This window comes from Pinus tabuliformis, chromosome 9, assembly GCF_031772625.1.
Source record: "Pinus tabuliformis cultivar Carrire ecotype Pingquan chromosome 9, CPIR1, whole genome shotgun sequence".
Lineage (NCBI taxonomy): Eukaryota > Viridiplantae > Streptophyta > Pinopsida > Pinales > Pinaceae > Pinus > Pinus tabuliformis.
Window position 1 is genome coordinate 880,599,865 of NC_142307.1, and position 72,089 is coordinate 880,671,953.

Sequence of the window (72,089 nt, forward strand, 5' to 3'; positions counted from 1 at the left end):
AGTCATACCTTTTGTAGAGGATATGGCACTAGATGCTTAGGTAGAGTTGATAAAAGATGCAATTTTGCAGAAGAGGTCTAGAACTACAAGACAATGGTAGTACAATATTTGGTAGATTGGGTTGAAAGGATCACCTGAGACAACAAGGAGGAAAAATTTTCTCACCTCATTCAGTAGAAGCTTTTAGGGTACCGACAACGTTAAAAAATGGGGAGGTGTGGTCTAGATTGGATCATTATATTGGTTTTTGTCCATCTCGATGATTTCAAAGAGGAAAAAGTGGAGGAATTAACTCACATGACTATCTTTACTTATGGGTCCCAGTTTGGAAAATTGGGGTCTGAAACCTTCTCGGAGTAGTTTGAGGCATAAAATGGTGTTTTTCAGGGGTAAAAATTTGTAGCTTAAGCATGCCACATTTCCACACTATTCTTCACATAGACACCTTTCCAATGGAGCAACAATTTCCTTAATCAAATTCTATATGCAAAAGTTATGCCACTCAGAAGTTGACCTTCTTGTTTTGACCACCATAATTTGAGAGGATGACACTTCAACCCCCATTATTCATTGAAAAAGGGCTAGCTACGTGATCATGATGAATACTAATCTAAAACAGTCCATATTGTAACGCTAGTTAAGAGTTGAAGGAGTCAAACCTAACCACTAGTAGGCTATGAGTTTGTGATATCACTGGGTCACTAAGAGGAAAATGGGTTTCACTATATTCAAGTACATTTTGTTCCATAGACAAGCACAATAGAAGAGAGCGGATAGGGAGAAAGAAAATAGAGAGGAATTGTGCACTGTAGTAGCCCCTAGACCACAAGCCTCACTTCTTTGTACTTATATCCATTTTCTATTTAGAGAAAGAGAGTAGAGCAATCTCACCTTCTAGCCAGGTTTTCTCTCGAAAGGGTTTCCCAACTTATATCTTGTTTTAATTGTAGTTTGTAAAGTATCCAAAACCATTTAATTATGAATACATCCCAAATGATCATTACAACAAAGCTTATAATGACATTTATAAGAGTAGAACTTAGGTGGTCAGAATAATAACCATCCTTCTCAATTACTTCAAATAAACCTAATATATATATATATATATATATAAGGTGTAGATCAATTGGCTTGTATGGGGTTTAGTCCCCACTAAGTCAGAGGTTCCATTCTCATGGGGAGGGGTTTGAAGATGGAAGCCACTTTCGGGGGAATTAAACTATTTCATGGGAAATCGAAGCTTGACCAAACTTAACACAATACTAATGATAACATCTCATTGGTGCGCATATTATTCTTCCATCGAGCTTTTTGACTCCCATCCTATATATATATATATATATATATATATATATATATATATATATAGTTTGATGAATTAATTCATTCACTCTTCTTATTCCGTACTTAGCCTGTCTCGATGAAATTTTTTTCCTCCAAAGATATTCTCCTTCTCATTTTCTCAATCAACATGTTGGATGAATTTTACTGATGTTCTCCTTATCAATTTTTGAGTTTGCTTTACTTATTTTCCAGAAACCTACTATAGGTGTAGCATCATCAGAAACAAGAGAATTTGAAATACTAAACCATGCAGGTCTTCACCACCTATCCCCAAGATGCCAAATAAATTCACCATTGTACTTTCTTACAGTTGAGGACTAAAACTCATGTCTACGTTCATAATCACTATTCGAAAGTTTGAATGGGATGTTCGCAAAGCCTCATGCCCGCCCACATGTCCCGACTCCCAGTTGGATCATGTTTGGAGTGTTGTTTTGTATAACGAGGATGGTGCACTTCCAAATGGGTCATAATGCATATTTATAGAAAAAGTTATGGTTGGAAGGGAAATACTAGTAGGATCTTCATCAGTCGATGTAGGAATAATCTGTGCGTGGGATTTGTCCATAGCTGCAGAGCTCACCCATTTCCATGGTTGTCCTTCTCCCATAAATGCTCTCATTTCCATTAGCAGATCCTTCACTGTAGCCTCCCAGACACACAAACCATCTCCACACTCTGCTTCTCAGTGAATACTTCTTCGGGAGTCCTGTTGTCCAGCGACCTGTGGGGACTTTGATTTTGAATATATACTGCAGTCTTCACGACTTCTCCCCACAAAAATTTTGGTAGATCTTGATCATGTAACACCGCCTTTACACTTTCTTCAATGGATCGGTTCTTTCGTTCTACAACTCCATTTTCTTCGAGATTATATGGGACTATCAACTCCCTCTTAATCCTAGAATCCTTACAAAATACTATAATATCCTTAGATGTATACTCTCCTCCATTATCTGATCTTAGTATCTTGATTCTTCTATTTGTAAGGTTCTCCACTTCAGCTTTGAATTCTTGAAATTTTGTAAATACTTCATCCTTGGTTTTCATTAAGTAAACCCAAGTCTTTCTTGAATGATCATATATAAATGTGACATAATATAGATCATCTCCAAGGGATTTAAGAGTCATAGGGCCACATACATTGGAGTGAATGAGATCCAAGATTTTTTTTGACCGTGAAGCACTGTTTCCAATTGGTCTCTTGGTATTCTTACCCAATGCACATCCCTTACATACTCCTTCATGGTCTTCTTTTAGTTCAGGTATTCCATATACTATGGAACTTAGAGTTGGGAGGATCTTGAATTGAAGATGACCAAATCTTTTATGCCATAGTTCACATGGGTTAATTTCAATGTGAACCAAGGTTTGAGCTAGAGGGGATATCAACCTGTAAAGTCCTCCTTCTCGAATACTAATCACTTTAGGAGTCTCTATGCTTGAGTTTTTACTCCATACAACAACCTTTCCATCAATGAAAGCTACTATATCACCCTTATCCTCTAGACTTGAAATGGAAGTAAGTTCTAATCCAAACCTAGAACAAATATGATGTTGTTGAGGTGAATGTTGCTTCCATTCTCCAACTTTATAGAGGTTGATCCAATGCCTCTCACGGGATAGCTTTTGTTATCTCCAAGTTCCACTGAATAAGAAGATTTTCCCTTTGATAAAATCTTCAATTGTTTGTGATGACATGTCATGTGCTTAGATGCACCACCATCAATTACCCAAATGCTCTCGTTTTGGAATGTGTTAGTGAGTGCTGAGAAGAGACCTTCATCCTTTTTTCGATTACTTCCTTCTTTGTAGAGAATAAGAAACTCCACGCTTCCTTGATGCTTTTCTTGAGATAAATTGCTACCTTTGAGCACTTCTTGATGAACTTCTTCAATGTATTGGAGATCTTCATGATGCCCTTAGCCAACCTTAGCTCTGATACCATGTTGAGAATTCAATAGGGCAATGATTATGATTAATTCTCTTTACTTGATAACTTCTTGTGATTCATTTTTACTTATTAGCTTTGTTCCTTATTATTATATGTGTGAAGCATCAAACAACTACCAAAAACAAGAAGAACAATGACACAATATATAGGTTGCAAGCCAGGGCCAAAACCTCTCCTCTTGAGAGGAAAACCCTTAAATCTCTTCTCTTCCTTATAGATTCTTCAACTGACGAATTCCATGACTTTAATACTAAGACTAATACCTTCCAAGACCAAGACCAACCTCTTTGGATGATGTGCCAACTTTGATCTAGTCAAACCCAGTCAAATATTTTCCAGTAGCACCTTTTCGACTTCTTGCTGCAAGATTTTTGGCCTCCTACTGCAGATCTGAAATTTCAACCTCCCAACAACTACTGCTACCACACATGGGAACTTTGATCTTCTTCTAGAGCCCTCCTTTGACCTTCGCTTTCCTTTCCCTGACTTCTGGAGCTTGAGAGTGACCCTTGGTGACCTTCGCTTGACCTCTTTGCCTCCTTTTCTCCAAGATCAAACTTGAAGATGGATGCCCTAGGTCTATTGCAAAAACCTTAGTCCTCTTTAGCACATGTGAGAGAAAGATAACCCAAACATAAATCTCCTTTGTCCCACTTATTCTTCGCTGCCTCTTCCTTCACTAGAATGAGTGGTGACTGTGTGTTTCAAGAAGGATGAGTCCTCTTCTATTTATTGGCTTCTTCAAGGGTGGACGTGGTTCTTCCTTTAGGCCGACTTGTGAGCTGTCAGGCTAACTTGGTCTTGGAGGGTATTTCGACACTTTTAAAGACAAAATAATTCTCTTTACAAGTTACAATGTGCCCAGTGGGGTCTTCAACTTATGACAATGAATCTTTTGACTTCTTGACCGAGGACCCCTAAAAGCAATCAATGGGTGCTTGACCTATAAAATAAAAGACCTTAAGGATGAAACCATGCTCTAAAAATATAATAATAATTTTCTTTTATGTCATAATTTACAAGAATCAAAAATACATTTCATACTTATGAAGATTGAACCTAGTTACACATTTTTCAACATCTATCACAGTGACTTGGAGTAACCATACTAGATCCATATTAACTTTGGATCTACCAAGCGCCGAGAGGGATTAAATCTCTTTTCACTTTAAAAGAGATTTGTAACTTATCTCAAGATGGATCTCGCTGGGTTTAAAAATAATATGATTTTTATTTTATTTAATGTCTCAAATATACCTAAATATTATTGTCTTTTTTTGCTAAATACTATTTTATAAATTATAATATAATAATAATAATTTATGTTGAAAATTTTGGGGCAAAAATATAATAAATACTTAATTATTATTTTTTAATTGTTGGAATTTAAACTTGTAAATTATTAAAATTAATTATTATCTTAAACTTAATTCCGGGAAGTCTAACTAATAGTGGAAATGCCTTTTTGGTCGGATTCTAGGGATACAATTTCTTGCAAGATTGTGATTTCTCATACTTTAAAATACACTTTTGAATGCATAAATGGATTCTGCACCCTAAAAAACACCTAAAGTAATTTCATATATATTATTTACTTAAATTATTATTAAAGTCTTTCTTTAATATATGTATATATATAGGTGTAGAGCAATTGGCTTTTATGGGGTTTAGTCCCCACTAAGTCAAAGGTTCAATTCTCATGGGGAGGGGTTTGAAGATGGGAGCCACTCTCATAAGTAGGGATTTGAAGATGGGAGAGCTTGACCAAACTTAACACAATACTAATGATAACATCTCATTGGTGGAATTAAACTATTTCATGAGAAATCAAAGCTTAACCAAACTTAACACAATATTAATGATAACATCTCATTAGTGCGGATTGTTCTTCCGTCGGACTTTGAGACTCTCCCCACCTAATTATATATATGAATAATTTGATAAATTGATTCATTCACTCTTTTTATTCCATACTTAACCTTTGAGACTCAAAACCTATCAACCTAATTATATATGGAGTTGTCTATAATGCGACTTTTTGAGATTCCGGTGACGGAATCCGGCAGAAGAAATTGAGATGAAATCATGATTTGTTGCAGTTAAAATGGTTTTTTAACTGCATATTCGGATTCAGCACCCTGAAAAACCCCTGGGACGCTTTCATTGTGCAGAAACTAGTTATCAAACTTCGATTTCAATAAATCACTGCCGGATTTTCACCGGAAAAAATCGCCGGAAAGGCTTTCAAAAAGTCGCGTTAAAGACTACGGCATTATATATACATAGTTTGATTTGATTTCCGTACTCCCTTTTTATTCCATACTTAACCTTTGAGACTCAAAACCTATCAACCTAATTATATATACATAGTTTGATGAATTGATTTCCGTACTTAACGTGTCATAAATTGATTCATTCACTCTTTTTATATATATAATTCCACCTAATTATATATATAAATAATAGTTTGATAAATTGATCCATTCACCCTTTTTATTCCATACTTAACCTTTGAGACTCAAAACCTATCAACCTAATTATATATACATAGTTTGATTTGATTTCCGTACTCCCTTTTTATTCCATACTTAACCTTTGAGACTCAAAACCTATCAACCTAATTATATATACATAGTTTGATGAATTGATTTCCGTACTTAACGTGTCTCGATGACAAAATTTTCCTCCAAAGATATTCTCCTTCAATTTTTCTCAATCAACATGTTGGATGAATTTTACTGATGTATTTTTGAGTTTGCTTTACTTCTTTTCCAATAACCTACTACAGGTGTAGCATCACCAGAGACAAGAGAATTTGAAATACTAAACCATGCAGGTCTTCACCAGCTATCCCCAAGATGCCAAATAAATTCACCATTGCACTTTCTTACAGCTGAGGACTAAAACTCATGGCTACGTTCATAATCACTATTCGAAAGTTTGAATGGGATGTTCGCAAAGCCTGATGCCCGCCCACATGTCTCGACTGCCAGCTGGATCATATTTGGAGTGCTGTTTTGTATAATGGGGATGGTGCACTTCCAAATGAGTCATAACGCATATTTATATCAAAAGTTATGGTTGGAAGGGAAATACTACTAGGATCTTCATCAGCCGATGCAGGAATAATATGTGCGTGGGATTTGTCCACAGGCGCAGAGCTCGCCCATTTCCATGGCTGTCCTTCTCCCAGAAATGCTCTCACTTCCATTGGCAGATCCTTTATTGCAGCCTCCCAGACACACAAACCATCTCCACACTCTGCTTCTTCAGCAGGACCCATCTGTTTGTGGAGATTGGGGGACCCTTCAATTCAGTCCACAATGTTTCCTTGTGAGCAAATTGGTCCCCTGTCTTGCACTAATGACGGAGCTTATCTTATGGGCGGTGGAGCTTCAGGCCAAATCTACGTGTGGGAGCTGGCCACTCAACAAGTGGTCCGCTCATGGTACGCCCACAAAAAGTCTGTAAGTTGTTTGATTTTCTCTGATGATGAGTCATTGTTGGTCTCAGGTGGTGATGATGGGTTTGTTAATGTTTGGCCTCTTATTAGAATCCTAGATAATGCAGAGGGCCTAACTAGGGAAATGCAAGTATTAAGTTTGTATAGTTGGGCTGCTCATGCCTTGTCTGTGACTGGTCTTGCATCTGGTATCGGAGGGTGCAATGCAATTCTTGTTTCTTGTTCATTGGATTGCACCGTCAAAATGTGGAGCTTAGGTTTGGGAACCCACTTGAGAACCCTTAACATGCCCACTGCTATTAATTCTGTAGTTGTTGATCCCTCTGAACATGCATTGTATGCCGGGGGAACAGATGGGAGAATATATATTGCTGTTCTGAAATTATATTCCCGGAGAAGCAATGGGATTGTTAATGTTGATGGGATAGTTGGATCACTGTTCGATAATAGTGGGCCAATTACAGCTCTGAGTTTTAGCGGGGATGGATTCTCTCTGATTTCGGCATCTGAAGATTGCACTATTCGCCTATGGGATACTCGTAATTACTGCCTTCTTAGGATTTTTGAGCATAAGAGAGGTCCAGTGAGCAGTATTCTGGTCTTCCCATTGCTGGAACAGGCTTTGTGTTCTTCCAATGATGGTTTAATGTGTAAGCAGTTACTTAGTCCAAAGATTGGACAAGCTACAATTTCTGTAGACTCACCATGCTGTAGCATGGGAATTATTGGGCGGAGGATAAAGGAGATGGAAGCAATGAAAGGAAATTTAGTTGTAGTGAATGAGGATAGGCGGCGTGCCTTAGATATGCTTGATAAAATGATACACGTTTACCGTAAGTTTTTGGAACTTTGCATGTCTGAGGCAATAACAGAGAGTGAGAAGAACATGACAGAGGAAGGGCAGGATAAGGATGATCGCATGGTGTTGGCAGACAAAAGCACACAGGAGGGTCAGCCTATGGTGTGATAATTATTGGTATTGGTATTATCTCCGTGGTGTGATTCTAGAGAGGGTGATTTCTTTCACTCGATTCCGTGAGGAGGTCATGCAGTTAAGTTGTAAAAATATCAATCCAATTATTTTTCACATGCTTGATTAAAATTCTGCTATTTATGCGCAAAACAATTGTAACATTTTATTAAGCTCACTATAGTGTTACATAAGATTTAGTCTGTCTTCCTTTTGGAAAAGAAAAGTTTGTAAATTTTTTCAATATCTCTGAACTTCTGTGTATGTCACTGACATGCGTTTTGATCAAGGATGTCACAAATATTAGGAATCGTAAAGCCTTTTTGGAAAAAAAGGGCCATTGAATTTAGATACATTGCCTGTAAGATGATGATATATAAAGGAAAATTACTTGAGAATTTATTATGTTGCGAAGAAGGTTAGCCTCCGGGAGTAGTCATTTTACCTTCCACTTTGATAAATTATGTTTGATTAAAAGTAAAACCATGTAAGTTGCTTTCTCTTGTTTGCTTCTGTAGAGTGCTACTGGAAGACCCTATTATTTAGTCTAGTTAGATGATGTAGTGCGGTACAATTTTGTTGGTTAAAAAAGTAATTTCCATATCTATGAAATCATGTACACAGAAGCCATATTCTCTGTGATAAAGAAGAGGATCAAATTCCCAGAGCCTGGATTGCTACTTTCTTTTCATCTGCTCATTGGAGTGTAACACTGGTCTGTCCTTGATGCACTTTTTATTTTTTTGAACTTGCTTCCTCTTTTCATGATCAGGCTAACACACTCAGATTTAGCATTATAGGGATCCATTAGCAACATTCAATTTGGTTGCTTCTGCTGAAGTTGCCTTGGACTTGCACCTGGCCCAAACTACTATTGTGTGCACTTGTGCACAGCGACATTTGTAAGAACAGGCACAAGCATGTCCCTTGGTAGGACTTGAACCGTGGCAGTTGCTATATTAGCTACTTGCTTTCACCAACTAGGCGAGTCACCATTGATGATTATTTAGAAATTTCCCAGCAAAATGGTTTTGAGTGCAAAACAAAATTCCACGTCTTTCCTAGAGGTTTCCCAGATCTTAACCCTGTGAATTTTCAGCTGTAGGACTGTTATGAAATATAAAGAAAACAACAGTAATAACAGACTATATTTCAACTATTAACATCCCCAATCCACTAGGCAATTGAAGAGATATCATACCGATGTGTTCCATTAAGTTTCTATTCCTCTAGGGAAACTTTATCATGCATATAACAGATCTGATAACACTTATGATAGCAGGAAATGCAACAGCAAATCTGCCTCACATTCTTCAATTGTAATGTTAAATCACTTAACATATTTGTCATTCACCCTTAACTTATGTCAATTGTCAAATCAGCAAGACATAATTCTGAAAATTACCAAGAAAAATCTAGATGACTGAAATCTAAATTTGCAATAAGACACGTTTTGGACAGCTGGAAAGTTTTTATATATACCATAGCCGTATAACAAGGTGAGTACAATCTTCTAGCTCTCCAAAATAGAGAGGGAGAACAAAGAAAACCCTAGTCCACACCAAGGTGATCCAACAAACATGCATCACACATGCATGTCGTTCAAGGCAGGATGTCTCCTCTTCTTCTTCACTTCCACAAGTACAACCCATGGTTTCATCTCAAAATCCTAATCTCCAAATTTTCAAGGGATGAAAGCCTAACCCTAGTCTTCAAGATGCTCCAACATTCTCAAGAAACCCTATCAACTCCAAGAGACAAAGATCAATTGCAAAAGAAGATCCGAGAGAAAGAGAACTGGCACTCTCCCCTTGATCACATCTCTAACACAAATGATAAGAATTGAATGATATATGAATGAATAGTGAAGGACTTTCTCCTTCCTCTATATATATAATAAGTAAGGGAGACCAACAACACATATGTGGGCCAATGCCCTTACAAACAACCTACAATAACACATAGGCTCACACATGTGGAGCACTACACTCAAGGGTACACATGTCAAGTTTTAAGGCTCCAAATGCAAGGGAACTTTGTGAGGTGTGTTCAACAGTCCTCTTAAAAGCCTCTAAGGATTCCAACAATCCTCCTAAGCCATGTTCTCCATTGGGTCCACTCTCATTACATGGACTTTGTTGCAACCTAGGTGTCCTCGAGCCAACTCGAAGCATCCATGCAAGCATTCAACCTACCTTGTGCTGTTTAGGGTCCAATGCCCTCCCTTGGGATGCAAAATGCCCCTCCTCCTAAGGAGGGCCTTCTCCAAGCAAGTGACCATCACCATGTGGTCATCATGTAGAATGTCACCAAAGTTGTTGAGAGATCTGCAATGCTTCAGGGAAGAATATCAGGCAAGTACCTAGTTGAGGTCAAGCAACCACTGAGTAACCCATCTCCAATGTGCAAATCCATCACGGACCATCTCCCATGTGCAGATCCATCATGGGCAATTTAGGGGCTGATCATACACCATGTACCCCAAATCTCATGAAACACCCCCAAACATGGTGTAAACACTCTTTGAGTAACCCCAAAAGCTAATAGATTAATGCATAATTTTTAAAATGGCATTTGCATAATTTTTTCTTCTTGAGAGATCTAAGTGTACTAATCCTAGTCATCTTCTTGATGGATTTTATAATAAGCCACATGACATGGATTTTTGGGATATTAGGGTTCAGATATTGGAAGAACAGAGCAGCTCTTTTCCTTCTAAAAGTAGTTACGAATGTATTTAATTTAGGCATATAAACATTAATTGCAGTAGGTATCAATAATTGGAAAGGAATTAGCATGTCATGAGAACCACAGTGGAAGGCAATTTTGTGTTCGATCTAGTGTAGCTGTGGAAAACAATGATGATTCAATGTTCAATTTTTAATTCTGCCTTTTCTCATGTAACACCATGTTTCTGCATACATCTATATATCTATCTATCTATGTATTCATCTAGGTAAATAGATGTTTGTTGTTATACATATTTCTTGTGCATCTGAATATAAATGACTTAATGTAGTAACATTTACAGCTAATTAACTTCCTGCAACTTTCATTTCTATTTCACACCACTGCAACTGCAGGTGATGTATGTTATCCCTGTCAAACTCTATCTGATTCATACTCCTTGCTTAAATATACAGAATAAATTAAATTTCTTTTCCAAGTTTATTCATCCCCACTCCCCCCAGCATAATGTGATTTCACCTACACATAGAAATGGTTTACTCGGTATCTGGAGGCAATGACATCAAATAACATCAATGGTGTCCTTAAATGTGAATTTCGATAGAATTATGTCATGTCAAAAAGTATGAGAAGTCTTAGGCCTTTGGTTGTGTTCATGGAGGAGAACAATTCCAACCATTGCAAAATTTGCTATTCGAGAAACCATGGTAGGTATTGGCTTCTATTCATCATTAACTATGTGAATGCCAACAATTGACTGTTGTATTTTGATGCAGCCCTGAGTGTAATTCAAAAGAAAATACACAACAAGACTGCAATTTGGAAATAGAATCACAAAGTAAATTCAAGGACAAAATCTAACTAAAACAAGTGGCATACACAGGCAATTACTAGAAATTCCAAAAACATAATTCAATTACACAAAGTTACACCTTCAGGTTTCAAGAGCTTCTGAATTTCGTACATAAAATTTATGCCCTCTGGTTTAAGTCTTAGATGGGCTCTTATAACTCGGAAATACTACAAAAGAAAGTAACACGAAATTTTGGACAACCTTTATTTTGTGGCAGCTGGTTTCTTCTGTCTTACCCTGCAGCTTATCTTCTTCTCCTTCCCTTTTTCCTTCTTCGTTCTATTATTTCTTCATATGCCACTCTTCTTCTCCTTTCTTCAACAGCAAAAATAAATCACATGAGCCTCTTACTTCTCCCTTTACTCATACATTTAAGATTCATAAATGAAACTATTGTCCTTCCACCAATTGATGCCACACATCTTTATTCCATCTACCCAAGTACGCCTCTTGTTATTTTTTTCATTTTATCCGTTTTTGGGTCAATTTATTTAGGCTTCTAGAGCAACGGTGGTTGACCTTGGATGGCCTTCTCTAAATTGCATGCGAAATGACCAGTAGGGAAACGAGGATTGTCAAATGAGGAAGATCAATGGTGGTGAAAGTTGCAGGGAAAAGGTGGTTATGTCATCTGAGGGCTCGCTTCACTTTGCAATTCGCGTGGGCCATTTGAATGCAGGGTCCAGTCCAACGATATAGAGGGATTGTGAAGGTCCTATTGCTGCAAAATCTTGCACCTTGGTGCAAAGCCTTCACCAAGCAAGAAACTTGCACAACAAGATAGGGGTGTTACCACTGTCACCTAAGTAACTACCCCTCTTCTATTTTAGTGGTGACAACCAGCCACCACGAGGGAGGCTTCCCGGTAGGACTCGGGGTTTAGGTAAACCTAGGAGACTTAAAACTAAGTGTTAGTTTTTGTAGCATCGGATGTGTTCTAGCCCTGAAATTTTGTGGAGAGGCTAGAATGCATAAGATTTCCAAAACCTAGAAATCGTTTATGGAAATTCCACCTAGAAATGACTTAATTAGATTATTAGTCAGTTTTAAAATATTTCCTAAGTCTAAACTTAGGGAATATGATTAATTAATCAGAATTAATTAAGTTATGGTGTGAATGTTCTAGAAACTCACACAGATCGACTTCAAGTTAATCCTAGCCATCGATTAAGATCTAATCTTGGTCGTTGAAGTCTCAACAGAGGATTATAAGAAGAAGTCGATGGGGCTTGGAGAAATCATTTGGAGAGTTTGATTTCATGAGCAAATCGATTTCCAGAGTAGCAGCAGTTAGTTGTCAGAGAGAGAGCTAGTGAGATCAAAGCAGTGAGAGAGGGGCAGAGATAGTGAAGCCAGAGGAAGGATTCTAGATCTGGTGAGTGCATTTGCAGAGAGGCAGAGAAGCCACAGTGAGGCTGGCGCAGAGTAGCGTAGTAGCCTCTAGAGGCAATTTCGAAATCATTGGGGAGAAGTAGAGTTTCAGTGCCAGAAGCTGGGCAGAGGTTCCAAAGGCCAGGAGAGACATTTTCTCAGACAACAGCAAACCAGATGGCTTGAGGAGACACTGTTCCGAGCTGAGTGCAAAAGTGACTGCTCTAGGGTGACGCAATGATTGTGTAGAGCCAGTTTGGACGACTCAATTTGAGCTGAGGTTAGAGCCCGGATTTGCCTGTGGAGTGAGGAAACTCTTCACTAGATTTTTCTTGCCAGTTTTTTTCTTTGTAGGATTGCCAGTTTCGGCATCTAGTTGTACTCAGATTTTTTCACTGCTGCATAATAATAAACCCTCAGCTGGTGCATGGATTTTCCCAAGTTCGGTTTTTCCGGGGACATTGGTCCAAAAATAATTGAGTCATTTTATGTATGTGTGCTAGTATTTCTTCCAGTGTTTATTTCTTCCGCAATTTATTTGTGTAGGTTGTAGTGTGATTGATTCAGTATTTGTTGTAGCAAACAATAAATAAATTGTTAAAAATTAATTTAACAATTAGGATAATTATTTCCAGTTGTTGCAATAGGATTTGGGCCTCCGAATTTTCACATGGTATTAGAGCACAAATGATCAGCCGAAGAGCTCAGTAGTGAAGGAAGAGGGAGTTTTGCTGTTCATTGAGGGGCATCAGATTGAAACCCCAGAGGCAACGCAGTCACCTTGGCCAAGAGGTTGAATTTCTTGAGGAGAATCGATTTTTCTGAGAGAGGGACAAAAAAATTCGATCTCTCCAAATTGAGGGATTCCAGAGGCAGAGGGAGCAACCTCAGTATTTTCACAGAGCAGATCTCTAGCTGGGCTCAACAGTTTGCTAGAGCAAAACTAGCGTTGGGTGGAAGAAGAACACACATTGAGGGGAAATTTTCCTCAGGGAACTTCCAGTCTTAAGAAGTTCGATTTCCCTTGTAAATCAGCAATCGTTGTGAGTAGAGTTTCTCACTCCGGAAGGGAGTGTGAATAGCCTAGCAGTAACTGAGCAGAAAGGAAGAGGAGATTTTCGACATTGGTTGAGATGGCCACTGCTGGACTTCAAGATCAGGACAGGTTAGATGGTGCTTCTAACTATGTCATTTGAAAGGCAAGGATGTCCTTCCTTTTGGATCAATATGGCCTGAAGACATATATAGATGCAGTGGTAGCTATCCCCACGGATGCAGATCAACTGAAGGAGTACAGAAAGGAGATGGCGAGGGCAAAGAGGTTGATCCTTGATGGTGTTCGGGACATCGTATCACACATAGTTGGCAAGGATATTGCCAAGGAGATGTGTGATACACTTTCCACGCTGTACCAAGGCACTTCCAAGCAATGAAAGATGTACTTGGAGGAGACGCTGAGATGCACCAGGATGCAGAAAGGCAAACGCATAGACCCCTTTCTCACCAGGATTCACGAGATTCGGGACCAACTTGCAGCTGTTGGGGCAGCGCCTCAAGCCACAGAGCTAGTGCTATTGACACTCAACATTGTCTCAGAGGAGTGACAGGTATTTGTCCAAAGTATCTTGGGCAGAGACACCTTGCCAAGGTGGGACAGGATGTGGGCCGATTTGCAACAGGAGGAGTTGAGACGAGACCTAGTGAAGAGCTCGATCAATGGTAACAACAGTGGATCGAAGCAAAGGAAGAGGAGAATGTGGCACTCACATCAAAGGGTCCCAATCAAGGATAGGGGGAGCAACGAAAGAAGAAGAAGGACCTATCAATGGTCAAGTGCTTTAGATGTGGTGAGCTTGGTCGCTACAGTACCCAGTGTCTTCTCAAGAAGAACGACAAAGAGGATAAGAAGGCAACATCAACAAAGATCGATAGGCTATCCTCCAGGCTGGAGGAAGACTTCGCCATGTTTGCTGACATACCCCCAGGAGTGAAATGGGGAGATTTGGTTTTGTAGCCCCAGAGTGCTACAGATGGGCAAGATTCTTGAGGAGGTCTACCTCTTGAATCAATACCTTGCTATGGGGGCCCACAGTATTTCAGTAGCAGGATGGATCAGTGGCAATAGATGCAGTTAGATGCCAGAGTGACAAATGCATAGTCTAGTTGCAGTCAGATGCTGGGGAGCGCAGTGCAGAATTGGCAACAGTGCAGTTGGCACAATGCAGAGTCAGTGGCAACACGGATGCCTCAGTGACAACGTAGATACTAGTAACAGTTAGAGACTCGGGTGACAGATGCACCATACTAATCACAATTGATTCAGTATTTAGGATGCTTTTCAGTTGCAGATGTTGCAGTGGCAGCAACGACAAATGAAGAGGGAGTTGCAGTGTAGATGCAATGTTGGTAGCAGTTCAACAGGGTCAGTAGCAGTACAGATGCAACAGATATCAGAGTTGTGCAGTAGTTGGTGGGTAGCAGCAGCCAGACATCAACAGCGTGACAGGAGATGATGCAGAGACAGGGTGTTGCTACAAGAGGCAACAACGCTAGAACACATTCCTCGCTAAGAGAGAGTGTTAGTTTTTGTAGCATCAGATGTGTTCTAGCCTTGAAATTTTGTGGAGGCTAGAATGCATGAGATCTCCAAAACCCAGAAATCGTTTATGGAAATTCCACCTAGAAATGACTTAATTAGATTATTAATCAGTTTTTAAATATTTCCTAAGTCTAAACTTAGGGAATATGACTAATTAATCAGAATTAATTAAGTTATGGTGTGAATGTTCTAGAAACTCACACGGATCGACTTCAAGTTAATCCTAGCCATTGATTAAGATCTAATCTTGGCCGTTGAAGTCTCAACAGAGGATTATAAGAAGAAGTCAATGGGGCTTGGAGAAATCACTTGGAGAATTCGATTTCATGAACATATCGATTTCCAGAGTAGCAACAGTCAGTGACCAGAGGGGGCAGAGATAGTGAAGCCGGAGGAAGGATTCCAGATCCGGTGAGTGCATTTGCAGAGAGGCAGAGAAGCCACAGTGAGGCTGACACAAAGCAACACAGTAGCTTCTAGAGGCAATTTCAAAATTGCTGGGGAGAAGCAGAGTTTCAGTGCTAGAATCTGGGCAGAGGTTCCAGAGGCTAGGAGAGACATCTTCCCAGACAACAACAGACCAAATGACTTGAGGAGAAGCTGTTCCGAGCTGAGTGCAGAAGTGACTGCGCTAGGGTGACGCAGTGACTACGCAGAGCCAATTTGGACGACTCAATTTGAGTTGAGGTCAGAGCTCGGATTTGCCTGTGGAGTGTGGAAATTCCTCACTAGATTTTTCTTGCCAGTTTTTTTCTCTGTAGGATTGCGAGTTTCGGCATCCAATTGTACTCGGATTATTTCATTGTTGCATAATAATAAAACCTTCAGCTGTTACACCAGTTTTCCCAAGTTGGGTTTTTTCGGAGACATTGGTCCAAAAATAATTGAGTCATTTTATGTGTGTGTTCTAGTATTTCTTCCAATGTTTATTTCTTTCGCAATTTATTTGTGTAGGTTGCAGTGTGATTGATTCAGTGTTTGCTGTACCAAACAATAAATAAATTGTTAAAAGTTAATTTAACAATTAGGATAATTATTTCCAGTTGCTGCAATAGGATTCGGGCCTCTGAATTTTCACACTAAGTACCCCCCAAAACTCCTACAAACTATATCCACCTACGACAAGATGGAGTTGAGTGTAAAGCAAGCAAAAGGGTTCACAGGGCCTATGGGTCAATCCCAAGGCTATCTAGACTAGTGGAGTCTCAAATAGGTTCCTAAAACACACCCTAAGCTTACTAGACATAAAGTCACTATAGCTAGGGCAAAAATAGGCAATTGTGGACAACAAATGTTACTTTATAACAACAACAAATCTAACCATTCAAAATGCACAAAAAGTACATGAAATGAAATATTAGAAAATTGACAACTTAGGAAATAAAATTAACAACTTTTGACTGTCCAATTAGCCAATAAATACAATTTAAATGATGACGTCAGCCCTAATAAATTGCAGAAAAATGCATGAAAAGCATCGTTTTTGCTTTTCTAATGTACATAAAGTTGATTCTACACCATATGACATTCATCAAGGAGCATTACGAAACCAATAGAACACATTTTAGGTGAAAATTATCCCCAATACCAAGGCAATAGTAGAAAAAGGGCTTTTAATTAAACGAGGGTTTTACAAATTAAAACCTATTCACTAGATGAAGACTAGTGCCTTCTCCACCTAGGGCAATGGATTCTAGGATACAAACCAAACATAGGGCAATCTAAAAGAGAAAACCTAATTCCAACACAGTAGGGCAAATTAGCCTATTTTCCATAGGGTTTAAATTAGGGTTCTTAATTCTCTAGAAATTCAAGGGAGAAAAATCAACCTACTCTCCTCAAATCTTTAGAAATTGAGGACAAATTCAACAAGGGACATGCACACAAATGCCAAATTAACCTACTTAACAAGAGTAGCAACAATTCTTATGAAAATATCCAAGCATAGCATATAAAACAACTTACAAAGCATGCAAGATCCAAGATTCACCATGAAAAATCCTTGAGAAGAGCTCAATCGACTAGGAGAAAAACCCTAGGCATAGTCGCTCAACTATGCCTCCATTGTGCACTAGTGCAAGAGTTCAAGAGAAGAAAATGTATGTTTGTTGTGATCCAAGAATGAAATTGACTCCCTTATTTATATAATGCCATGGTGAGTCGATTCCCTCAATAAAGGCTAAAAGAGTCTCGAAAAACTACACAATCGATGATATAAGGTAATACCACATGTCAACCTCAAAGACAACCATCTCAACTCAAAAACATAACAAAAAGCATCAATTCCCTGCACATGTGAGAAACAAAGATAAAAGATGTGACGTAATGCTCTAAATGAGCCTCTCTCTCATCAAAATGTGCAAGAGGCACCTCAAACAGTGATCATTGTGAACATACCACCTCCATTGTCATGGGCAAGTGCTCCATCATCAAGAATCCATCCTCAACATCAAATGGTCCATCATCAACATGACATAATGGTCTAGGGTGCCACGTCACCTCTCAAAATCATGCTAGGATAAAGTCATAGAGAAAAGAGGCAATGTCCTCATCTAAGAAGGTCTACTAGCCCCTGCAAAAGGGTTCGACGAGTCATCATCGTCAAAAATCATCATCCATATGGCAACGTCCATTAAGAAGGGTACAAAACCAACTTGGAGGTGTCTTGCGGCTCTTGGGGTACATCTTTCGTGGAAGCAATTTCCTAGCTCTAATTATCAGTGTCCAAGTTGCTGGAGGGAGAGGAAATCATAATCAATATAGTTAAATCATCACATGACCCAATGTCCTTTAGAAATTGTGCAACGACCTACTTGCAAGTACTTAGGTGAAGATTCAAGGTGGGTTGGATGTCCTCTTTGAAGCGCTAAAGAAGCATATAGAGGAGTTCGACGACCAATGTCACCAACATCAAGGTACATAGAGGGCTTGGTGCTCTTGATTAAATACGAGTTCCATACCCTAGTACATGACAAAATCCAATGGAAACATTGCAATACCCCCAATCCTAAAATCTTGAAAAACTAATAAGTCTACTGAATTTTGAGCGAGATCTAAAATTCTACTTTCTCCATATAGTGTTGTTAAAATTGCAATGTTATCGTTTACTCACGATTTTTTAAACAAAACGATAAAATTGCGGTTAATACTCGGGATTTTTTTTATAGCCGATTTTTTCGATAAAAATCGTTGGAGGCTCGGGTAGTGCGATTTTAAAAGGGAAAAACACGATTTTTGTTTATTCATTTGGACAACAGAGCGCGCGGAGGGGTTTGCAGACTTGGAGTGTTGGAGAGGCTTGGAGATCTTGCCATTTTGGAGCTAAATCAACTACGTGGAGGAGAAAATCAAAGAGTGTGCTAAGGAGGACACCGATTATCTCCATAAAAACGGTATGGGCACCAATGCTTTTTGTTTTCATTGTTTTGAAACTTTGTTTTTGTTTTTTTCAATGTTTTTGGCTGGGTTTGGAATTGGGTTTTTGACATTTGTCCAATGTAATTTTTTTTTTAGTTTTTTTGGTTGGGTTTGGAATGGAGATTTTGACATTTGTCCAATGTATTGTTTTTTTAGTTTTTTTAGTTGGGTTTGGAATGAGGTTTCTTAAATTGTATGTAATTTTTTTTAGTTTTTGTACAATGTAAATAGTAAAATACTAAATTGTAAGTTTGTAACTTGTAAATACTAAACTGTAATCCTTATTTTCCCATATGTTCACAACTTCACCGAAATACCATTCAAGTTTTCAACTTCAAAGTTCAAAATCAAACATGCCAAGGAAATTGGACCCTTTCTGGGAATTTGGTGAACCTGATGCCCCGAATGATAGACTTGCAAGTTGTGTCGGCAACATATGTCCGGGGGGGTATACAGATTGAAGTATCACCTTGCAAAAATCCCTGGATTTGATGTAGGGCCTTGCAAAAATACAAATCCTAAACTCATTCAAAGAGCCATGAAAGCATTGGAAACTTTAGACCAGAATAGAGAGGCCAAAGAAGTGAAGAGGCAACTAAAAAAGTCAGCTGAACGAGCAAGTGGCACTGGTTCTACTGCAGCATCAACCAATCTGGTAGCTGCCTCATCATTTTTTGTTCCTCGAACCACACCTAGTTCACAACCATCTATTAGTTCAATGCTAAAAAAAACTGAGAAAGAACAAACTGACAAGTTGCTGGCAAAATTTTTCCTTTGGAGTGATATTCCTTTCAACATTGTAAGGAATAATCCATTTTTCCAACTTACTATTGATGCTATTGCAACTGTTGGCCCAGGGTACAAAATCCCTTCTTATCATGATTTCAGAGGCCAGATTCTTCAAAATGAAAAGCTTGACTGCACCAAAAGATTGGAGGATTTTAGGGCATCATGGGCACAAACAGGATGCACTATGATGTCAGATGGTTGGATTGACCAAAAGGGGAGAACCCTTATAAACTGATTGGTTAGTTGTCCCAAGGGGACTATGTTTATCAAATCTGTTGATGCATCTGCACAAATCAAAGATGCAAGAACTTTATGTGATTTGCTAGATGTGTTTATTTTGGAGGTGGGTGCAGAAAATGTTGTCCAAGTCATAATGGACAATGCTGCAAATTATGTTGTTGCTGGCAAGATGCGTATGGACAGGCATCCTAGTTTATTTTGGACACCTTGTGCTGCACACTATATTGATTTGATGTTGGAGGACATAGGGAAAATTCCTTTTGTCAAAGATATTGTTGAGTCATCCAAAAGCATTACAAAATTTATATATAATCATACATCTGTGCTTAGCTTGATGAGAAGATTCACCAACAACAAAGAGTTAGTGCGCCGCACCATTACACAGTTTGCCACCAGTTTCATATCTCTTCAATCCCTCTTGAATTCTATGTGGGATGTGAAGAGAATGTTTCTTTCAGAGGAGTGGCGTGCTTTGCCAATGAACCGCAAACCAGAGGGAGAGGCCGTATGCAGATTGTTTCATACCAGGAAGACTTCTAGGCGGGAGTGCAGGAGGTGTGCGCCGTTACTGAACTTTTGGTAAAGGTTCTTCGGTTAGTTGATGGTGAGAAGCCCGCAATGGGCTAATTGTATGAGGCCATGGACAGGGCCAAAGAAGCCATTCGAGCCTACTATGATGATAAGGGAGATGAGGGGTTTTAGAGACAACTCCTCCTATGGGGAGTGATTGATGAGCGATGGAACAACACACTCCATCGTCCCATTCATGCTGCTGGGCTTTTCCTGAACCCCGCATTTTCTTACGCATGTGGGTTTGTATTTGATGCTGAGATCATGGATGGATTCTTATCCTGTGTCCAGAAGAGGGTGCGATCTCCAACAGAACGTACAGAGATCTCTAAAGAAATTGAGACATATAGGATGGCAGGTGGTACATTTGGCTTTAACATGGCTGTGACTGATAGGACGATTAAAATGCTAGGTATGTTTTAGTTTGTAACTTTATTTCAAATTTCATTGTCTCTTCAAATTCCATTTTTTTCTTATGTTTATTTAAAATTTTATTTGTAATTTTGTTGTAGATGCATGGTGGAGAATGTATGGTGCCAAGGTACCCTTTCTGCAAAAGCTTGCCATTCGAATCCTCGGCCAAACATGTAGCTCCTCAGGATGTGAGTGCAACTGGAGTGTATTTGAAAAAATACACAACAAGAAGCGCAATAGATTAACATTTAAAAATTTAAAATATTGCAAATTTCCAAATAAATTTTTGAATTCATTAAACAATATTTTTTTTATAATTATTAATTATTATTTCATGATCTTTGTACAGGTTGGAGTCCCAGCGATTTAATGACATGGTCTACGTCTACTACAATCTTCGATTGTGGGTGAGGCAACTTGAGAGGACACCTGATATGCAGGCCATCTCATTGGATGGGATTGACTCCACTGCTGCATGGAGGGTTGAGGCCGAGATGCCTCTCATGGAGTCTGCTGATGATTGGTTAGTGCAGGATGTAGTGGAAGAGGAGGAGGAGGAGGAGGAGGAATAGGAGGAGGAGGTGACACCACCTGCCCGAGCTACCACTGCCACCAGTAGAGGACGTGGTCTACCTCCTATAGCTCCTACTTCTAGTTCTTCAGCTTCTAGAGCACAACAGACTCCACTGCCAGGGAAAGCTATAGCATTTTCTCGCAAGAGGGGCAGAGGAAATCATTAGTATTAGTTATTTGGTTCATTTCATTGTATATGACATTATGACTCATTATATGAGATACATTATTATACTTTTTGTTGATATTTTGACGCTGAGTTGGGACTCAGGAGTCAGGACTTACTATTCAGGACATGATTCACTGTTATGTGTGATTTTAGCACTAGAAATGATATTAAACATCTTATATATTAGTTCTTTTATCATATTTATGTGTCAATGTATTTATTTTATGTTGTAGATGGTTTAGATATTAAAAAAAATGAAAAAAGATGAATATTTTTGTACCAAACGATTTTTTCTCGATTATTACGATTTTTTCCTCGCGCCGATATTATCCTGATAACGATTAGTGCAACATTGATAAAAACTACTAGAAACTAGAAAAGACAAGTAAATCTATTATCTATTGCTAATGCTTGGGCCTCTTGCAGCCACGAGAAATGTCTAAATGCTTGGGCCTCTTGCCGCCATGAGAAATGTCTAATTTTTTAGTCTTGTTGGAAAATCAGGATCTTTGTCATTAATATCACCCTCTAAGCATTAATATCCAGAGGTATCTTTGCCATTAACTTTGGATATGTATAGGGATCTTTGTCATTAATATCACCCTCTAAGCATTAACATAAGATAGAAAAAGAATAACATGTCAAGTCAAGAGTTTGTTTGAGTGATGCATACATTTTTAGGAGGGTCATGATAGAGGAGTTCGACAACCAATGTCACTAGCATCAAGGTACATAGAGGGATTGGTGCTCTTGATTAAATACGAGTTCCATACCCTAATACATGACAAAATCCAATGGAAACATTGCAATCTCCCCAATCCTGAAATCCTGAAAAAATGATAAGTCTGTTGGATTTTTGATCTGATAATCACCCTATGAGTGATCTCAGTTAAGATTTATTACATGAAGGTATTACAGACTCATGTGCTGGTGTGTGTCTATGTTATTTAGGCAACGGATCGATCAGATTGCGAATACACAGACACTTGAAATGGAAAACAACAGAGAAATACAGTAAGCAAATATAAGAACACAAGAATTTAATAAGGAGTTCACCCTATCCTCCAGGGCTACATCTCCGGTCCAGCTCTCAGTGGTGGCCTTATTTTATTGTGTCTTAAAGTAGAGAATTACAATGAAGGAGCTCAATATGAGTCCTCTGAAACAAAATTTGCTTGGCAGGGTGGCTCTTGGATTCCCCAAGCCACTAGAGTGCACAGATTATTTTCCTTACCAGCTTCTTTGACCTCTCTGGTCTTTGATGGAAAGAGCCTAGTGTGGTGCTCAATCCTGACAGATCCTCTCAGGGATGGCTTGAATCCCTCAAGCTCTCTGGTGCTCGACATTGCCTTTGGTCAGCTCAAGCCTCTATCTTCTTTCTGCTTCTTTTGTTGCACTGTCTTTCTTTGTTTTCTCTGTCTTCTGTCTTCGGTGTTCGCTGTCCCTTGCTTCATCTGCTCATGGCTTTAAAACCATTCGATCCCATGACTGTTCGCTTCTCCTTCCACTTCTTGTCGGATCGCCTGCTACAGCTACATTTGGAGTTCCCTATCTTGGCGTCATCATCGGCTCACAGGGAGTGGCCACTTGTCCTCCTGCAACTGCGCCATCTCGCTTCATCGGTTCGGTTTTTCCGTTACGTCATGGAATGAGTCATTTGCCACCTTGGCGGTCAAATCGGACGTCGAATTCTTATAGATCGTGGCTTAATCCCTTGTCGATTCTGGCTTTCCCATCGGGCGCGATCTCAGCCGTTAGATCTGGGGCCTCCAGATCCGACGCCATTCGCACATTTCACACAGTTGACTTGCTCGACCGTTAGCGCGTGATGAGTGACGGTTTTCTCTCTCCTCCGCTTGCCACGCGTCGGCCGCTGAGTGGAATCGCTCCATTTTCACTAAAACTTCTTACCGCCCAAGGGTGCCCTCGATAAATACCGTCGGTTTTTGGAGCGCGGGTCCCGCCTTAGCCTTTAGCCTTTTCCCCACGGTTTTCCCGGCTCCCATGCGATCGAGCGCTCGGGGCCTCTCCTTTTCGAGGGGTTTTGCCCAGCGATGCGCGATTAGGGCTAATCGCGCATCAAAAATTGCCTCATTTTCCCGATCCGGGCCTCCTAGGGGCTAGTTTCGCTTCCTACGTAGTCTCCATGGTCCTCTGTCGGTGTGCTTTGACCGAGGTCCTTGTCGTTCCACGTTAGTTGCTAACTGCCACTCGTTAGAGGTGTTTTGGATCGCTGTTCTTAATGCTTTGAAGTCGAAGTTTGTCCCGATTTGATACAGTCATGGTTCTCCGATTTTTCTTCATGGATCCAATTCGGATCACGACTTTCCCACTGAAAAGCTTTTGGACCATCAAAAGTTGGTTTTCAAGCATCGACTAAGTGAGGGTATTGTTTTCTCACTTGCCCAATCTCAATCCACTTTGCACTGCTCAGCTTTGAACCTTTGAGCCCTACTCTGAGGTATTCAACATCTCCTCTGCGCGTCGTCCTCACCTTCCTGTCCAACATTGTGTCTTCATGCAATTCATTAAGATATTCAGGTAGCAGGTCATCAATAAAAGGCAACTGACTCTGCTCTTCAGGATCCTCAATCATTGAAGTTTCAAACAATCTCAAGCAATCTGCATGTACGACTGAGTAGATATGCATGTAAGCTGGTAGATCAAGGCGAAAAGAATTCTCACCAATCTTCTCAAGTATTTTGAAAGGTCCATACCTGATAGGCTTTAGCTTTTTACCTTCACCTTGCATCCTGTCCTTGCTGATATACAGCCAGACCTGGTCACCAACTTGAAAACTATGCTCCATCTGATACTTGTCATGCCTAGCCTTGTATTTGGCTCGGCTTTGCTCCAGCTGTTCCTGTACTACCTGGTGGATCTCCTAGATTTGTTCAATGAACCTAGTTGCCTTGTCCACATCACTGTGTCCCTTAGTTGTGGTATCTTTACCAAAGACAAAATCTAAAGGAGACCTTGGTGTGAAACCAAAACAAGTCTCAAAAGGAGATCTCTGTGTAGAAGAATGTTTTGCTCTGTTGTAAGCATGTTGCACATAACACAAATGTTCATCCCAAAGCTTAGGATGTTTGCTGCAATATCCTCTGAGTAACTGGATCACTGTCCTGTTAACTACTTCTGTCTGGCCATCAGTTTGTGGATGAAAAGTTGTGCTTTTCTTTAGTTTGGTGTCCATCAGTTCCCACAAACTCGACCAAAACTTCCCCACAAATCGGGTGTCTCGATCAGATATAATGGAAGTGGGTAATCCAAAATGAATCCATACATATTCAAAGAACAATTTTGCAGTCTGTTTAGCTGTAATCTGTTTATTACAAGGTATCAAAATACACATTTTGCTGAACCTATCCACAACAACATATAGATAATCATGACCTTTTCTAGATTTAGGCAGTCCCCCAACGAAATCCATGGAAACACTTTCCCAAGGGTGAGAAGGTACTGGTAATGGAGTGTACAAGCCTAGTTTTCTGTTGCTGGCCTTTCTTTTAGCACACATAGTACACCCTCTTACATATCTAGAAACTGTCTCATTCATTTTTGGCCAATAACAAAATCTTTGCAGCTGTGCAACTGTTTTACTTACCCCAAAGTGACCTGATATCAGAGAAGTGTGTGCTTCCCTAATTATCTTTATTCTCTCAGTTTGTGGAATGCAAAGTTTCCCACAATGGTATAAGAGTCGGTCCTTTACATGATAATCCAATTCTTCTACTCTTTTGCCTTGACTCAAAGTTGCATATACATCTTTAAAGTCCATATTTTGAGCATATTGTTCAATGTAGCTTTCATGTAGCACAGAGTTATGCTTGAGTATAGTAGATGTATTTATAATGGGTCTAGATAACATGTCTGCAACTTTGTTATGTATGCCCTTTTTATATCTGATGACTAAATGAAACTGTTGTAGAAAACCCATCCATCTGTAATGTCTTGATTGCTGCAACTTAGTTTGGGAGTGTAGATATTGAAGTGGTTGATGATCAGTATGTATTAGTGTCTCTTTGCCCATTAAGTAATGTTTCCAATTTTTCACACTCTGAACTAATGCATACAATTCTTTATCATACGTAGGATAGTTAATTACTGCAGGATTAAAAGTCTTAGAATGATAACATATGGGTTTATGGTGTTGTGTCAACACTGCTCCCATGGCATAGTCACTGGCATCAGTTTGGATCTCAAATGGTCTTTGCAGATCAGGCAGTGCTAGTACAGGTGCAGTACTAATCTTTTCTTTCAAGGTGTCGAAGGCTTTTTGATGTTTGCCTCCCCACTGAAACACTTTGTTCAATCCTGTTAAAGCATGTAAGGGAGCTGCAATTGAGGAAAAGTTAGAAATGAACTTCATCCAATATTGTGCTGCTCCTAAGAAGCTTCTCACTTCTGTAACAAACTTGGGTTTAGGCCAGTTTACAATGACTGCCACTTTAGAGGGATCTATCTTCAATTCGCCACCCCTTACTATATGACCCAAATAATTCAAGATGTCTTGCCAAATTCACATTTTGAGAGTTTAACATAAAGTTTTTCTTTTTTCAAAACATCTAGTATCTGCTTAACATGCCTTAAGTGTTCTTCCCACGTTTTACTAAAAATCAGAATGTCATCCAGATACACAATAACAAAATCATCAAGAAAAGGTCTGAGTACATCATTCATTAATTTCATGAAAGTAGCAAGAGCATTAGCTAAGCCAAAAGGCATAACCAGCCACTCATACAATCCCTGCTTTGTTTTGAAAGCAGTCCTCCATGCATCTTGTTTTGCAACTCTGACCTGATGGTATCCACTGTGCAAGTCTAGCTTGGTGAAATAAACAACTTCCTTCAATTGGTCTAAAAGATCATCTATGCGAGGAAGGGGATAACGATTTTTGATCGTTATCCTATTCAATGCTCGGTAATCAATGCACCTTCTCCACGAGCCATCTTTCTTTCTCACCAAAATGATTGGTGACCCACATGGTGATGTGCTAGGCCTGATGAACCCCTTCTCGAGCAACTCCTGCACCTGCTTCTTGATTTCAGCATTCTCTAAAGCTGACAACCTGTACATTCCAATGTTAGGCAATGGAACATCTTGTTGCAAAATAATATCATGTACTATTTCCTTTTTGGGTGGCAGACCTTTAGGTTTTTGAAACAAAACATCATACTTTGAAACAACCTTTTCTATATCAGCTTGCTGTTTAGCATTACAACCCTCAAATACATTGGTTTTGTTAGGTTTCTTTTCCTTTACAACCATCAGTAAGAATTGTTTGCATGAATTTATCATTCTTTTCATCTGCCCTGAGTTTATGAGAGTATAATTATTCTTGAGCTTATGAGCTCTTACAAAGTATTCGATTCCATCTTTAACAAGTAGATACTTGTTCTCAGCTCTATAGAAAATAGTCTTTCTATCATACAAGTAAGGACTTCCTAAAACAATTCCACATATATCCAAAGGAATTATGTCTAACCCCACCTCATCTACAAATGCTGACCCAAAAGAAAATGTGAGTCTGCACTGTCTAGTCACTTGTAGTTGTGCTTTATCATTCAACCATCCTAATGGGTATGGTTTTTTGTGAGGTGTAGTTGCTAATCCCAATTTCTTTACAATTGCTTCAGAAATTAAATTTACTTGTGAGCCACTATCAAACAAAGTATCAATCTTTTGATATTTGGAAACAACTCAAATATGGAAAAGCTCATGTCTTTTTCTCTCATTCTCTTCATCAATAACAGATTGAGCAGAATTACTAGTAGATGCTTCAAAATTCTTACCTTTGATACCTGTGGCTGCAATGGTTGTTTCATCTCCTGAGTCTGACCCCAAATCTTTCTGAATAGCTGCAGCGGCCTTCTTCTTCTTGTCCTCGAACTTCTTAGGTCTTAGCTCTGGATGCAGAATCCAACATTGCTCATCATCATGCCCATCTTTTTTACAGTGAGTGCATGAAGCTTTGCTTTTCTGTGCAGTGTTAGCCTTCCTTGCTTTCCACTCTTGCTTTCTTTTCTCCTTGCTCTTGCTTGCAGTGGGTTGGATGGTCCCCCAACTTCTGGATTTCCATTCTTTCCTCTAGCTTCTAGTTGAGTAGCTTGTACAAATACCTCATCTATAGTAGTGGGATTAAACATGAGGATAGTATGCCTCATGTAGCTGTGTAGACCACGAATGTACTTCAACAAAGTTTCTGGTGAGTCTAATGAAATTCCTAGAATCAATGCTCTATTTCTAAATTCTTGAGTGTACCCTTGCACACTTTGCCCTTTCAATTGTCGAAGAGTTTGCCAACTCATCATGGCTTGTTGCATGTAGGCCAATGGGTAGAACTGCTTTTTGATTGCAGAAAAAATTCATTCCAGACAGAGATAGTCTTACCATGTCTTTTCATATCAGCTTGGGTTTTGCCTTCCCACCAAACCAAGGCAGTGCCTCCTAGGCGTAGGCTTGCCAGCTGAATCTTGCTCTTGTCTGAGTCGATGTTTTGTACTCTGCAATAAACATCAATTTGTCTAATCCAATTGTCCAACTTTTCTGCATTTAACTCTCCATCATATATAAGAAAGTCAATTTTAACATCTAGTTTGATTAAAGATGCTTTCTTGTTATGCACAAGGCTGTTAGGAGGTGTGAGAAAGCTTTCCTCTTTCCCTTTTCCTTTGGAGTGGTCATGGAAGTGAGACTCATCTTCTTCTTTGTCTTGTTTAGAGCCTGATGAGTCTTCATCCTTATGTTTTCTAAAGTCCCTATACATTTATTCTACCATAGATTTTATAGCTAGGAAACTTTCTATGAATTGAGGGTCTGGCCCCACAGAACCTTCCTCTGACATTGTCTTCCGAAGATAGACTTGCCAATTTCAGGATTAGTTTCCACCAACTCTCCTTCTCTTAATTTGAGCTTTTGATCTAGTGAGCATTCAACAACTAAACCAACACACGCTTGTCTAACCTTTATAGCCTAGAGCTTTGATACCACTTGATCTGATAATCACCTTATGAGTGATCTCAGTTAAGATTTATTACATGAAGGTATTACAGACTCATGTGCTGGTGTGTGCCTATGTTATTTAGGCAACGGATTGATCAGATTGCGAATACACAGACACTTGAAATGGAAAATAACAGAGAAATATAGTAAGCAAATATAAGAACACAAAAATTTAATAAGGAGTTCACCCTATCTTCCAGGGCTACATGTCCGGTCCAACTCTCAGTGGTGGCCTTATTTTATTGTGTCTTAAAGCAGAGAATTACAATGAAGGAGCTCAATATGAGTCTCCTGAAACAAAATTTGCTTGGCAGGGTGGCTCTTGGATTTCCCAAGCCACTAGAGTGCACAGACTCTTTTCCTTACCAGCGTCTTTAACCTCTCTGGTCTTTGATGGAAAGAGCCTAGTGTGGTGCTCAGTCCTGACAAATCATCTCAGGGATGGCTTGAATCCCTCAAGCTCTCTGGTGCTCGACGCTGCCTTTGGTCAGATCGGCCCTCTGTCTTCTTTTTGCTTCTTTTGTTGCACTGTCTTTCTTTGTTTTCTCTGTCTTCTGTCTTCGCCGTCTTCAGTGTTCGCTGTCCCTTGCTTCGTCTGCTCATGGCTTTAAAACCATTCGATCCCATGGCTGTTCGCTTCTCCTTCCACTTCCTGTCGGATCGCTTGCTACAACGACGTTTGGGGTTCCCTGTCTCGGCGTCATCATCGACTCATAGGGAGTGGCCACTTGTCCTCCTGCAACTGCGCCATCTCGCTTCGTCCATTTGATTTTTCCGTTACGTTGTGGAATGAGTCATCTGTCACCTTAGCAGTCAAATCGGATGTCGAATTCTTATAGATCATGGCTTAATCCCCTGTCGATTCCGGCTTTCCCATCGGGCGCGATCTCAGCCGTTAGATCTGGAGCCTCCAAATCCGACGCCATTCGCACATTTCGCACGGTTGACTTGCTCGACCGTTAGCACGCGATGAGCGGCGGTTTTCTCTCTCCTCCGCTTGCCACGCGTCGGCCGCTGAGTGGAATCGCTCCGTTTTCGCTAAAACTACTTACCACCCAAGGGTGCCCTCGATAAATATCGCCGGTTTTTGGAGCGCGGGTCTTGCCTTAGCCTTTAGCTTTTTCCCCACAGTTTTCCTGGCTCCCATGCGACCGAGCGCTCGGGGCCTCTCCTTTTTGAGGGGTTTTGCCCTACAGCGCTAATCGCGCATCAAAAACTGCCTCCTTTTCCCAATCCGGGCCTCCCAAGGGCTAGTTTCGCCTCCTGCGCAGTCTCCGTGGTCCTCGGTCAGTGCGCTTTGACCAAGGTCATCATCGTTCCACGCTGGTTGCTAACTGCCACTAGTTAGAGGTGTTCCTGATCGCTGTTCTTAATGCTTTGAAGTCAAAGTTTGTCCCGATTTGATATAGTCATGGTTCTCCGATTTTTTTTCATGGATCCAATTCGGATCAATTTTGAATGAAATCTAAAATTCTACTTTCTTCATATGAAATCCGATGAGGTTGGAACCACTCTCAAACATCTTGAGCCATTTCATGGTAATGTTAAAAATTAATCTAAAAGGATGAAAATGAAGATTAAGGAGAATGTCAGTGACATTCTCCTTAAGCTTCATTTAAGTGACATTCTCCTTAATCTTCATTTTCATCCTTTTACTTTAAAAATTTAGCATTACCATGAATCGCATATCAATACTAGGGCCATAGGCTTGATCATTAGGCTGCCCCACTCAAAACTTATTTGTTTCTTTGAAAAAAATTGCCTTTGGAATATTACTGCAAATTTTTTTTGCAAAAAAGACTAAACGCTCCCGAAAAACTAGGGAGCGTTTTTTTTTGCCGGGAGCGATCTCCCGAAATCGCTTTTGAAGAGGGAGCAGTTTCTGGAGTGTGCTCCCGGCTAGCTCCCGAGTCGCTCCTGCTCAGAGCGTGAATTGGGAGCAGGGGCGCCTCCCTGCAACCGTCCCATTGTTGCAAGTGGACTTACATGGATGTTGGTGTAGAACTATTGGAAGAGATTCTTCAGGGGGAGTTGCTGGAGTTGACAAAAAATATCTTCGGGCATTTGGTGTGTATGTGCAAGAAAAATAAGAAACTTAACATGCCGAACACAGAGATTGGATGACAACAACATGGGGATTTGGAAAAAAAACTTGACATGGAGTGATTTTAAGATATCTTTGTAATATTGTAGCATATTTAATTTATTGAGGAGCTTTGCAAGAATTGTGATATGGTTAAAGTTTTGTAAAAAGCTTCATAACGGGTAGTGTATGGAACCATTATAACCAAAGGTTACTTGTGTTTTCACTGACATAGAGGTGTGGGCCCGAGGGAATCTATAAAAGGAATGTAGTTGCGTCGTAAGAGGTGGGGAAGGAATATCCTTTGTGGGCAGATGTCATTCCTTGTACATACTGTTAAGCTCCCTCTCCCAACGGTCGCCGATATTCTGGAAACCAACTGCAGTCATTTCCTTAAATTACGGAAACCAACTGCAGTCATTTCCTTAAATTACGGAAACCAACTACAGTTAAATTAATTTCTTGTTGGGAGCTCCTGGGGTGGTCCGTTACTCCCTCTACAGTTTTCTACCATGATTTGTGGAACACTTGACACATAGCCAACAGAAGCTTGATGGAAGCTTGGCTATAAGTATTTTTGTTTGGTCCCCAAGGTCACTAACTCAATCCCCTTTATTTTTACACCATCAAGCTAGAGTGACTAGAGCTTGGAAGTGCCAGATATATGTCATCACTGCATTGATCTCCAAGAGGCATTTCTAATTACGGAGTTCATTAATCAAATATTGACATTGAAATTTAGAGTCTCGATTCGTGGGCAGTTTCCCTTCCAGATATGTCTTTTCCCTGAATTTGCCATCCAGATCTGTGCTGCTTTGCATTATCCGATTTGCGTTTGGTTTGTTTTGGGCAGTGTTGTTCTTACGCTCAGAACCACACATTATTAGTTTCCCTACACAAAATTTCATATGTTTTGAAATTTTCTTTTTGCACAGTTTTACCGAGTCCATGTTTTCATGCGTTGTTTTGTTTTGTCAACTCCCAAGCTAGCCAAGTTTCAAGTCCTGACGCATTATCAACAAGTCTCACAAAATTTACTCTCATAGTAAATTTTAGCCAAGAGATACATATATTGTGAGTATCTGCCAATCTGTGGCTGCTTCAGCTCAGGACTGAATTGCTATGTGGAAGACAAAAGGGAAGTGGACTGCCTCAAGCATAGCGGAAAGTCCGATATCAGGGTGTGAGTAGCATCAATGGCCGGAGGTATGATTCATTGGGCATTAATGTTTTCGATTCTTTTTAAGTGTTTATTCCGCATTATAGAATCGTTATTATTCTATCATTTGGTATCAGAGCAATTTTTATCTCTGCCTTGGTGTTTATAGACCTGCTCGGTTTGGCTCAATGCCATATTTTGAGAATTTTATGAATTTATTAACTATGCTCACATTTAATTTGCATGAATTGATTATTTCTGCTCTAAATTAAAACATGCTATTTTGGATGAGTATACAAGACCCATTGTTAAATGTTATGCATGAATATTATAGTTTTATTTATGCAAATTATCATTATTCTCATATCAAGCTAATTTTTCTGTATAAAAGAAATAATGTCTAGTGATCCATATAATTTTTAATTGATTAGAGAATAGCCACAACATCTCTAGTTGAATAATATTATATATTATGATTGATTAGGATCACATAAAGAATAATTAGACATTAACTGTAATTAATTATACTAAATCTAAAAAAATTTATCCCACAGGAATTTTTATTATATTTTTGTAATTAATTAGGATAAAATATTAAATTATTCATAACTTACCCACAGGAATTATGAATTAATAGTTTTATCATCAAGTTCAAATCTAAGATAGAATTTATATCAAATTATAATCATAATATCAGTGTTGAAAATATCGGTATCGGCAAAATATCGGCGAGGGTCCAGAAAATATCTTATCGGCAATATCGGCGAAAATATCGGCAAATATCGGCAAGCATAATTTTTTTTTTTTTTCAAATTTTTAAATATAGCCGATATTTTGCCGATATTTTCAAAATATCGCGATATTTTGCCGATATTTTCCGATATTTTGAAAATATCGCGATATTTTCAAAACAGAAAATATCGCGATAATTTCTCGGCGATATATCGTTTTGCCGAAAATATCGCGATATTTCTGAATATCGCCGATATTATCAACAGTGCATAATATACCCTTTAGGATTATGAATTAAGTGAATAATTTGATAAATTCTATCATAAAGAATAATTGAATTTGCTTGAATTGAAAATTTAGTCCACAAACAATTTTTATGTCATTAGATTCAATTTTAAGCATGATTTACATTGGTAAAGCATGAAATTTTATTTTTAGGCCTCAATTTTAACATAAGCATGTGATCTTTAATTTTATGCAGTTGTACAACCTGCAAATTTCTCTGAAATTCGTTGTGATATCCCTGAACTTAAGGGAGATAACTATAAGGTCTGGAAGGAGAGAGTTCTCCTTCATTTGGGGTGGATGGACATAGACTATGCTATTAGGAAAGATGAACCACCAGCACTGCAGCGGACATCACGCTTTATGAACGATGGGAACAATCTAATCGCCTAAGCATGATGTTCATTAAGACTAAAATTTCAGCTGGTATTCGTGGTTCCGTTGATCAGCATGAAAAGGTCCGAGACTTGCTGAAAGCCATTGATGATCAATTCGTCACTTCAGACAAGGCACTAGCAAGCACCCTAATCATGAAGTTCTCATCCCTAAGGCTCACCAGTGTGAAAGGTGTACGCAAGCACATCATGCAAATGAGGGACATTGTGGCTCAATTGAAGAAACTTGAGGTTGAAATATCGGAGTCCTTCCTGGTGTACTACATCCTGAACACTCTTCCGCACCAATACGGACCCCTCAAAATCTCATACAACACATATAAGGATAAATGGTCAATTAATGAACTTATGACCATGTGTGTTCAAGAGGAAGGGAGACTGGTGATGGAATTGGGAGAAAGTGCAATGCAATGCTGGCAACGCGAGGAAAGGACAAATCTCAAGCCAATCGGAAAGGGAAAGGTAAAGTACCTCCCCAAGCCGATATCAAGAAGGATTCCAAGTGTTTCTTTTGTAAAAAGAAGGGACACATGAAGAAGGAATGCGCCAAATTTCAGAAATGGCTTGTGGACAAAGGTAATCCAATTCGTTTGTTTGTTATGAATCTAATATGGTTAACATCAATATTAACTGGATCAACAATTCACATTTCGAATTCCTTGCAGGGTTTGCAAAACCTAAGGAAGCCAGTGGGAAGTGAGCAAAGCATCTTATCAGGAAACAAGATGGGCTTGCATGTGGAAGCTATAGGAACATGCTATTTAACTTTAAGTAGTGGCTTTGTTTTAGAATTAGAAAAGACCTTTTATGTTCCAAGTTTTTCTAGAAACTTGATTTCAGTTTCAAGGCTCGTACCTTTTGGATATTCCTTTAACTTTTCAGAAACATCCTTCAGTTTATTTTATAATTCTGATTGTGTTGGGAATGGCATTTTGTCTAATGGTCTTTACTGCATTAATTTACAAAACAATGTCACTTATGATTCAATGCATGTTTACACTGGCACTAAAAGATGTGTTATTAATGAAGATTCCTCTAAATTATGGCACCAGAGACTAGGTCATATTTCCATAGAAAGAATTAAAGATTAGTAAATGAAGGGGTACTTAATAATCTGGATTTTAGTGATTTTGAGACTTGTGTGGACTGCATAAAGGGAAAGCAGACCAACAAGTCAAAGAAAGGTGCCAATAGGAGTTCGCACATATTAGAGATCATACACACTGATATATGTAGTCCAGACATGAACTCACATGGTCGGAGATACTTCATCTCTTTTATAGATGATTACTCACGACATATGTATCTCTACATGCTTCATAAAAAGAACGAAGCATTAGATGCCTTTTAGATCTTTAAGGCTAAAGTAGAGAAATGATGCGGCAAGCAAATTAAGATCGTGAGATCAGATAGAGGTGGAGAATATTATGGTAGATACACAGAAGATGGACAAGCACCTGGGCCATTCGCAAAATTTCTTCAAGAGCATGGGATTGTTGCCCAATACACCATGCCTGGTTCACCCGACCAGAATGGTGTAGCAAAAAGAAGAAACTGAACATTATTGGACATGGTGCGGAGTATGCTTAGCAACTCCAATCTTCCTAAATCCTTGTGGACTGAAGCACTTAAGACGACAGTGTATATATTAAACCGAGTTCCAACCAAGGCTGTTCCTAAAACGCCATTTGAATTATGGAAAGGTTGGAAACCGAGTTTGCGACATATGCGCGTTTGGGGATGCCCGTCTAAAGTGAGAATCTATAATCCACAAGAGAAGAAGCTGGATCCAAGGACCATTAGTGGGTATTTCATTGGATATGCTGAAAGGTCTAAAGGTTACAGATTTTATTGTCCATCTCACAGCACTAGGATTGTGGAATCAAGAAATGCAAAGTTTCTTGAAAATGACTTGATCAGTGGGAGCGATTAAACCAGGAACATAATTTCTGTGAAGGATCATTCAGAATCTCAACCTTCCACCTCAAGTGATAGATTGGTTATTGTTCACAGCACCCCTCAAGTACAAACTGGTGTTGAACAACCAATTGTTGAAGTTCCACAAGCTGCTGACAGCATTCCAGTAGATCAGGTAGTTCAAGAGTTGCCAAGAACTTTTGAACAACGAGTTGAACCACATACTTCTCAGGAAGATGATGGTACAACATTAAGAAGATCTACTAGACCAAAGAGATCAACAATTCCTTATGATTATGTTGTGTATCTGCAAGAATCTGACTACAACATTGGAGTCGAAAATGATCCCGAGTTTTTTTCACAAGCCATGAGTTGCAAAGAATCAGAATTATGGTACGATGCCATGAAGGAAGAGATGAATTCTATAAAGAGTAACGAAGTCTGGGATCTTGTTGAGTTGCCTAATGGTGCAAAAACCATTGGATGTAAATGGGTCTTTAAGACAAAGAAAGACTCATTAGGCAACATTGAGAGATACAAGGCAAGACTTGTTGCTAAGGGATTCACTTAGAAAGAGGAATCGACTACACTGAGACTTTTTCTCCTGTATCTAAGAAAGATTCCTTGCGCGTTATTATGGCATTAGTAGCCCATTTTGACTTGGAGTTGCAACAAATGGATGTGAAAATGACATTTCTCAATGGAGATCTAGAGGAAGAGGTTTACATAAAACAACCTGAAGGATTCCCCTCTAGTGATGGTGAGCAATTGGTTTGGAAGCTCAGGAAATCATTATACAGTTTAAAACAAGCATCCCGCCAATGGTATTTGAAATTCCATAATGTAATTTCTTCTTTCGGTTTTGTAGAAAACATTATGAATCAATGTATATACCTGAAAGTCAATGGGAGTAAAATCTGTTTTCTTGTTTTATATGTGGATGACATTTTGCTAGCAACCAATGATAAGGGTTTGCTGCATGAGGTGAAACAATTCCTCTCTAAAAATTTCGATATGAAGGATATGGGTGAGGCATCTTATGTCATTGGCATTAAGATCCATAGAGACAGATTTCGAGGCATCTTGGGTTTGTCTCAAGAAACCTATATTAATAAAATTTTAGAGAGATTTCGGATGAAGGATTGTTCACCAAGTGTAGCTCCCATTGTGAAGGGTGATAGGTTCAATTTGAACCAATGCCCAAAGAATGACTTTGAAAGGGAACAAATGAAGAACATTCCATATGCTTCTGCTGTCGGAAGCCTAATGTATGCTCAGGTCTGCACAAGACCTGACATTGCATTTGTTGTGGGAATGTTGGGACGATATCAGAGTGATCCAGGTTTAGACCACTGGAGAGTTGCAAAGAAAGTAATGAGGTACCTTCAAGGAACCAAAAACTACATGCTTATGTATAGACGGACGAACAATTTGGAAGTAATTGGCTACTCAGATTCTGACTTTGCTGGATGTGTTGATTCACGCAAATCAACATCAAGATACATTTTTATGATGGCCGGTGGAGCTGTATCATGGAGGAGTGCCAAGCAGACCTTGATTGCCACTTCCACTATGGAAGCCGAGTTCGTCTCCTGTTTTGAGGCTACTTTACATGGTGTATGGCTTGTTTCATTTCTGGACTTAGAATTACGGATTCTATCTCTAAGCCATTGAGAATGTATTGCGACAATTTAGCTGCTGTTTTTATGTCTAAAAACAACAAAAGTGGGAGTCGAAATAAACACATCGACATTAAGTATTTAGCTATAAGGGAATGTGTTAAAGAAAAGAAAGTGGTCATTGAGCATGTCAGCAGTGAGTTGCTGATCGCTGATCCTTTGACTAAGGGCATGCCACCGTTTAAATTCAAGGATCATGTAAAGAATATGGGACTTAGTTCCATTATGTAGTTTCTCATTGTATGGACAATAAAATTCTAATGAAATGTTATTTTAATGAAATTCTTAATTATTGTGATGTTTTTCTCATATTTATGTGCACCTTAATTGATTTGAGAGAATTCATCTGTGTAGGACCAAGAATAAACATAAGGTTTATTCATTAAGAAATTGTTGCCACATAAATTATAATAGAAACAAATACATAGTAATACATGGAAGATAACACTCGTCATTAGAGGACTTATCGCCATGATTCATGTATCTATTACTTAATACATATTTTCAATGGGTTTTAAGATGAGACATTAAGATTGGAAGTATGGACCAAGTGGGAGAATGTTAAGCTCCCTCTCCCAACGGCCGCCGATATTTTGGAAACCAACTGCAGTCATTTCCTTAAATTATGGAAACCAACTGCAGTTATTTCCTTAAATTACGGAAACCAACTGCAGTTAAATTAATTTCTTGTTGGGAGCTCCTGGAGTGGTCCATTACTCCCTCTGCAGTTCTCTACCATGATCTGTGGAACACTTGACACATAGCCAACAGAAGCTTGATGGAAGCTTGGCTATAAATACTTCTGTTTGGTCCCCAAGCTCACTAACTCAATCCCCTTCAGTTTTACACCATCAAGCTAGAGTGAGTAGAGCTTGGAAGTGCCAGATATATGTCATCACTGCATTGATCTCCACGAGGCATTTCTAATTACGGAGTTCATTAATCAAATATTGACATTGAAATTTAGAGTCTCGATTCGTGGGCAGTTTCCCTTCCAGATATATCTTTTTCCTGAATTCGCCATCCAGATCTGTGCTGCTTCGCATTATCCGATTTGCGTTTGGGTTGTTTTGGGCGGTGTTGTTCTTACGCTCAGAACCACACATTATTAGTTTCCCTGCACAAAATTTCATATGTTTTGAAATTTTCTTTTTGCACAGTTTTGCTGAGTCCATGTTTTCATGCGTTGTTTTGTTTTGTCAACTCCCAAGCTAGCCAAGTTTTAAGTCCTGATGCATTGTCAACAAGTCTCACAAAATTTACTCTCATAGTAAATTTTAGCCAAGAGATACATATATTGTGAGTATCTGCCAATCTGTAGCTGCTTCAGCTCAGGACTGAATTGCTACGTGGAAGACAAAAGGGAAGTGGACTGCCTCAAGCGTAGCGGCAAGTCCGATATCGGAGTGTGAGTAGCATCAATGGCCGGAGATATGATTCATTGGGCATTAAAGTTTTCGATTCTTTTTAAGTGTTTATTCCACATTATAGAATCGTTATTATTCTATCACATACTGCTAGTAATGATTTAAAAATGTCTCAGTTACCTTCTGGATATGTGTGTTCATCATGTGGTGTAATTGCATGTTCCTTTTTTCTTTCACAATATACTGTAATATGGTGCGGGAGCATATGGGTCCATTTTTATTTTTAACAAACATTGCATTCTCCAGAAGAAAGAAATGCCACTCAATCTTTGTTTTGCATGAATATTTCTAGCTACCTACCTAATCATCCATCTGTTTCGAATGAAGGGGCACAATAAATAGAATTTGATAGTCCATAGGTATCCATTACTGAAGATTCGGGCCCCTTGCATTCTCACAACAGATGTTTGGTTGTTTCTGAGTTCTGACAGATCAAACAAAAGTCATTTGTAAATTCTGTGCAATGAAGTCTATATTTGATCCCCAGGCTTTCCACGATGACCAACTACCCAAGCTCTCTGGATATAAATAATGAGCATTTTGAATGCCTGTGTAACTATTCAAACAGTGGAATTTTCCTTTACCCTTATCTGTTTTCTCAGGTGGAAGAGGCCAAGTTTCCTCTGTTCATTTAGAATAAGATATCACTATCAACCCTACAGACTTCCCCTTAATCATAACTCATTTATTAGTTTTTCTGAAGAACTGTATTTCTAGGGCTTTCTGGCATTTGCTGGACATTTTAATTTTCTTGTATTTTAGGGTTTCTTGTTCAAATGCTATCCCAATCTAGGTAATTAGAGCGAACTTGCAGACTCAGTCAATTGCCAGTTTCTTTATCTCACCATATTCCAAGAGAATTGTGGATATTTATCTTGAGTTTAATGTCACACACATGCTGTTATATCTCTGTATGTGTTCTCACAACTTTTATTCTGTCTTTCCTGATACAGTAGCTGCCTCGAATTTAGTTCCGTTTGATATTTTCCTCAACATTTGACATTCATCTGAGACCGAGTAGAATTTATTACATGGTTAGCAGGTGGAAATTATCAGCTAGTACAGTTCATTAATTGGCAATTCATGGTGCCCAAAAGTTTGATATTCTGGGGTTATTATTTGCTAACACAGTATGAGATGTAATACCATGTGTGAATGTACTGCTGTATCAGGAATCTGAATCCATTATGACTATGGAAAACTCAAAATTACCGCATTTCCCTTGTTTTATCTATAGTTCTGTCTTTTTGAGCTCTTTTCTGAACTATGGTATATAGAAAAGAAACCAACATCTTCTTGTCTTTCGGTGCCACATTACTCATGGATCAGATATGAGGCATGATTTAGGAACCCTGCTCCAAGAAGACGACCTACAAACTGTGTTTAGTTTGCAGCATCGACCTTCTTGCATCCTTCAGTTAATGTCTGAATGTTTGGAGCGTGTACAACTGGTTGATTCCAAACAAAATATTGTTAAGCAAAATTGTGCATTTGAACTCTAGCTTCATTCATTGCATGCTATACTCTTATAAATGGCATTTTTATTCTTGAACTAAATTTTCTTGATGACATTTTTCCAATGTGGGCATGCGTCTTGCAGAATGCAGAATGATAAAAGTGAAACTTACCAATTTCTTTTCCAAACTAAAGTTTTAGACATTTATATCTGCTGTATTCCAACGTGAACTGGACAGGATTCACATATATGTCAATTCAATGACAGCATCAGTGTGTGTGAAAGGCTCATTGGAATCCCAATTCCATTGTCCTATACTCGGCTGACTTCAAGATTTCTAGTCCTTTGGCATCTCATTTTTATACATTTTTGTGGGTTGTTTTCCTCTCTGTTGAGGAGACCCAAAGGCTTGTTCGTATGCTGTTTAAATGCTTTTGATCTGTCTCTTTCAGACGAGGTCTTTTTATGGTCTTGGCTGTTTTGCCACAGCTGATTTCTTCAGCAAAAAATGCTCTGATTTCTGTGTTCAAAAAGGCAGAAAGGAGATTTTTTAGTTTTTTGATTGCTTGGTCTGGCAAGCAGCTTTATCGGAAATGCTCTGCATATGCAATGTAACTTTTTATTCTCTTAATAAAAAGTTCGCTTTTTCTTCGGAAAAAAAAATCTCACTTTTCCTATCATCCTTTGGGATGAATGTGAGTGGATAGTCGTACCAGCTACATTTTTCAGTGCAGCATCTTTGTTTTGCATTGAAGAAGTATGCCCTTGATTTACCTTTGGAGAATCTTGTTTATGCTACTACTTGATGGCTATTGTGTATTCTTTCCTGCATTGATGCTTGTGCCTTCTTCTGTAGGTTGGAGTTTTAATCGAGGAGCCTTACCCTATGCTTGCATTACAGCAGATGTGTACATTAGCACATGACAATATTAGGGAAATGATTAATCTCCATAATTCAATTGGTGATAACATGTACACAGAGAAAAAGATCCTTTCATACAGAGTTGGTTCAAATGGCACTGGATGGAGGAACAGAGGAAAATAAATGAAACTGTAAAATATGCCAGAAATAAGTACAGCTCGAGCAGGAATGTCAAGAAGCACCTCATAAGCCATTTTTATTATGGGTTCTGTATTGTAAGTTCAAGGGCTCCGAGATTTTGGTACCTAGAAATGAAATTCTGGGCAGAAATAAGTACGGCTGTAAGTTGTGTTCACTCACTATCAACCACAAATGTGTAGTAGCAATTTATAAATTTTTAAACAGGACAAACATTTCGGGATAGGAGTTACCTATCAATGCAGAATTAAGATTTCTTAAGTGAAGGTTAGACCCGTCACCCAACTCAGTGGAGCTTCATTTTTGGGGGATACATGGATTTAGGAAAAACATTTATAAAGAATCAGCTCCACTATTGTAAATAGCATATAGAAGTACTATGCAGTTCTGGCTTGAATTTCTGGTCTTTGCTTTGCCTCAAAACTCAAATAGAGTTGATTCAACACAAAGAGGGCACTGGCAAAGCTAAACTATTTTCCAGACTTGTATATAATTATTAATTATCTTGTTTACTCAATGATGTTTGTATATTATGGTTAGATATATTATATTGTGAGTCTCACCAAGATCTTCTGGATATATTTGTTTCTGTACAATTTGATAGTACTTGATGTCTCAGTTAATCGTCAACTTAAATTTTCTTAGGTAACTACTTAAGTGCATACACGAACAACAGAGATCAGTAAAATACCTAGCCATGTACTTCAGCTTGCTTATTTGTGTATTTCTTAAACATACATATTATATTAATGTACTGAGACTAATAACCCCACGTTTGTATATTCCTCGAGTGAAACTGAACTAGATAAGTTTCCACACAATATTGTTTTGCCTTGTGAGGAAACCTTATGATGAATTTTCTTTCCTGAGATGCTGCTAGTTGACAAGGCACCCAGGTTTCGTCTTCCTTCTACCCTGTTTCTCTTTAAAATCCAAAATGACCTATCGTCTAATAGCAACTTTATAAGCTCTTCAAGATAAGTTAGCTGTCTGAATTGGAATATAGTACACTGTTGTAACTTGTAACATAAAAGAGAAAATAGATACAAACTGAGATCCTTTGTACCATGTAATTCTAGAATACATTCCAGCTCAAGTACATGCCTTAATATGCTATAAAGAGGCACATTAGAACAAAGAAAACAACTTCCTAATGGACATTAGAGTAGTCTACTGTATGGTTACCAACCTATCTAAGTCAACAATTATCAGACATGAAAGTCCTCATCAGAAAGTTGCTGATCTACCTTTCATTTCGTTATTGTTTATGCGATGTCAATGTCCATCATGGATTGTCAGTATCTGGTGCATCTAATCACTTACCGATTTGTAATCTGTGCTTGTGACCAGCTCTGTGCTTTGGGATTTCTATCACCATCAAATGAAATGATATCATCTTGATACAAAGATATCATGTCGTCCCTAAGAAAATGACTTGACCAATTTTGACCAGTGCTGCCCTATCTCACTTTGCAATTGCATTTACAAGTTGATAACCAGGACAATAGCAATGAAGCTAAAGCCAATAGTGTTTGGGGTCATCTTGCAAGAGCAGATAGGTTTTTTGGAAGGCAGGCACATACTGTTAGTTTATCCCTGTTGCTCAGCTAGTGATTCTCCCAATGATGGTGCAACAGAAAAGACAGTAGAGATGGCTCGCTCAGCTTTGCCTTACAGCCGTGATGAACGTGTTGAATGACAGTTGAAGGCATGCATGTGCCAAATTCTGTCAATTCCAGTTTAGATGTTCTATATTTAGCAGTCCAAGTTTTAGATAGAGGTTTCTATTTTCAGAGTTTTCTTTTGTTAGTCTTAGCATGTATGATTTATTGTTAAGAGGGCACAGAGCCCTAGACAGTTGGGGCACTAATGCATGAGGAGTTTCCAGTTTTAGGTAGAGGGCAGATATCTCAAGAAGCAGATGCATGCTTGAAAACTCTAGTGCATCTTCCAGTTGAGGCACACTTATCCATGTGAGAGGGTGAACCAATGGATGTGACTAGGGTAAGGATTTGACTGAGTCATAAGGGGCACTATTTGCACGTGTCCAAATTCATTGTATTTCTTTCTTAATGTAAAAAGGAGAAGGGGTGCATCTCTGTGGTGGTCAGCAATATTTTTTTGGCATATGTATTATTTATTTTTTCATAGCAGTTGTAGATTATAGATGCGGATTTGAGTGGTTTTATTTAGCATATTTCCATTGTTCTTATTTTAAGCAACGTATGTTAGCATATTAAAGTTGTTCAAATCTATGGTTTTGATCGACTTTTAAAGTTTTAGTATACTCAGGATTTAGGTTTTAGTTTATGAGTATGGGATCGGCATGTGATAGCCTGCAAAATTAATGTAGTATTGTTGATATTATTAGCAACCATGAACAAATATTTACACATAGAAAATGACATAAAAACAAATGATACTCTAAAACTCACATTGGAGTAATTCACAATAATGATACAGCACACCCTCACATCAATACAATACATGAGACCTCAAAATATAGCATGGAAGTGCCTACACTGAAATGTCCAATATGGCTAATTGATTCAACCATCTCCATAACTATTTACACAATATCTCCACGAATGTTCCCACAAATATATTAGTCGATTTTATATGATCTTCGTCGATAACTTCTCTCATTGTCCTCATACATAGACTTCTAGAGTAAGTTTACTTTCATTATAATAATTTTATCGTAACATAAGTATGAATTATTCCTTCATACTCTACATTATTGAACACTTTGATTCAATACAGATGCCTTGAGTTGTCTCCATCTTTAGTCTTTTGCACTCTGCATCATCTTCAATGTTCTTTATCTCCATCAATATATTCAATTGTCTTCTTGTGCTAAAATACTCTAAATTTTGAGTCATTCCTCTAGATTGCATCATCTTCATATCAATGATTTCTTTAACTTGCCTTTGACCTTCCCATGGGTTTTCTATGGATTGCTTTTCAACCATTTGATGGCCCTCAATATTGTTGCAACAACGCTGCAACCTCCAAGGATCTCAACTTTAATTATCAACCCGAGGTTCATACGAACTTAAGAGGGTTCAACACTATATGTGCATTAGACACTACTTTTTTCAATTCTTATGCATGTGGGAAATATTGGGATGAAGGTTAGATTCACAAAGACCAAGTTATGTTGTTGCACTAAGGCATGCTATAGGAAAGTAGATTTGCATAAATGAATTGCAAGAAAGGAAATGTCACACACATTTATGCTACTTGCAATGAATGAAAAGGCTAAGCTATGCTATAGAAAAGTAGATTGGTATAAATAAATTGCCGAAAAGGAAATGGTACACTCTTCTATGCTGCTACTTGCAATGAATGAAAAAACACACTTGCTAGAAATAAATAATTGAAAATCTACACCCTGAGTTGTAGAAAATAACACAAAAAATAATTGGCAAAGACATCTATGGGCAACTTTGTGAGGTCTCTATACTTCGAAGTTTCACCATCAATGTCCTAGATGTGTTGTAATACACCAAGGAGGTCAAACCAAATGTTTATTGCAATGCTAGGGGAGAAAAGGGGACTCTTTACAGGCTGCTATAGGAGTCTTTGTTTTGCTATAGGAAGAGTTGAATGAGCTTGCAAAATAATTAGAACGTGAATCTAAGGTGAGGAAAATAGGTGTTAATGCTAGAAAATGATGTGATCCAACTAATCAAAGTTCAAGGCAACTTGATTCGAGCTTACCATCATGACACTGAGTGTTTGTCTCTTGTAGTTGTGAAACCAATTGTACAACAAAATAGTGAACTACAGAAGCTATAACAGTAAGAGAAATGGAATTGAGAAAGATTTGAAATTGGATTAGTAAGTGCTACAATTGATGAAAACTTGCATAAATAACTTATAATGAAGAGTTGCTCAAAGAACCTCCTACTTAACCATGCACAAAAACCATTAAAATGTAACTTTCTGAATTGCTAGTTTTAGGAGCTGAACAAGACAAATGCCAAGCATAATCCCAACAAAACTATAGGAGGGCTCTAAAGCTCCTAGGGTGGGTCCAACCCAAGGATGCCCAGAGTCCTTAGAGGAAAACCAAGCTAAGAGCTGGAATAAAACATTGCTTCCATTAACTGAAAAAATGTTCTTACATTACAAGACTGGAAAACTTTCTTGAGAATACAAAAAGTTTCATCTTGCTTTCTACTTCTTCCTTGTGTCATATTATAATTAGACTAATTCGAGCCTCTTATTTATACATCAAGTGGGGAGAAACCTCCAAAATTCCTAAAAAAGGGAATCTTGTTTTAGACCCAACTCGGAGCAACAAGAGTGGGAATTAAATGCACTTAGCCAACTGAGTTTAAGTCTTTCTGCTGCAGGGAACAAGTCTCTAAAATCTCTCCAGTGTTGGATCTCTGAAATCTGCTCAATATATCTGTAAAGCCCGCATATAAACATGTTAAGACACATAAAATATGAAAGCCACGTTGAATTCTTCTAGAAACCCATTAAGTTAGAAAATATATCATTAATTGCAAAATGTGGATTCAAACATAGTTTTATGTGCTTAAAGTGGATTGATGAGACTTATAATGTACCTATTTTAGAGGCCCATCACCATTCCATCATAGTCAAGGTTTTCCTGGCTCACCGTTAATGTCAGAGTGGTTCAACTTACCATGAACCAATAATTTCATCAAGTGGTTTTGGCCAACCACAAACCACCTCTTGTCATTACAAACTAGTTTTTGGTTTACAACAAACCATTACAAAAATACTCGTGATTAATTTTACTCAAGAAACAACTTAATAAACTAACAACTCTTTCCTTAATGACAACTAACCTTTGTAAGACCAACTAACTCATAAACTTTGCATGAGAGATATCATTGTACATTTAAAGACTTGACCCTATAAATCTTTTCAGCATATAAGTAATTTTCTACCATCCTGTAGAAATTCCTTGTAGATTCAAACTGCTTATGTAATTTTCTAAAACAAAAGACTTGAATCTACTCTACTCATCAACGGAAACAATTAATCGATAGAGAAATCAAAACATAAACATGAGACAAGATTCAATCACATATGCTCAGAGATTTATCTAGGGGAAAACAATTGCTCAAAACCCCTTACTATCTGTATTGCATTAATGAAAAAATCTGGATGAATACAATATGCTCTGCTCAACCTTGAGCTTAACCTGCACAAGTATTTTCTATCTCTGCTTCATTCACTGACCTTGGCCAATACTTAGCCACAATTTCGAGCCTCCAAGCCCCTATTTCCCTGCGTTGTTCAATGACGAATTAGGCCCCTATTTAATAGGAAGTTTCCTCCATTGGATTGCGCAGTTCCTTTAGGCTCTTCCTCTGAATGCATGCACCACTTGTACAATTTGGATGATTATACAACTAATAGTACACTCCTCTTGAACTCCAATCTCAACTGGGTAACTATCAGATCTCACATGCATGAGTTATTTATGGCTGAATTATTAGTTAAATGGTTGAACACATGAAGCAACACCTCACTGTTAGACCTCATACTAGTTCCTCCATTAGTTGGAATTAGTTTAACTGACTTTAACTCGGTTAAACTGAATTAATTAATTGCAACTCAAAATAAGCTCAACCGGGGCTCCTAAAATTTAGGAACTACTCTACATGACTCAAAGTTAGACCCTCAACTTGAATTAACTAAACCGACTAAGTCAAATTAACTTAGTTAACTCATACAAGTTGTCTTGTGATGTGAATTTACAATTTTTTCTCCTAATTTAATTCAAGGACAAAATTAATTTAGGAATTTCTTGTTGCATTTTCAACACTCCCTCTCAGCAAGAAAGGTATTCACATCTAACTCGATCCAGCACCTTTGGAATGTATTGCATGCAACACTTCTCTTTGTTGTTGCTGCTACTACAACATCTGCATCTGAAAGACAAAAAAAAAAACAAACTGAATCAACTGTGTCTGCAACTGTCTACTAGGAAAATTGTGCTTCTACTGAGCCTTCTTGCTCTGCTTTCAACACTACTCTGCACTCCTCAATATATGATTGACATTGATCCTCCTGCTACTGAATACTTGTGGGCCCCTGTAGAAAGGGTAATGATCCATGAGACAAACACACCTCAATGGACCCTACCCAAATTTTGCACTCTTGGGACTATTGCTTCACATCGCCCCACCTCACACCTGGAGGTATCGCTGCATATGCTAAATTTGATCTACTCATACTGTTATTGCTACTGCTCTGCTGCTTCTTTTGCACTGCTACTGGAACTACTGCAGTAATGAGTATGATCTCCCCAGATCCTGAAGTACTAGCTTCCATAGGACTGCACACTCTAAGTCTCGATCTCCCTCTGGGAAATCTTGTTGCTCCTCAATCTATCAATATTAATGATCACAACTCTTTTTTATGTGACTAAACATTGGCTCATTGATCTACCCATTAGTAGCCTTTTAGCTCCATTAAGAAGTCTGCTCATTGGGTCTTCTGGATCTGCCCTGTACTAGGACTCGATAACTCTGCCTCCTAACAAATCATTAGTTCTTCAATGGTCAATGTATATGAGGACTTCAAGCACTGGTTCTAATGTGAAATTTGCTCTGATACCATGTAGAAATTCCTTGTAGATTCAAACTGCCTATGTAATTTGATAAAACAAAGACTTAAATCTACTCTACTCATCAGCGGAAACAATTAATCGATCGAGAAATCACAACATAAATATGAGACAATATTCAATCACATATGCTTAGAGATTTATCTAGGGTAAAGCAACTGCTCAAAACCCCTTACTAGCTGTATTGCATTAATCAAAGAATCTGGATGAATACAATATGCTCTTCTCAACCTTGAGCTCAACCTGCACAAGTATTTTTATCCCTGCCTCACTGACTGGCCTTGGCCAATACTTAGCCAAAATTTCAAGCCTCCAAGCCCCTATTTCCTTGCACTATTCAATGAGGAATTAAGCCCCTATTTAATAGGATTTTTCCTCCATTGGATTGTGCAGTTCCTTTAGGCTCTTCCTCTGATTGCATGCACCACTTGTACAATTTGGATGACTATACAACTAATAGTACACTTCCCTTGAAATCCAATTTCAACTGGGTAACTCTCAAATGTCACATGCATGAGTTATTTATGGTTGAATTATTAGTTAATTGGTTGAACACATGAAGCAACACCCCACTGTTAGACCTCTTACTAGTTCCTCCATTAGTTGGAACTAGTTTAACTAACTTTAACTCAGTTAAATTGAATTAATTAATTTCAACTCAAAATAAATTCAACCAGGGCTCCTAAAATTTAGGAATCACTCTACATGACTCAAGTTAGACCCTCAATTCGAATTAACTCAACCAACTAATTCAAATTAACTTAGTTAACTCGTACAAATTGTCTTGCGATGTGGAATTACAATTTTTTCTCCTAATTTAATTCAAGGACAAAATTAATTTAGGAATTTTTGTCTGCATTTTCAACACATCCAAGCAAATCTATCCAACCACATTGTACGTATATATAAGGCTTTGAGATTTTTCTATTCCAACACTAGTGATATCATGATTTGTAAGACCACAAACACCGCAGGGATGTAGGTTCCAACATTTAGCTCTTACATGTCCTTTTTTTCCACAATAGCTACAAAGTTGTTCTTGCTTTTGGACTTGATTTCTTATACTGTTGGTTATAGATGGCTCTCATGCTATCAATATTTTTGCTTTCACAAAGTTGATAGTTGCATTGTGAGTTTGATATTCATATCCTAGGCCTTCATTTTTTGATCTTACACATATTTGTATGGGATTCTAAATGCCTTAACCTCTTTTACCTAAACCATTTCCTCATAACCCATTCTATTTAGAAGTTTGACATCAATTCCTTATGTACTTTCTCAAAATTTCCTAGTTCAACATCTTCATCTTTATTGAGATCATTCTTCGGAGCTTCAGAACAAGAGAGAGCTATATGTACATCAACACTGCTATTGTCAATCAAATGGAAAGTATCAATAAAACTATCAACCTTTTGAATAAGGTCACTATTATCACAAATTACACCACACTTCGATTTCTCTGATTTAACTATTTTACTTCGTTTTTGAGTGTTTACACATTTTTTTAACTACTAATTCTTGATGCAATGATTCTATCAATTTGTCCTTTGGATATTGAACTTTGAAAAGATCACCCTGTTAGTTTTTGTAGCATCAGATGGTGTTCTAGTCTAAAAAAATTGTGGAGAAGCTAAAACACGAGTTCTCCAAAATGCAAAAGTCTAAGTTAGGAAAAATGGTTAATTAATAGAAATTAATTGAGAAATGTGAGAATTCTCTAGAAACTCTTACGGATCAACTTGGAGATGATCTCAACAATCAATTAAGTTTTAATTGTGGCTATTGAAGTCCCAATTGGAGATTATAAGAAGAGGTCAATGGGTAGATGGAGGACACAACAATGCATATACTCAATGATCAAGGCAATTCGATTTTGTAGTAGCAGGTGATTCAACAACGAGATTGAGCCAGTAGCAAAGGGGAAACATAGCAGTATTCTAGAGGAGTTTTTAGTTCCCGAGAGTAAAAAAGAGGATGCTAAAATTTATCTCCAGGAGGCAGCGGATGGGTTGCGTAGAGCCTCAAGATAGGTATTTCAATTTGGATGAAGGGAAGGTTGTTTTATTTCCCAGAGGCTAGGAGGAATTTCCAGTGTGCCAGAGAGACATTTTCCCAATTAGCAGCAGGCAGGACAACTTGATTTGCATCAATTCTGGGCCAAGCGTGTGAGGATCTGCGTAGAGGTGACTCAAGACCTACGCAGAAGGTTTGGACGATTTTCTTTTCAGAGGTCACACTGAGCTGAGATTGCTTAGAGCGAGGGTAAAATTCTCTCAGATATTTTTGCCAATATTTCTCTCGGATGGAATCACCAATTTGACGACATTTTTATTTTACTCAGAATTTCTACTGTTGCATAATAATAAAAGCTCTCACTGTTGCACGAGTTTTCCCACATGGGTTTTTCCGGGGAATTTTGTCCAAAAATAACGATGTCATAATTTTGTGTGTGCGTGTGTTAGCATTTCTGAGTTTCTAGTATTTTTATTTCCGCATTGTTTATTTTATTTTGTGAAAAATTGCAGTGTGATTAATTCGATATTCATCAAAAAATTAATAAACTGAATAGTCAATTAGGAGAATTAATTCCAGTTGCTGCATTTCAAGGAATTTTCACATTGTATCATAGCATAGTTGACAGACAGGAAGCTCAGAGGCGGAAGAGAAAATTTCACTGTTTAGATGGAGCAGCAGGCCAAAGTTTTTTGGGGTTGTGCAATGCCTAGCTAGGCAGTGCGAATTGCTAGGTAAGGATTTGATTTTCAATTGCAGGGTGGAAATAAATTCGTTTGTCCAAAAAGGTAACTCTAGTAGGTAGAGGGAGCACTAACAACTCATTTTTTTTTGCATAATAGATCTCTTGTTTGGGAACAAAGGGTTTTGCAGCAGTTTGCAGTAGCAGAATCAATACCAGATGGAAGAGAAAGTGCGCACATAGAGGGAGATTTCTCTTAGAGGGTTTCTAGCTTTAAAAATTTAATAGTTTCTAGTTGTAACAGGAAAATTTTCTCACTGCATAAGGGAGTGCGAATAATAGTTCCAACAACCAAGTAAGAGAAAGAGGGAGATTTCCATCCTAGTTCGAGCTTTTGCAGAGATGGCCACAGTCAGGCTTAGAGATCAGGACAGATTGGATGGTGCCTCCAACTATATAATTTGGAAGGCCAAAATGTCCTTTCTCTTGGATGAGCAGGGTTTGAAAACTTATGCAGACAACGTTGTGGCAGAACCTACAAACTAACAATAATTAACGACTTTCCGGAAAGAGATGGCCAAATTGAAGCAGATGATCTTGGATGGAGTCTAGGACCATATAGTCTAACAGATATCGACCAAGAATACGACTAAAGACATGTCGGATGCTCTCACAAGGTTGTATTAGAATCATTTCAAGCAACGAAAGATGTTTCTGAAAGAGAAGCCGCGAAATCCTAGGATGCAAAAGGGTGAAGGCATAAATCCCTTTCTCACCAGAATTCTATGGTTTTAATCTTGTACAGAAATTACCTGCAAACGAATTCTTAAAAAATAGAAAATATATAATGGCGAGAGCATAAAACATAAAATAGATATACACAGAGATTTTCCCCTTGATCCCAAAACTGGGACTACCAGATTGATTTTTCATTATATTCCTTTCAATGTTACAATACATATATATACATGTCGAAGCATCCATAAACCTCAATCCATTAACCCTGGATTAGAACATAACTGTAGTTCCCTTGACCGGATCTACAAAATACCATGGGCAGAAAACCATCATGCCCAAAACCATGTGCAAAACCCATGCACAAAACCATAAGTAGGTTCGCCCACTTAATATAGGGTCCATTTTTTTTATCGAGGTGCTGCCCTGAGCCCCGTAGAGGGGGGCTACCGCCCCCCTAAAACCCCTTGATAGGGGGTGCTGTCGCCCCCTTGTGAGCCCCCCGCTGCACCCGATGCAACGAAGGGGTTACTACCACACCCTCCACCCCAACCTATTCTAATCCCTCGTCTTTGTGAGTGGGGCTAGTCGTGGAAAGAATATAACACAAACCCAACATTCTCCCACTTGTTGTTTTCTTTCCACAAGGGGCCGCAATAGAACTTAGTCATTGGTCCAACCCTGCAATGCCCATTGTTTCTCTACACTAAGAGAACTTCTCAGTGCTCACAAAATTTGTCAATGCATCTACGATATTCTTCAGAGTGTCCACCTTTACAAACAACACCTCTTTTTCCTCAACCATATCACTTACAAAGTGATACTGAACGTCCGTGTGCTTTGTTTTTCAGAATGATAAGCAGGGTTCTTTGCCAAGAAAATTGCACTTTAGCTGTCACAATGTATCCTTATAGCTCGATGTACTAACCCCATACTTCAACACAATCTTTGCAACCAAACTGCTTCCTTGCTGGCATGAGTGGTAGCCATGTATTCTGCCTCTATAGTTGAAAGTGCCACTACAAATTGTATCTTACTCATCCAACTGACTGCACCTCCAAATAGGTTAAACACATACCTACTTGTAGATCTTCTTTGATCCAAATCTCCAACTTAGTTTGCATTAAAAAAGCCATGTATGTCCAAAACTCTGTCAAATCCTGGTCTTCCTTGGTAGCACAGACCATAATCGCTAGTGCCACGCAAGTACCTGAAAACTCGCTTCACTGCTACCCAATGCTCCTTCCCTGGTTTTGACATAAACTTGCTCAATGCTCCCACTGCATGTGCAATGTCTGGTCTAGTATAGACTGTTAGAAAATTATATATTACAGAGCAATGGAACACCTGAAATATTGCAGAAATAGAAACAAAGAAAATGCATAAAACAAGAGAGACACAAATATACGTGGTTCACCCAATTTGGGCTACGTCCACGGAGAAACAACCAGTCCTTCCTTTATATTATCCAGTAAAATGAAGAGATGCAACCTATAGCCAATCTGCTATAATTTCCTCTTCGCTCTCACACAATCTCCTCTCTCTTTCTTGCTTAGAATACACATATCTCCAACCGCAATGCAATTCCCTCTTATATAGTGAGCGGTTGCCTTCTAGGGCAAAAAAAAACTAATTAAACATAACTTCTTCTATCAGATCATCTGCCTAACGAACAACTTAGATTGACTACAAAATTACAATATTTTACAAGGCAATTTTACCCCCGAGACCCCCCTGATGATGATTAAATAATGGGGTGCGTTGCCACCCGTTACAAACTAGGGTCCAACACGACAATACCTCTGAATAAAGAAGATAATTAGGATCCACCCAACAATCTCCCACTTGGAGACTGATGATAGCAACTCCACTGCTGCTTCATTTGATGGACAATGACTCCACTTTGGACCTGGTTGTTTCTCATCTTCATCAACATACTTGAAAACCAATTGAAACTGAGAAGAATCTTACTTTCTCCTTGGTTACAATTTTTGTTAACATATCTACAGGATTCTGGCTAGTGTGTATATTTTCCAACTTCAACTGTCCATCTTCCAACACTGACTGTATGAAATGGTACTTGAGCTGTATATGTTTAGACTTAGAATGAAATGTTGATTTCTTTGCAAGATGAATGGCACTCTGGCTGTCACTGTATAACCCGCCCAACTCATGCTTCTTGCCCAATTGATTCAGAAACCTTTGTAACCAAATCATTTCTTTACTAGCCTCTGTAGTAGCAACATACTCTGCTTCCGTCGTTGAGAGTGCAACAACACTTTGCAATTTTGAAACCCAACTGACAATTGTTCCACCTACAGTAAACACATACCCTGTGGTGCTCTTCCTGTTATCTCTATCACCTGCCATATCTGCATCAACATATCCCTATAGAGCAATGTTTGAACCACCAAAGCATAATCCTTGATTTGTGGTACCTCTCAAATACCCGAGAATCCACTTCACCGCCATCCAATTTTTTTTTCTTAGATTGTTCATGTACCTGCTTACAACTCCTGCTGCATGTGCAATATCAGGACTTGTGCAAACCATTGCATACATTAAGCTTCCAACTTCTGATGCATATGAAACTTTAGACATATAAGCCATCTCTTCCCGAGTCTTGGGACACATCTCCTTACTTAGTTTGAAATGGCTAGTCAAAGGTGTAGTAATTGGTTTTGCATTTTGCATATTAAATCTTTTCAACACCTTTTGTATGTGCTTACTCTGAGACAATGTTAATTTGCGATTTTTCATGTCTCTATTTATTCTCATACCAAGGATTTCTTTTGCACCACCCAAATCCTTCATTGAAAATGAATTTTCCAATTTTCCTTTGACCACATTTATTTCTTGCATGTTAGAACCTGCAACAAGCATGTCATCCACATACAATAACAATATAATATAGCTGCCATCATTTTTCCTTTTGAGATAAACACAATGATCGGAGTGACATCTAGTATAACCTTGCTCAAACATAAACCTGTCAAATTTTAGATACCACTGCCTTGGATCCTGTTTTAAGCCATACAAGCTCTTCTTCAACCTACACACTAGTTTCTCCTTCCCCTTGACTTCATATCCTTGTGGATTCTGCATATGAATCTCTTCCTCCAAATCCCCATGGAGAAAGGTCGCCTTTACATCTAACTGCTCAAGATGCAAATCTTCTGTTGCTACTAGACTTAAAATAGTTCTGATTGAAGTCATTTTAACAATAGGAGAAAATATCTTATCAAAGTCCATACCTTTCTTCTGTGCAAACCCCTTCACCGCAAGTCTAGCTTTATACCTTTTTCTACCTCCATCTTCTTCCTTCAACCTTTAAACCCATTTATTCTACAATGTTTTTTTACCTGCAGGCAATCTGACTAAGTCTCAAGTCTGGTTATGTATCAAGGAGTCCATTTTTTCTTTCATGGCTAGCTCCCACTTCTCCCTGGTTTCTAGCACTGCTTTTTCATAACATTCTGGTTCACCAAAATTAGTCAACAGTACATAATATAATGAAGGAGAGTATCATTCAGGGGGTCTACTTATCCTGTAGATCTTCTAACACCATTTTCAGGTGTTTGAGGTTCCTGTTGCTGTTGTGTTTGCTATTATTATTCTAGCTATTGATCACTATGATTTTCAATCACCTTTAGTTTTACTGTGATCTCATCAAGCTTTGTGTATTCTCTGTTTTCTTTTTCCTATTTTTTTCCTGCATTTGATATTATACTAAACCTTTTCATTGAATATGACATCTCTGCTCCTAATGATTTTGTGTTTTTCATAATCATAAAAGCGATAACCGAAATTATTAACACAATATCCAATAAATGTACATTTATTTGATTTTTCCTCAAGCTTTGTACTATTTTTTTATCAATGTGGACAAAGGCTTCACAACCAAAAGACTTTAGAAATGAGCAGTTTACCTTTTTCCCTATCCATACCTCCTATGGAATACCACCATCCAAGGAACTTGAAGGCCCATTGTTTATTAGATAAACAACAGTATCTACAACATCTGCCCAAAATTGTAAAGGCAATCTTGCATGCAATCTTATGCACCTTGCACACTCCATGATTGTCCTGTTCATCCTTTTTGACACACCATTTTCTTGTGGTGTTACTAGAATTGTATTCTCTCTGCGAATTCCATGCTCTGAACAGTACTTATCAAACTTTGTGCTGCAATATTCTCCTCCATTTTCTGATCTGAGACACTTCAACCTTTTCCCTGTCTCATTCTCAACCAAATCTTTCCATTTCTTAAAATTATCAAATACATCATATTTATTTCAAATACAATAAATCCAAGTTTTTTTGGTTGCGTCATCAATAAAAGTAACATAATATTGAGAGCCACCGATAGATGATACCTTAGAAGGTCCCCATACATCTGTATGCACAAGCTCTATGTTTTCACTCTTCTTTTCTTTCCTAACTATGAGGAATCCTACTCTCTTTTGTTTTCCTTAAACACAATTCTCACAGAATTCTAAATCAACATGCTCCAAACCTGACAACAAATTTCTTGACTGAAGAATCTGCATCCCCTTCTCACTCATGTGTCCAAGCCTATGATGCCACAATGATGTATTTTCTCCTATAGAGGTTAAAGCATTCACAAAATTAGAAATACCATTTCATAAATACAATGTATCAACCCTTTCTCCTTTTGCTATTACCAGGGTTCCTTTATTGACCTTTCAGGTTTTATCTGTAAAAGTAGTTACACAACCTTCACCTTCCAACTTCCCTGTTGAAATTAGATTTTTCTTCAAATCTGGAGCATGACTTACCTCCTTCAATAGCCATTGGTTTCCATTCTGCTATTTTATGAAAACTATACCCAACTATACCCATTCCAATGATTTTACAGGGTTTATCATCACCTAAACGAACCTGTCCAAAATCTCCTTGAACATAATCATGAAAATGTTTCCTCTCAGGTGTTGCATGGAATGAGGCCCCTGAATCTACCACCCAGGCATCAATAATATTTTCTAAAGAAAGAATCAAATCATCTTGCAAGACATCACCTGTCACATTCGCTTTATGATTCTTTTCTTGCTACGCATTTCCTTCTTTTCCCTTCTGAGATTTACATCTTTCTTCAAGTGTCCTTTCTTCCTGCATTTCCAGCACACTGTCCCTGATCTGAACTTGGATATGCCTTTCCTTGACTTACTGTGATATCCTGGGCTCTTTCCTCTTTCCATTTTTCTTCCCCTAGTCTCTGCAGTCAAATCATTACTTGATGTCTCACCGAAGATTTTCCGTCACATTTCCTCTCTAAGAATTACACCGACAACATCATCAAACTTTAAAGTACTAGATCCAGAGACAGAGTTACTAATGGCCATAACTAAACCATTCCAAATTTTTGGCAATGAGCACATAAATAACAGAGACCTAACTTCATCATCAAAAGTTACCCCTATAGAACTTAACTGACTGGTAATTGTATTAAATTCATTTAAATGATTAGCAACAATTTCACCTTCTGACATCTTCATATTAAATAAACATTTCATAAGAAATACCTTATTTAAGGCGAGGGTTTTTTCATATAATGTGGCCAATTCCAACATTAAACCCTTTGGTGTCGTTTCCTTTGAAATATTAAAGGCTACCGACGCTTCTAGGGATGACCGTATTGTTCCAAGTGCCTTTCTGTTGAGAATATCCCATTCTGTGTTAGTCATACTCGTCGACTTCTTTGCCTTTCCACTCAATGGTACGTACAAATATTTCTGATATAGATAATATTCCATCTGCATCTTCCACAACTGGTAGTTTTGGCCATTAAATTTTTTGACCCTAAACCTACCATCTTCCACCATTGCTCCCACTCGAACCAGGAACCCCTCTCTCCTTGAGTTTATCAACCAAATAGACCTTCGACTCTGATACTAGTTGTTAGAAAATTATATATTACAAAGCAATGGAACACATAAAATATTGTAGAAATATAAACAAAGAAAATACATAAAACAAGAGAGACATAGATATACGTGGTTCACCCAATTTTGGGCTACGTCCACAGAGAAACAGCTAGTCCTTCCTTTATATTATCTAGCAAAATGAAGAGATACAACCTACAACCGATCCACTGTAATTTCATCTTCGCTCTCAGACAATCTCCTCTCTCTTTCTCACTTAGAATACACATATCTCTAGTCACAATACAATTCCCTCATATATAGTGAGGGGTTGCATTCTAGAGAAAAAAGCCTAAATTAAACATAACTTCTACCTTCAGATCATCTGCGTAATGAATGACTCAAGTTGACTACGAAATTACAATATTTTACAAGGAAATTTTACATCTATTTTTAGCTTCAAGGGCCTTGTCCCCGAACCCCCGCCCGGGGGGGGGGGGCTCATAAAATCGTTGTTGCCCCCCATAGACCCCCTGACGATGATTAAATGACAAGTGGCGTTGTCACCCCATTATGAATTGGGGTCCAACGTGGTGATAACTCTAAATAAAGAACATAATCAGTCTCCACACCCAACACATAACATTGCATACATTAGGCTACCGACTGCACTTGCATATGTAACACATGACATGTCCTCTTCCTCTTCTTGTGCCTTGGGACACCGTTCAATAGATAATTTTACACCTATAGTAGTAGGAACCTTCACTGGTCTACTATCTTTCATATTAAACCTTTGCAATATTGTCTCGATGTACTTCCATGCCCAAAATGTAGTTTGTAGCACCAAGATCTTTCATGTCGAATTTGGAGGAAAATTGGGTCTTCAATTCCAATATAATTTCTTTGTTATTTCTAATAAGCAACATATCATCCACATACAAGACAAAATAAATAACAAGGTCACCAATTAATTTAAAATACACACAGTGATCTTATTTGCCTCTGGTGAAGCCAAGTCCTTGTATATATGTATCAAATTTATGATACCACATCGTTGGTGACTATTTTAACCCATATAAAGACTTTTTTAGCCTACATACTAGTTCTTTCTTACCCTTCACCGCAAAGCCTTCAGGTTGCTTCATGTAGATCTCTTCTTCCAGATCTTCATGAAGAAATTTTGTTTTCACATCCATTTGTTCTACCTCAAAATCAAAAGCAACAACAATAGATAAAATTAATCTAATAGAAGCTACTTTGGCAACACGACCTTAAATATCACCAAAATCAATTCCCGCCACCTGGGCATAACCTTTTGCTACTAACCAAGCTTTGTATTTCTCCACCTTTCATTCTGCATTCATCTTCTTCTTAAACACCCATTTTCTTCCAATGGGTTTCCTTCCTACCAACAACTCTGCCAGATCCCAAGCCTCATTTTTGTCCAAAGATGCCATTTATTCAATCATGGCCTCTTTCTAGAGATTTCCATTCTCTGAATCTACTGCCTCCTTGAAAGTTCTTGGATCATCATTAGTAATAGATAAAGAAAAATATGAACAAAAAACAAATGGACTATACCTTTCTGGCTGCCTTCTTTCTCGAATTAATCTTCTCACAGCTGGAGTTTGTGGCTCTTCATCTTCTAATTCCTCTTCTGCTGTAGAGTTTGCTTCTTCCTCCTTTAGCTCAAACTCTATCTTCTCAGGTTTCTTTGGTAGGAATTCATGTTTAATAACATCTTTCATTTCTCTAAACACCACATCATGGCTGTACACAACCTTCCTTGTTTCTGGGTTCCAAAGCTTATAACCTTTTAAACCATCCTTATACCTAATAAAGATGCACCTTTCAGATTTACTATCCAAGTTAGTTATTTTATCTTTTGGAACATGTACGTATGCATCATAGCCAAATACCCTCAAATGTGAAAAAGAGGGTTTATTACCAGTTCATATATCTTGTGGAAACTTATTCTCCAATGTTGATGAAGGTGATTTGTTGACCAGGTAACATGCAGCCTCCACTGTCTATGCCCAGAATTCTTGTCCTAACCCGACACCACTAAGCATGTTTCTTGCCTTTTCCATCAACGTCCTGTTCATTCTTTCTGTAACTCCGTTTTGCTGAGGTGTGTATGGAGTAGTATTCTACTGTGCTATACCACACTTCTTACAGAAATCTTCAAATTCCTTCTTGCAGGACTCTCCACCGTTATCCGTCCTCAACACCTTTATCTTCTTTTCTGTCTATTTTCACACTAGAGCCTTAAATTCTTTAAACGTGTCAAAGACTTCAGATTTCTTCCTGAGAAAATATATCCATGTATTCCTTGAGAAGTCATCTATAAATGATACATAGTACACAAACTTACCTAGTGATGGAACCGACACGAGTCCAAACACATCACTATGCACAAGCTCTAATATCCCTTTCACCCTCTTAGTAGTAGAGGGGAAACTCACCTGATTCTGCTTCCCATATACATAATGTTCATAGAAATATAAATCTAGAGAGAAATTAGACATACCCTCTACCATACCATTACCATGAAGTATTCGAAGGCCCTTCTCTCCAATATGTCCAAGCCTGAGATGCCATAGCATGTCTTTTCTCCATAGACCACTAGATTTTCTGCTCCACTAAATTCAGGAACCACAAAACTGTTGCACCCATTAATGGTAGTGCTACCCAGAAGTTTGTACTAAGTTCCAATCCGAACTCCCTGCATCAATACTAATGCTCCCCGAACCATCTTGCAGATATCTTTCTTGAACACTGTTTTTACACCTGCATCATCCATATTGCTTACAGAAATCAGATTTATAGCTAATGCGGGAATATGTAGAACACCCAGGAGTTTTCTAATCCTTCCACCTTGCAACTTCAGCTTGAATTTTCCATGACCGATGATTCTTTCCTTCCTGTCATTCCTTAAGAAGACATCACCACCATCATATTTCTCATACTCGCAGAACCACTCCCTATGGGGAGTGAAGTGAAAGGATACACCTGAGGCAATCAACCATGCCTCATGATCTACATGTGTACTTGAAGAAGAAGCCAAGTACACATCCCCACCTTCATCTAAGGTGGTTTTCGTCTCTACAGAAGGAGCATCATCAATTCCCTTTCCTTTCTCATGAGTTTTAGAACTATAGTCCTTTTTGAATTTCCCTTCCTTTTTGCATTTCCAGCACACCTTTACAGGTTTTCCTGGAGATTTAGATCTATCACTCGATTTTTTTTTTTTTTTGGGATCGTTCTCGTACAGACAAGGCATCTCCATTATGGCCCTCCATATTTTTCCATCTCATCTCCTCTGACAGCAAGGATGAGACTATTTGATCAAACTACAAGGTAGCTGTGTTGCTACCTATTACAACAACCAAACTATCCTATGATTCTAGTAGAGAACAAAAACACTGATGCACTTATTTTAATATCAATGGATAAAAACTATCTTACCACAATATTAAAGGAATTCAGATGCTCTGTCACCGAGTCTCCATCCTTCATCCTCAGGTATACAAATTTTTATGTAGGAACAATTTATTCACTAGAGACTTATATTGGTACAAAGTCCTTAACTTTTCCCATAAATCGTTTGGCGAAGCTTCCCCTGATACATTCAACAATAATGAATCTGAGATACACAACCATATTGTGCTCTTTGCCTTCCAATCCAACTTCTTCCAGTCTTCATCAGACATTGCCGTTGGTTTAGTACCTAGATCTACCGCAATCCACTGATCTTTATCCACCAACAGATCCTCCAGCTTGAGTTTCCACAACTCAAAACTTTGACCATTAAATTTCTTGATCTCTATCTTTCCACTACTCGCCATCTTCTTTCACCGCAAGAATCGATCTTGGAGATCTCCCACTGAATAGGGTTTACCACAGGCCCGAGAAAAACCCCTCAGCAACAAAGGCATCCACTTGAAGCCGAAACAAATTTGATACCAATTGTATGTTTTAACTTTGTACAAAAATTACCTGCAAACGAATTCTTAAAAAACAGAAAACATACAATGACGAGAGCATAAAACATAAAATAGATATACACATATTATTTCCCCTGGATCCCAAAACTAGGACTACTATATTGATTTTTCATTATATTCCTTCAATGTTACAATACATATATATACATGTCGAAGCATCCATAAACCCCAATCCATTAACCTTGGATTAGAAGATAAGTGTAGTTCCCTTGATCGGGTCTACAAAATACCATGGGCAGAAAACCATCATGCCCAAACCCATGCACAAAACCATAGGTAGGTCCACCCACTTAATATTATAAGGTCCATTTTTTTTTCCTAGGGCGCTGCTCGAAACCCTGTAAAGGAGGGCTACCACTCCCTTCAAACGCCTCGATAGGGGGGGCCGCTGCCCCCTGTGACCCTCCCCCCCGACTGCGCCCGACGCAAGGAAGGGGTGGTTGGCTGCCCCCTTCTAATCCCCCGACTTTGCGTGTGGGGTTAGTTGTGGAAAGAATATAACACACACCCAACAAATTTAGGATATCCAGGATCGACTTCTAGCCATAAGAGAAGTGCCTCAAGCTACAGAGCTTGTGCGTTTGGCCCTGAATAGTGTCTCAGAGGAATGGGAAATCTTTATCCAAGGCATTTTGGGAGAAGATACATTACCAGGGTGGGAAAGGATGTGGTCGTGCCTATAGTAGGAAGAGATGAGGGGATCTCTAGTACAAAGATCCATCAACAACAACAACATCAAGGGATCGAAATGTGTGAAGGAGGAAGAAAATGTAGCCCTTGCATTGAAAAGGAAGGAAAAAGGTTCCAGTCAAGGACAAGGCTCGTAGGGAGAGAAGAAGAAGATGGATCTATCTAAGATCAAGTGCTTTAGGTGTGGTGAGTTTTTCCACTACAATACTCAGTGTCCTAAAATGAAAAAGGACAAGAAGGAGAAGTAGGATTAGGCGACAACATCCGTAGAGATAGACCGGGTGTCCTCCTAGTTGGAGAAAAAATTCGCCATGTTTGCAGCTATACCTATAAGAGTGAGGTGAGGCGATGTGGGGCTTTAGTCCCAGATTTGTGCAAATATTTGGACAGGGTCCATTGAGGTAAGCATCAGATGGTGTTTCCTCAAGGATCATTACCTTGCTACGGGGGCCACAATATTTAATAATAGGAGAATCAATGTCAGTTGATGTAGTCAAATTCCATAGTGACAGTTGCAGATTAGTGGAAATTAGATGCTAAGGAACACAAAGCAATGTTGATAGTAGAGCAGGAGGCTCAGTAGTAGAGTCAACAATAACACAAATTTCTCAGTGGAAAATGTAGAGGCTAGTAGCAGTTAGATGCTCAGGAGAGAGTTGCAGCACAAGAACGATTCAATATTTTTGATGCTTATTAGTTGCAGTGGCAACAACAATAGTTGAGAGGGATTATTAGTTGTGTTGCAGTGCAGATGCAGAGTCGGCAACAATACAGGATGTACAGTGTAGTGTCAACAACAACACAGATGAAACATGGTTAAGCTATAGTCAGTGGCATATGAATCATAGTTAGTATAGTGGTTGGTGGACAATGGAAATAGGCTACAGTTGTCAGACATCTACAACATGTTTGGTGGATGTTACAGAGACAAAGTTTCAAGAGAACACCCCTCGCCAAGAGGGAGTGTTAGTTTTTGTAGCATCAGATGGTGTTCTAGTCTTGAAACATTGTGGAGAGGCTAAAACACAGGAGTTCTCCAAAACCCATAAATTGTTTATGGAAATTCCATCTAGATATGGCTCAATAAAATTAATTGACCATAATTAAAAATTTCCTACGTCTAACTTAGGAAAAATGGTTAATTAATAACAATTAATTGAAAAATGTGAGAATTCTCTAGAAACTCACACAAATTGATTTGGAAATGATCTCAACTATCAATTAAGTTTTAATCGTGGCCGTTGGATACCCAACTTGAGATTATAATAAGAGGTTGATGGGTAGATGGAGGACACACTAATGCTGATACTTAGTGATCAAGGTAGTTCAATGTTGCAGTAGCAGGTGATTCAACAACAATATTGAGCCAATGATCACCTAGCAGGTGACAACATAACAATATTACGAAAGAGTTTCCAGTTCCATAGAGTTAGAAAGGGGAGGCCGAAATTTATCTCCAAGAGGCAGTGCAGGGTCTCAAGATAGGCAGTTCGATTTAACTGAAGGGAAGGTTGTTTCATTTTCTAGAGGTTGGGATGATTTTCCAGTGTGTCAGAGAGACATTTTCCGAGTCAATAGTAGGTAGGATGCCTTGATTTTCATCACTTTCGGGCCTAGAGTGTGAGGATTTGCGCAGAGGGTTTGGACGACTTGCTTTCCAGAGATCAGACCGAGTCGAGATTTCTTGGAGTGAGGGTAAAATCCCCTCGTATATTTTTTCCAGTATTTATCTCAAATGGAATCGCCAGTTTGGAAAACTTTTTATTGTACTCAGAATTTTCACTGCTGCATAATAATAAAAATCCTCACTGTTGCACCGATTTTCGCACATTTGGTTTTTCTGGGGACTTTTGTCCAAAAATAACAGTGTCATAATTTTTGTATGTGTGCTAGAATTTCTCAGTTTCTAGTATTTTTATTTCCGCAATGTTTATTTTATTTTGTGAAGAAATTGTAGTGTGATTAATTCGATATTAATAAGAAAATTAATAAATTGAATAACTAGTTAGGAGAATTAATTCTAGTTGTTTCATTTCAAGGAATTTTCACACATCTACCCATTGATTCAATGTTGTCAAATTTTCCTTTACTGTGTTGATGTGTTGTGTAGTGAAACTAAAGAATTCATGATAGAATTCATTATCTTTTGACCTCAATTCTACAAATTTACCTATAATGGAGTTATTTTTCTTATGTAATTATTGGACATTGGATAAACCAATGCCCCCCTGTGTTTTGTGACATGTGCTTAACCACCTCTCGTGGATCTGTTAACTTTGGTGATGCATCCGTTTACTAAAACTTGTGGGTTTTGGTGTAATGACAATCGTGATTCCAACAAGTGGTATCAGAGCCAAAGGGCTCGAGTTAGAATCACTCCCAGCTCACACTAGGGGGGAGATTGTTGGACGTTGGATAAACCAGTGCTCCCTGTGTGTTTCACGACATGTGCTTAATTGCCTCTCATGGATCTGTTAACTCTGGTGATGTGTCTATTTACTAACACTTGTGGGTTTTGTTGTAATGAAAATCATGATTCCAATAGTAATATGTCTATTTCCTGCAAAGCATCATCAAGATCTTGTTGCAGTAGTTCAATTCCATGATTAGTAATTTGTAGTTTTTTTCCTCCTTTTCCCATTTTAAAATTGTTAATAATTCATTGTCATTTGCCAAAGAATGAGCATAATAAACACAAGGTGTTGGGTATAACCAATCATGCACCCTATTTTCAAATGCAACAATACAGGTGTCAGGTGATGCCGATCATGCACCTTAAATCTTAACTTGAATACTTTAGCCTCAACTTTGTCTTTGAATTTGACTTAACTTGTCAAATTTTCAATTTTCGCCTTTGACTCCAAAAAAATAAAAAGCTCTACTATCTAGACTTTTACTTAGCTTAGAATTCACTAGACTTTTAATGTTCTATTCAAATTCAATGAACGATACTCATATATTCTTTAACAAACTATAAACTTGACTTTACACAATTTTTTTGACACTAATGAGTAGCTTGGATATTAATTTTGTGCTCGGATGCAGCAAGATACCCGAGAAATGTTTACATTGAATTCCAATTTGCAAGTTCTTCATAATAGAACAAAAGGGAGGTTCCAAAATTTTGATCTAATAAACTGCCATTGACATATATTCTCTCAACCAAACAATAGCTATATGCTTTTGCAAAATTGACTAGACAAAAAAAAACTTTATGATAAGAGATCGTGATTTAGGAGGGGGATCAATATACATCTTATCAGATTGGATTTCATAAGTGTTGCTTGCAGTGATGAATTTCTCATTGAGATTTCTCTGACTTTGTAACTCATCCAATTAGAATCAAATGGAGTCTATTTCATCATCATGTCTATTCCCTTGAGCTTTGAGTCTTTGCAATTCATCAACTACAAAAATGATTGTGTTGGACTACTGATGAAGTTTCCATTGGAGGTCCATGCTCTTTGCTTGATTTTCAACTAGGAGGTGCAGAAAATTGCTACAAGCATTGGTTCTTCCGGAAGTGGTTGAAGTGAACATGTTGTACTCCATGAGAGATTGAACAGAGGGAGGGAGACTTAGAACCGAAGGGATAGAGTGCCAGATAGAATCAGAATTGGGACTAAAAAAGCAAGAAGTAGCAGCAGAGTTAATCAACAAAGTATTACCTAGGCCTGAAGGTGGTGTGGGAGGAGGACCCAAGTACTCAAGGTTTATAAAAATCCACAAACTAGAGGAGAGCGGGGACAAGATCCCCCAGAAAGAGCAGAGATGGAAAACACAAAAAAACTTAGGAATTACTTCAATGCAAGTAGAGAGATACCTTTGAAGAGCCAACGATCCAAGTGATGCCTGAAGACTCCTTCTAGACTGCTTCCATAGGCTAGATTATTCACTGTCCAAAGTTAGAGGAGCTGGAGGAGCACAAACCAACCGAGGGTCCCCATATATTTAGTGAGAACTACAACAAAACCTTGAAGGACCACTGAATTACAAGAAACAAATAATTCACAACACCACGATGTGTCATAGACGAGGAATTCAAAATTCCACACCGATCCAGAGACTAAGAATTCACAATTTTGTTCCGTGTAAAAGAGAAATGTTGTTTCATAATCAAGATGTTGTAATGACAAAGCTCCAGTTCATAATTTATGATGTAAGGCTCCAATCACAACACTAGGAAGGAGATTATTTCCATTATTTGGATCAACATTGAGGCCGAGACCTTTGTGAACATGAAAAATCACTCTACACCAAGAAGGATTATCCCAACATCCATATAAACCCTAGCTACTTGAAGCATGAATCCTCATCCCTTTTCTGCCTTCCATGCCTTTAATCACAGAGCTCAAAATTTTGCACGCAACAAAAATCTTGTTGACATAGAAATTTATTAACTCCCACCACCTTGGAGCCTTTAAGAAAATTGGTGTGAGGGAAATAATTTTCGTGTAGTACCGTATGTAGGGAGGTCTTGCCACTTGCAAGGGCTAAAAGGATCAGGAGTGCACTTGGCCTTCACACCTTATGCCAACCACCTCAACCATAATGACATGAGTGCTTAACAAAATTTTTTACATATAGTTGCCAAGGATATAAAAGGTAGAGGACTTAAGAAAATTTGACATGAAATCCTCCAAGGTCGAATTTCCCTTATTGGTAGACAAATGGGCCCAATTAAAACGTTGAGGAGGAACATGGGGGGAGTACATCATGGAATAAATTTCCATCCAATTACACCATTAATATTTATCTAACCTGCCTTTAGAAGACAAGTATGATTTTCTTGGGTGTTAACTTCCTTATTTTGACTTCTCAAGGTGTGATAGAAGGTCTTGTAAGTGAAGTAGTTCAGGATACTAAGAATTCTGTTGAGAAGAAGGATTAGGTTATTATTCTTAGGAAGAGATCCACTATGTAAATGTTGAATGGTAATAAGGGAATCTCCAAAGATAACAATCCTAGAGAGATTCCTTTGTTTAGACAACTAAATCCCAAACAAGAGCCCATACATTTCATCCAAATTGTTTGTCCTCTTGCCAAGTCCCTAGGACTACTTAAATTCTTGTTTTCCCTTGGGATTCAAGAGAACCCCTCCCCCTCCTACCACCCCCAGATTCCTTTTTGAGGCTCCATAAAAGAAAAGGACCCAGCTCTTCTACATTTTCTTCCATTTTTCAAATTCAATACACGATAAGCAAAGTTTCTAGAATGCCTTTGTGGAACAAGGAGGGGCAAGAGTAAAGGGGAGAGATCCCATAGGGTCAAGAAACGAGTCCATCCACTGACCCTCATTCCAATATAAGTGTGGATCATGATCTCTTAGCTTTGCTGTATTACATTCCACACAAAATTAAAGAGCCTTTAGGGCCATTGATTTGGGAGAAATAGGAATGTTTTTTTTAAGATAAATCTATTTCAGGACAACCAAATTTGCCAACAATTATACTTCAAAAGAGAAGACTGGATCCATTTGAGGAAATATTTCCCAGAGAGAGAACTCAAACAATGTTTATACCAATTAGATATAATGATAAAAATATTTGTAGTTTTCTTCAAATGAATATAAAAGGGGCCCAAAGCTATAGACCAAACTTGAGAAGAATAGGGACAAGCCATGAAAATATGGTGGACCAATTCTTCATGTTGGTTAGAAAGGGAGAACCACAAAGGACCTTGGATGCATATTTTTTTGAGATTTTAAGAAGTCGAAACTTTTTTATGGATGAGGAGCCAACATAAGGTATTTAATTTTCAAATGGCATTGTTTAGCCACAAATTTTTCTAGAGAGAATATTTAGGGGGAAATTTCATAGGGAATAGAATATCTTCATAACCAACCTTGACCGTGTATACATGAGACTTCCTACCCAACTTTTCCTCAACATGTTGACTCCAAGGGGCACATTCTGTCAAAATATATTTTATATTCTCCCTGAGTGGAAGAATATTGTTGGGAATATCATTCAATTTCCATCCTAACCATAATCTCGAACTATCCCACTAGAAGATCTGAGCTAACGTAGAGATCCCTTGACCAAATATTTTTTTTTAAGAGGCCTAAAGGTTTCATAATTTTGAAGAGGAGGGTGGTTAATTGTGGATTCATTCCAAATATGGGTTGTCATACCATTTCCTGGCGTTCATCTAAGGTTATCGTTGATCAATATAGTTGGGTTTGAGATAAGTTTCCATATTGGGGAGAAATGCCTCATTGAAGGAAGAAGGTCAATCTGATTTCCATTGCCTTGATGTAAGTATTTTGCGATGATGAATTGACCCCACCAAGCATATAGGTTTGATTTAAGTTTCCATGCCAAGTTTTCTCCCATGTAGCAAGATCTCAAATTCCTAATCCTCCATGCTCTTTTGGAGCGTGAATAGTGGCCCATCGTACCAGATGAAATTTCTTGGAAGAGGTCTTTTTTGCCTTCCCAAAGGAGCCTTTTGATACTTTTTCGAAGGAAATGCAAAATGTATTGAGGGGATAACAATGCTGAGAATTGGTACATAGGAATTGCAGACAAGACTTCCTTTATGAGGATAATGGGACCTACTAGAGTAAGCTAACTTTCCCCCCAAGTTTCCAGTTTATTGTTTACTTTAGATAAGACATTTCGCTAGACCTAAGGTGTATGGGATTTGAGCCAAATTGGAAGACCAAAATATTTAAATTCTCTCCAATTATCAATAGTGTTGAAACCAAATACCTCTCAGATCTGAAGTCTATTGGTCACCGAAATATTCCACGTAAATATTTGAAACTTAATAGAGTTAGTTAATCCTCTTGAAGGTGCTAAAAACTTATTTAACACCAGTTTTATTCTTATAGATAAATCCACCGAGGTGCACCTGAGAAGGATAGTGTCATCCGTGAAGTAAGATTTGTTGGAACTTTTGTTATCCTTTGTGAAATGAAGACCTGGAAGGTGGCTATTTCTGCACTCGTATTCCAAACAGAAATTCATAGTATATGCCACCAAAATGTATAAAAATGGAGATAACGGGCACCCTGGAGGCCTTGAAGAATCAGGTGACTCTACCATTCACAAGAGGGGAAATCTAGTGGGAGACAACACAAAGGGTGATCCATTGGATAAAGGTGTTATCAAATCCCAATTTTCCCAGAACTTTGGAAATGAAGCTATGCCTGACTCTATCAAAGGCATTAGCCATGTATAGTTTAACATAAATTCCCTTGTCCCGTGTTGACCTATTGGAGATTATGGATTCTTGAATAAGAACCATATTGTCAAATATTTTCATCCCTAGAACAAAACCACCTTGATTCTTTGATATGATAGAAGGGGGAAGATTTTTGAGCCTTTCATCAAGTATTTTAGAAATGACTTTATAGGATACATTACACAAGGATACGGGTTTAAACTTTTTGAAGGAAGAGGGGTTATTTTCTTTGGGGACCAGGGAAAGGACTAACGAATTTACTTCGTCTCCAATGCAAAAGTTTTTTAAGGAATACCCAACCATTGTGCAAAAATATCGCTTGACTATATCCCAAAAATGTTGATGAAAGTGGGCAGAGAAATCATTTGAGCCTAGGGATTTATCTAGGTGAAAGGAGAACACTGTTTTGTGATTTTATTCTTCTGAAGGGAGAGTAGTTAGTTGGCGATTCGTACGTACAGTTATCATTTACGGGATTTGGTCTAACCTATAGTCTTCTACCTCATTTGAAGGGGGGTTGCTTTGAGTGTAAAGATTGTAGAAGTATGTTGCAAATTCCTCCTCGATTTGATGAAAGTCTCCGACCTTGGTAGCATTCACTGTGATTTCCTGTATTGTCTTCTTCCACTGCCAATTTTTAGCTTGCTTGTGGAGAAAATTGGTATTTCTATATCCCGCTTGAATCTACACACTTCTAGATTTCAGTGTCTAGTATTCTTCCTCTTCTTTCAACCAGGAGTGGTATTGATCGAACATAGATTTATCTTGGTTCAACATCTCAGAGGACACTGGTTCACCTTCCATGGAGGAGTGGAGAAAACCGATTTTGATTTCCATATCTTGAATAGATTCTTGTCTAGTAGGAAAAGAGGATTTTTCCCAGGATTTGATTCTTTTGATTTTTCCTTCCCAGATTTGGATTTGGCTTCCCTCCACCTGGGGGAGCCAAGATTAGGTGACCATTTTGTGAAAATCTGGGTGTTGGATCCATAATGGGTTGAATCAGAATGGGATACATCCATAATTAAGGGGGGGGGAGACAAGTTGAGTCCTGATAGGGTGATGATCAGAACCATTCTAAGGAAGGATAATAGATCTGAGGGAGAGATTGCACTACATGAAATCATTAAAAATGAAGAATCGGTCCAACCTGGTAGCTATATGACTTGGGTCTACTCCCTTATTGTTCCAGGTATACTTGAGGCTAGTAGGTTTAATTTCCATTAACCTGGAGTGGCTAATAATATACTCCATCCACTCCTCGAATGGGTCTCTAATTGACGATCCCCCTTTCTTCTCCCAATTGTGCAGAGTGGTATTGAAATCACCTCCATAGATGCTGAAAGTACCATACATAGAATCACATAGGCCTTGTAGGGAGGCCCAAACATTATTGTGTTTTCTAAAAATGAATTGACATATAAATATTAATGATAGAACATACCTGATTTGAGGCGAGGTCGAGAAAGGAGGTAGTGAGCTAGTGAAATTTTTAAAGACAATTTAGTAGCAAGACCTAGTTTAGATGCCATAGAGTTCATAGGCCTCTAGATGCACCTCTAGCACTGACTCAGGCAATGTCACTGCCATTCCTTAATTGTTGTTTTTGTACTAAGGTTTCTTGTTCCTTCAATTTGGTCTCTTGTGGTAGATAAATTGCGGGTATTTATTTTCTTATAAGAGATTTAACTTCGATCCTTCTTTTTTCAGACCCCAAACCCCTACAATTCTAGGAGAGGATTATCATTTCTTACTCTTTGGTTGAGATGCACCTTTGGGTGAGGTAGTACTAGAACTTCTTTTATTTCCAGTGCCTCCCATGTCTCCTACCTGGAGGTTTTTTAGAATGGACTGATGGCCAAGTTATTTCTCCTTATCTATTTTCTCTATTATAATTTTTCTGTTTGTCTTCTCGCCATATCGATGGGTTCGACGTTCTTTCTCCTTAACTTTTTCTGCTTCCGGTTTCTCATTGAATGAACTAGAAAATGCGACACCAACAATGCCTTCCTGAGGTGAAATGAAGTCTTCTTCTTCTTCTTAGGAATCATCTTGAAAGGATTCTAGGTCTTCATTATATTTTGTATTAGTCACCAACTCATTGGGTGCTTGGGGAACCAATGGATTACTTGGAGTATTTGAGACAGTGGGACCTTGAGGGGGAATTTCTCCTTCTTCCTCTTCATTGACAAGATCGTTGAACCTATTTTCAGTGCCTCCAAGGTTTGGTTGATTTACTCGTTCCTTACCCACTGTTAATAGGTTTATTTTTGGGGGAATTAGGCTCAAATCCCTTTTTATAAGCTTTCTCATGTTGAAAATTTGAGGGAGGTTGTTTCTTGTGAGATCATTTATTCCTTTTTTCTTCTTGCCACTGATATCCAAATTCTCCTTGCTTTTCTCGTTACTCCAGTTTTTTGGGGAAATTTCTAGAGAAATGGCTATAATTATGACAGGATTTGCATTTCACTTTACACAAATCAACATTGCATGATATGTGAAATAACTCACTTTAACTAGATCCTGAACTTGTCTTGAACTCTCAATTTCAACTCATTAAATAAAAAACTCCAAGACATGATTATTTTCACCTTTTCAAAAATTCATCACATGGACTTTGTATAACTCTCTTACCATCTATAGTTTTCCATAAAATTCAAAGAAATGTATAATTTATTCCTTACTCAAAAAATTACCTACGATGCCATTAATAATGCACATCATTTAAACATATCATGTATCCCTCTTTTTTCATAAAATCACTTTCTAACTTACATATTTACATCACGTGTCCATGTTGGATAAATAAGGTCAAGATACACTCTACCATTTTCACTACACCATGTTGCTAATGTCACTTTGAGTTGGGAGGTCCCAGTGTAAACTATTAGGTTTTGATTTCAACCCTTGTGGGGTTGGAAGCAGCTGGCTTCTTTCCCAGATGTAAGGTCTTGGGTTTTCTAGTGTAGTTGGTGGGTCACAAATGTTTTTTCAGGAAGCTGGTTGGTTGTCTTATCCACTCTGTATGAGATGATGGAATCCAATGACATCATTGATTATGGGGTTTGCTCTGAATTGGGGGAAATGGACGGGCCTACTTCGGTATTATAGCCATATTTGGAATTTCAGTCTCATCTTTAGCCCTGTGAAGACAATGTTTCTCTTCCCTGTTTTGTTTCAAGACCTAGCCACTTTTCTGGTAGGCTGTATTTTCCTTTTGGTGATACTACCTCCTTGAGTTCAATTGAAATATCTCTTGTGTTTGTTGTCACCCAGACTTATAGGCAAGATGTGACAATGCCCAGGACAAGGGTTGTCACTCTGATCCCTACCCTCTATGTTCTAGCTATCTCCCTACAACAAGCTATGGGGGGTGGTCCCTATGAAATGTGAAGATGGGAGACTTGTTGGCAGCCAACAAGTCTGGGAGACACAATTGAATGTCCTAGTAGCTTGGTTGAAATAGCAAGTTAAATGATTCGATTAGATTATCGTGTAATACCAATGCCTTAAATGGAGTCAATTACTTGCTTAAAATAATTTATTTTCCAAGTTACTGGATGAACAATTGTTGCTTAAGGATGCTTCACTATCCTAAATGAGATGCAAATCCTATAATATAGGCGATATGGAAAATCTTGGTTTATTTTAGGTTATATGC

The 72,089-nt window shown here is 38.4% G+C and overlaps 1 protein-coding gene across 2 annotated transcripts; it reads left to right on the forward strand.

Annotated features, from left to right (window-relative positions):
• The first annotated feature begins 6,058 nt into the window (after window positions 1-6,058).
• LOC149151595 (protein ROOT INITIATION DEFECTIVE 3-like) lies at window positions 6,059-41,096 on the forward strand. 2 transcript variants are annotated; one of them, XR_016262321.1, is made up of 2 exons: window positions 6,059-7,812; window positions 40,409-41,096. XR_016262321.1 is itself a non-coding variant. In XM_089438410.1 (1 exon), the coding sequence occupies exon 1, from the start codon at window positions 6,376-6,378 to the stop codon at window positions 7,726-7,728; it is 1,353 nt and encodes a 450-aa protein (XP_089294536.1). In that variant the 5' UTR covers window positions 6,059-6,375; the 3' UTR covers window positions 7,729-7,995. The 2 variants fall into 2 exon arrangements, 1 of the variants encoding a protein (XP_089294536.1); XM_089438410.1 differs by lacking the exon at window positions 40,409-41,096 and having other exon boundaries at window positions 6,059-7,995.
• Window positions 41,097-72,089: the final 30,993 nt, after the last annotated feature.

Bases quoted from the DNA above. Each gene is read 5' to 3' on its own strand.
- LOC149151595 (XM_089438410.1), top strand. From the start codon at position 6,376: ATGGTTGGAAGGGAAATACTACTAGGATCTTCATCAGCCGATGCAGGA.